The 61811-nt window shown below is 38.3% G+C and overlaps 3 protein-coding genes, 2 non-coding genes and 2 pseudogenes across 7 annotated transcripts; 4 read left to right on the top strand and 3 right to left on the bottom strand.

Moving 5' to 3' along the window:
• The first annotated feature begins 14037 nt into the window (after positions 1 to 14037).
• On the top strand, positions 14038 to 21687 carry LOC121267994 (3-oxoacyl-[acyl-carrier-protein] synthase I, chloroplastic-like). Its single transcript, XM_041172090.1, is given in 8 exon segments — positions 14038 to 14608; positions 17470 to 17901; positions 18800 to 18973; positions 20442 to 20555; positions 20718 to 20745; positions 20748 to 20818; positions 21187 to 21253; positions 21359 to 21687. Coding segments are annotated over 8 exon segments (1392 nt in total). The 5' UTR covers positions 14038 to 14170; the 3' UTR covers positions 21427 to 21687.
• A 2546-nt stretch (positions 21688 to 24233) lies between these two features.
• LOC121268610 (DNA replication licensing factor MCM3) lies at positions 24234 to 29819 on the top strand. Of its 2 annotated transcripts, none has more exons than XM_041172932.1 (18): positions 24234 to 24429; positions 24540 to 24649; positions 25258 to 25466; positions 25635 to 25765; positions 25843 to 26081; positions 26173 to 26409; positions 26597 to 26751; positions 26838 to 27046; positions 27144 to 27309; positions 27387 to 27586; positions 27661 to 27720; positions 27806 to 27895; positions 28152 to 28360; positions 28863 to 28934; positions 29047 to 29188; positions 29276 to 29367; positions 29570 to 29596; positions 29628 to 29819. In XM_041172932.1, the coding sequence occupies exons 1-16, from the start codon at positions 24364 to 24366 to the stop codon at positions 29333 to 29335; spliced, it is 2355 nt and encodes a 784-aa protein (XP_041028866.1). In that variant the 5' UTR covers positions 24234 to 24363; the 3' UTR covers positions 29336 to 29367; positions 29570 to 29596; positions 29628 to 29819. The 2 variants fall into 2 exon arrangements, with proteins under 2 accessions (XP_041028866.1, XP_041028867.1); XM_041172933.1 differs by having other exon boundaries at positions 29276 to 29371.
• Positions 29820 to 34744: 4925 nt separating this feature from the next.
• TRNAR-ACG lies at positions 34745 to 34817 on the top strand. The gene has a single exon. It is a non-coding gene; the product is annotated as a tRNA-Arg (tRNA).
• Positions 34818 to 34899: 82 nt separating this feature from the next.
• TRNAL-CAA lies at positions 34900 to 34983 on the top strand. The gene has a single exon. It is a non-coding gene; the product is annotated as a tRNA-Leu (tRNA).
• A 4433-nt stretch (positions 34984 to 39416) lies between these two features.
• Positions 39417 to 41789, bottom strand: LOC121267085 (annotated as a pseudogene).
• Positions 41790 to 43586: 1797 nt separating this feature from the next.
• LOC121267084 lies at positions 43587 to 47310 on the bottom strand (annotated as a pseudogene). The gene is made up of 5 exons (XR_005940967.1): positions 47082 to 47310; positions 46169 to 46229; positions 44752 to 44953; positions 43659 to 43761; positions 43587 to 43590 (listed from the first exon to the last, which is right to left on the bottom strand). The product of XR_005940967.1 is annotated as an urease accessory protein G-like (transcript).
• Positions 47311 to 54948: 7638 nt separating this feature from the next.
• Positions 54949 to 57290, bottom strand: LOC121268138 (cytochrome b561 domain-containing protein At4g18260-like). Its single transcript, XM_041172268.1, has 4 exons — positions 57020 to 57290; positions 56580 to 56744; positions 55752 to 55900; positions 54949 to 55661 (listed from the first exon to the last, which is right to left on the bottom strand). Exons 1-4 carry the CDS (start codon positions 57161 to 57163, stop codon positions 55319 to 55321), a joined length of 801 nt encoding a protein of 266 aa, XP_041028202.1. The 5' UTR covers positions 57164 to 57290; the 3' UTR covers positions 54949 to 55318.
• Positions 57291 to 61811: the final 4521 nt, after the last annotated feature.

Below are 61811 nucleotides of genomic sequence, written 5' to 3'. Positions count from 1 at the left end.
TAGTGAATACAAAATAAATTGACACAATACAACACAACAAAATATAAACCGTTTCAACCCGTTTACATGAATGGATTGAATAGACACGATAGGATACGATACGATACAATACGACAGGACACGACATAATACGATACGATATGACCCGTTTGACCTAACTGATTTTAAATAATATCTAAAAAAAATAAAAAACTAATTACAAGTCTAAAATTATAATCCAAACAAATATGATCTACACACATTGTAACAATATTCATTATTAAAATTACATCTCAAATATAATAAACAAAACACACATTGTAAATATATTAATGTTACAATCCCAAATATGATAAAAACACATATCTAAATAAATTTAGAACTTGAAGAATGAAGTGAAGCATCCTCATTATCCTTATTATTCTCCAACTATATTACATTCTCGGTTAACTAGTCTGATTTAACTTCTTCTTGCATTTCTATTAAAAAAAGATATCTGTAAAGTTTTATATCAAATAATATTATTGTATTGAAAAATTACAGTCATTTATTCAATAAAATAAAAATAATATTACCTTACTTCTCGCCATATAACCAATCTCTTGTGCAGACTAATGTTTCAACAATATCTGCTTTTAGTGCATTCCTAAACTGATCAATGATATGCCCACCAACACTAAAAGTAGATTCAAATGCAACTATAGAAACTGAAACACTCAAAATGTCACGAGTCATACAAGTAAGATCAGGATAACGAAATTCATTTCCTTTCTAAAATGAAAGAATGTCAATCTTTGCATTTCTATCCACCCTAGGTTTGTCCAAGTAAAGATCTAATTGAGTTATTTGCATATGGGCAGTAAGATCATCATGTTTAAATGAATCAAATTCATGTACAAAAAAAATAAATAAAAATATTTCAAGTCAATAAGTGATATGAAAATAACAATATAATATAAATCATTAAACAAAAAATAGTATTTGATATTACCTAAAATACTTGTTTATTATATGAAGACTGACTTTCCGCTCTACAAACAAAACTTTTAAAAGTCATGGTAGAACATGTGGGAGCACTAGAAGAACTATATTCCATGAAAAGAGATGCTATTTTGGTCTGAACATTCATATACTCTAGGGAACAATCTCCATAAAGTTTTGTATAAGAAAAATCAACAAGTCAGTGGCATAAAAGAAAAGTTCAAAATTTTTTTTTCTGTAGAACTCATTTCTTATCAAGCAAATGTGTTGTAATGCACACATCACCATCAGTGGTTATAGAAGTCCACAAGTCAGATGCTAGGCTAATTTTACCAGGAGAATCATTTAACATGCATTTAATCTTTTTTTTTTCTCGATGATACATCTCAACCAGATCAGCCTTGATAATATTTTTAGAAATAATTGGAACATCTGGACGCAAATATTGTAATAAAAATCTCACCCCTGAATATTCAACAAACCGAAAAGACAGTTCATGCTTCATAATAGCGGCTACAAAAATTTCTCTATATTGTTCAGTATCAAATTTAGAAGCATTTACCGAAATAGATCCACTATTTTGTGATAACATCAACTGACCAATGTCTTGTGAAATTCTCCTAGGCATGTGTCAATGTGATGTTTAATATTTTCAATTCTATATTTGCTCGTTGCTGCCATGTAAGTAATTCCACGCATCTTGCACTTGACTCGTTGCTTGCCATCATTGCTCTCAGAATTATGAACCATTTCAAAAAATCCACACGTTTGATTGTTTCCTTCATTTTGCTTTAAATTCCTCATTTTAAAAATTTTTGAGTCAAACGGGTCCAAATCAATCAAATCGTCATTTTCACCTGTTGCCAAACTCATCTGACAACAAACAATAAGAACAAATGTAAATTCTGGTATATGCAGCTATGTCTCAAGGTTTGATTTTTTGCATGCATGCTCAACCACTACCAAACCTAGATCAGAGAGTTCATTACAATTTCTCCAAAAAGTCCAGACTAGTTTTGTTGTTCACATTAACAAAGTTTACTGCAAGTTTATTATTGACCTCAACAAATTGTCTATATGTGTGTGTGCGCGCACACACGAATAATTAGGCACAAAAATTGATCCACTACTCTCAATCTTGCAATTGGGCACAAAAATGGAATGTGAATAATTTTAGAAATGCTGAGGTATACAAAACAGGCCTTAAAAAACTGGAATGTGAATAATTTATTTATCCATTCCTAGTTGTGAAACTCATTTGGACACTAGAAAAAATATACTCTTGAATCTACTCAACATCATTTAATGGATTAGTCTTGCTAAAAGGAACTGAGTTCTTAGTTGAAATTCTACAACCTTGTATATTAAAAGAATGGGATAAATAGATTACAGCCTGTTACGGGACCAGAGAAGAAATTGCAGGAAGAAGAGAAGAAGCTGAACACAACCATGCGTATGAATTTCAGTAGATTCCATCTTCTTCCTGTGTTCAACATGTCATCCTACATTTTCTTACTCATCTATTTCCAGATACACATATATCCATAATCCATCACAGTACTCTAACACAGGCAAACTTGAAAAGTGCCAAATATTTTAAATCCTTTGCGATATCTATTTCCAAGCTAATATGAATATGCAGATAAATCTTTTTTTTTTTTTCATCGTTTTCCCATCTTTTTTTCTTTTTTCTCAACAACCAAACAATAGGTAAAGGTAGAGTAGAAATCTCGACTGGATTGACTTGCAGTGGGCGACGGGCGGCGTGAGTTTGCGTGGTCGATGGACGGCGTGAAGAGAACTGGATGGGCGACGAACTTTGAGTTTGTGTGGGCGACGGGCGGCGTGAGTTAATGGGTTGAAGAGGCCAAGAGGGGTGGCGCGCAGTGTCACTGTGAAGAGAACTGGAAGGGGCAGCATGGGTTAGAAGTGTCAGAGTTAGGGTTTTTTGAGTTTTAGGTTTAAGAGTATAAAGGTAATTTTTACTTTTTTTAACAAGTCATAATGGGTTGACCTGTTTGTAACCCGTTAAGCAATCATGTCTTAACGGATCAACCCATTTTGACCTGAACTCGTTAAGACTAAATCCAAATCCACTTTTATCGTGTCGTGTTCGTGTTGGGTTAACGGGTCGTATCACATATTACCACCCCTAGTAATTATCATTGATCCAAGATATTTATCCCTAAGAAAACAACAAGATACTTGAGACATTTATCCTCGATATGTTAATCATTTCCTTCTAAAATTATATCCCAAGAATTTTGCAATCAAGTCCTCGTGATTTGGGGAAGGGATAAACTATCTTTACCAGCAACAATCCACCCTTATATAAATGATAATAGCTAATAGCCCAAGGTAATAGATTCAGACCCTTTGTTATAAGGCAATACACTCATATTTCTGACTTAAATATTGGAAGTGCACCAAGCACACCAGGCCACCATCTTTCTCTATTGCAGGTTAGCAATCGAGATTAGTTAGTGGTAAACATGATCGAAACAGTGGTGTCATCTGTGGGATCGATACAAATTTCTTGAAGACGTTTCAACTTAGTTTTCACATGCCTGCCACAACACACTCCCATACAACTTGTGACTAGGAAACCACCTCCACAAATATGGAAGCACGACTTATAAAGATGGAAGATCAGTTAAAGAAAATGAGTGAATTGATGGAGGCCCTCCAACGAGAGAACGAGCACCAGAAATGGAAAACCAAGATTACAGCGAGGGCATCGCACTAGCCCACAACGAACAAATAGAAGGAGAGGCACACAGTGCAGGTGGAACAAACCCTGAAGAAGTGGAGAAAAAGAAGCTGCACAATGAATTGCGTAGCCTTGTTGATAAATATGAGGAGATGGTTAAGAAAATGGGAGGATCATCCTCAGTCGATCAATTGCTTAACCGCATGAACTTACCCTACAGCTGAAAGGTGATGATCATGCCACTCCCACCAAAGTTTAAAGTCCCCCAGATAGAGCTGTATGACGAGTTGCAAGATTCAATAGACCACCTAGAAAACTTTAAAGCACATATGACTCTTCACGGGTTCTCCAGGGAGGTGGCATGTCGAGTTTTTCCACTGACATTGAAAGGTGTGGGGAGAGGTTGGTTTGGAATGCTATGATCGGGATTGATATATAGCTTCGAATAATTGGTCAAACAATTTGTAACGTAATTCATGGCCAGCAAGAGGCGAAGGCAACCCATAATATACCTTCTGACTATCAAGTATAAAGAAGGAGAAAGCCTGAAGGTATACCTTACTCGATTAAATAAAAAGTGATTAACTACCGACAACCAAAATGAGAAAATTACACCGGCAGCCTTCTTGGGGGGTGTGTGGCCCCGAAGATGAAAGAAGAAGATATGGACCCTCAAAGGTCGAGCGAATGAAGAGCCTCAGAGAAGACTAGACTAAGTCGTCATGACAAAACGCAAGAGGATGAGTGCCCTGGCGAGAACATGGCCCAAGATTTTTTTCGCAACAACCTAAATGTGCAGTAAGAGGGTAGGTCGCCAAATCGAACAGAAGGCGGCAGGGTGATGAGAGGATGACACTTTGTGCCTACTACCAGAATGACACCCACTGGACACAGGACAACTATACAATGAAAAGACGAGTCAAGAAGTTACGGGGATGCGGTGAGTTGGAGTGCTTAGTCACAGAACATTTGAAGACCGAGAAACAAATACCTGGGCAGAGAGCAGAGTGAGATAGGGATGTCTAACAAAGCAGAAGCCCAAAAAGGTGATGATCAGCAAGAGAGGATGATCAAGATGCTCCCCGCCAGAACCCGAACTGCAGCGAGACACCCTTAGGTGAAATCTGTACTATAATAGGAGGGTTCGCCGAGGGAGGAGCCTCTATGTCTAGTAGAAAAGCGCAAGCTCGTAGGGCGAGATGCGAGGAAGTATACATGATAGAAAAACCACCCAAGCAGCTAAGGTAAAAAATTACGATGGGGTCTTGTACCCACATGACGATGCATTAGTGGTAACGTTGTTAGTCGCCAACTACACCACTAGGAGAATTTTGATCGACAATAGAAGTTCAGCCGACATCTTCTTTTCGGATGCCCAAGATGGGTATTGATCCTAGAAACTTACGGTCATCACCCACACCATTGAAGGGGTTTTACAGAGATGCAGTACAACCTTTGGGCGCAATAACCCTATTGGTCATAGCTGGGAAAGGACTACAAATCGCCACCACAATGATTGACTTCCTAGTAGTCAAAGCCCCCTCATCCTATAACGCTATATTGGGGTGCTCGTTCTTGAACAAGCTCATAACAATCACCTCTACCTACCATTTAAAGATTAAATTCTAAAAGAAGGCAGGAGGAGAAAAAGCCTGAGGTGAGCAGGCCATAGCATGGGAGTGTTACATGCAAGAGCTTAGGACTGGAGAAGCTTAGGATGGAAAATTACCATCAAGGCGAAGTCCCCCGCCCAGGCACAAGTCTTTCTTGACTGTGGCATAGAAAAGCGAGACAAAGAAAACTTACAGCAGGCAGAAACCAATGAGCCGCTAGAGCTAGTGACACTGCACATTGAATGACCAGAGACTACAACACGGGTCGAGACCAGACTCCAACCCAAGGCCCGAGAAGCATTAAAACAGCTTGTGGTCGAACATAGATACATGTTTGCATGGAGTCATGAAGACATGGCGGGGATAGACAATGCGATCATCGAGCATCAACTTTGTGTCGAGCCCACTAGCAAGAAAGTCAATTAGAAGAAGAGATCGTTTAACAAAGAGAAGTACGCAGCCATAGCCGAAGAAGTTAACCGACTACTCACCGCTAGATTCATCAGGGAAACCCATTATCTCGAGTGGTTGTCCAATGTTGTACTAGTGAAAAAGTCTAACAGCAAATAGAGAATGTATGTAGACTTTACTGACCTCAACAAGGCATGCCCAAAAGACAGTTTTCCACTACCACGGGTTAAGTACGGGGGGACATAGAATTTTGAACTTCATGGATGCCTACTCAAGATACAATCAGATTAGGATGAACCTAATGGATGAATAAAATACCTCGTTCATAACAGATCGAGGACTGTAATGCTATCAAGTCATGCCTTTTGGGTTGAAAAATGCCGGGACAACATACCAGAGACTAGTAAATTGAATGTTCAAGAAACAGATTGGATGGAATTTTATATCGATGATTTACTAGTTAAAAGCAAAGAACCATCCCAGCACTTAGAAGATTTGAGGGAAGCCTTCATTGTGTTATGCCAGTACAAAATGAAACTGAATCTGGCTAAGTGCACTTTTGGTGTTAGCTCAGAAAAATTTCCGGGCTTCATAGTGTTTGAAAGAGTTATATAAGCCAACACAAAAAAAAAAAAAAAAAAAAAAAAAAAACCAATGTAATCATGGATATGAAGCCTACATGGAGCATCAACGAGACACATAGATTAATTGGCAAGGTGACAACATTAAATAGATTCGTATCCAGATCCACATATAAATGCTTACCATGTTTTAGGGTCATACGTAGTCATACGCAAAGTACACCCTTGGAACAACGACTATGACAAGGCACTCCAATCACAAAAGCAATGCCTATCCAATTCGCCAATGCTAAGCCAACCTGAGCAAGGAGACACACTCTATGTATACCAGACAGTTTCTACCCATGCCGTGTCAATGACTCTGGTCAAAGAAGAAGTGGTTCAGAAGCTAGTGTACTACACAAGTTGTGCCCTACAGGGGGCAGAGTCGAGAGATACTTGCGAATAGAGATGCTAGGCAGTTGCGACTGTATTTCCAAACTCACCCTATAAAGGTCTTAATAGAAGCTCATCTAAAGAAGATACTGCAAAAACCAGATGCCTCTGGACACCTAGAGAGTTGGCCAATTGAGTTGAGCAAGTTTAACATTGATTAACTCCCGAGATATGCAACAAAGGAGCAAGCCCTAGCACACTTTATCGCTGAGTTTACTGACTTCCCCGAAGAAGCGGCAACCACACCAGTCGGGAAGCTCTGGCAAGTTTTCGTCGATGACTTATCCTGTCGTGCTGGCAGGGAAGTAGGGGTCCATTAATAAGTGACTATGGGCATGAATATCACTACAAGACGAAACTCACCTTTAAAACCACCAATAACAAAGCTGAGTATGAAGCACTGGTTGTAAGACTTTTGATAGCTGAGACACTGGGAGCTATCGAGGTTGAGGTAAAGGTGGACTTCCAAGTAGTCCTTAATTAGGTATTGGGAGTGTATGAAGCAAAAGTTAAAAAATTGGAAAAGTACATACAGTTAATACGGGAGAAGCGTGATCGGATTTGCCACTTTAGCATCAAACAAATACCGAAGGAAAGTAACAGCATAGCAGATAAACGAGCATGAGCAACCCTAGGAATGGAGGGACTAGCCTTGCCATGGGAAGTTGAAAGTAGAGTGATAGAAGTCCCTACTGTTGGAACCAAGGTCATTGAGATGGGACTAGGAGAGCCAGAGTGGGCTCAAGAAGTGGCAAAATTCCTAGATACGGTAGAGCTCCCAGCATAAAAGGAAGCGGCGTAGAAGATCAAAAGAAAAGCCACGTGGTTCACCCAGATTTGCAGAATTCTCTTCAAGTGAGTTTCTCGATCCCCTTATTGATGTGCATCTCCCAATAGGAAGCTTAATACATCCTAGCAGAGATACATGAAGGAGTATGTGGGAATCACTCTGGAGAAAGATTTTTGGCTATGAAGGCCATGAGGGCGAGCTACTATTGGCCTCATGCCCTCAGAGATGCAAATGAGTTTGTCAAGAAGTGCGTGAAGTGCCAAATGTTCGCTCCAGTATCACACTACTCTCTAAAGGAGCTAACCTTCATAATATCACTGTAGGCATTCGCACAATAGGGGTGGACCTAGTAAGGCCCCTCCCACCAGGGAAAGGAAGAGTAAGGTTTATGGTCTTCATTGTAGACTACTTCACCAAATGAGTGGAAGCAGAACCCGTGGCAACAATCACGATGAGAAACATCACCAAGTTCATTGTATGTAGGTTCGGGATCCCCAAGAGCATCGTCTTAGACAATGGATGGCAATTCGACTCAAAACATTATCGAGGATGGTGTACAGAGTTGGGAATTCACTTCATGTACTCCTCCCAGGACTGCCCCAAGCCAATGAGCAAGTAGAAGCGACCAACAAATCCCTGCTCGTGATCTTAAAGAAGAAGCTTACGGACAATAAAATATATTGGGTGGAAGAACTCCCAGGCGCCCTATGGCCGTACAAAACCAAGGTTAAAACTCCGATAGGGAAAACCTTGTTTGCCTTGACATACGGAAATGAGGCTATAGCCCCTGTAGAGATTGGGTTACCAAGATATCGCATCCATCATTTCGATCAAGGGCAAAACGACAGGGCATTGGAAAAGCACCTTGACCTGCTAGATGAACAACAAGATGAAGCTCAAGCTCAAGTGGCCCTTCAACCAAAGAGTCAAACCAGAACCTTCAAGGTAGGGGACTTGGTTTGAAGGGAAACTAGAATAACCACTTAAGAAGAAAGAAAACTTGGTCCCTTCCCTGTTGGGAAGGACTATACGTCGTGATTGCTAGCATACGACTTGACTCATATCGTGTAAAAGATGCCCAAGGAAAGAAACTGTCACACCTATGGAATGCTAAGCATCTAAAAAAAGTTGATTATACGTCTCCTCGCCTGAAGCACAACGCTCACCAATGTTGATCCTTAGACTTGCTATGAAGAATAGGGCATGTAGTCCTCTCAGATTGTGCGAACCTCGCACACCAGTATCGAGTCTTTAGACTCGTGGTGAGGAATAGGGCGCATAAGTCCTTAGACTACGCGACCCTTGCACACCATTATCCTGTCCTTAGACTCGCGGTGAGGAATGTGAAGAAAGGGGAGCGTAAGTCCTCAAATTGCACGACTCTCATTGAAGCAACACCCAGAAACGTGTTAAGAGTGTCAAATGCTTGAAATATAGAACGTACAAAACAAAACACCGAGTGGCAGTAATTGCAATCAATTAACACAAGGAAAAAATGTCTATTCACTTAAAATATCGGTCTAATAAAAAAATGGATAGCACAACGGAGCAAGAAAAAATGTTCATTTGCTTAAAACAAAATGATTACAACCAAAAGAGAAAGACGCCTTGTTCAGGCAGGAGGAGCTGGAGGGATCAGGGTTGGGAACACATTAGGCATCGTGTCCTTTATAAAGGAATCGACATATAGATGAGAGGGATGGTTAGGCTTGAAAGACTCAAGGTTTAGTGTCCTCAAGTCGGTCTGAGGGTTCACCAGCAAGAAAGTCCTCAACCTCTCCAAGCCAGCCCATAGCCAAAGGCCGTGTTGCGAACAAACTTGGCTGCTAGGGAGAAAGGTGAATGACCTCCTTGCAAGAGGTGGCCAGCTCTGGCTCCAACTCCTTAATACACTTAACATGAGCTTTAACCCTCCTCACAAGTCGAAGCATGGATTCTGTCAATTCACTCTACCTTTTGTCCTTCCTGTCATGATATTTTCTCATTGCTGCATGCTCGTTGAATAGCTCCTCCAACTCCCCCCTTTCTCCTCCAGGTCAAGCGCCAAGTGACAACTCACCTTAACAGCATTTGCTGCGACCTCGGCTAGTTCACAACAGTGCTTTCGTGCCTCCTCCAACTCCCCCCAAGGCAAAAAAATTGTTCCTGCTTCAAAGCTTGTTCCTCCTAGCTTCCTTCCTCGCCCGATCAAGCTCCTTACCAAGGACGACCGCATCTTCATGTAGATAAGCCATGTCAACCTCCAGTGATTAAATGCATTTGTTGGCTTAGTCGAGGATCACCTCCAATTTAGCCTTCTCGGTCTCAAGACGTGTGACCTCATTCTGCGCCCAGAAGGCGAACATGCGCTTGGCCTTGACTTCATCCTCTAGGCAAGCAGTCAGCTGGTCCACACCTTGCTAAAACCATGCACACATATGAATCCAAGCCTAAAAGAAAACCAAAGGCCAAACCAAGTAAACGACTTACTAGGGAAAAGAAGTCTCTCAGCTGGTCCACCATCACCTTTCGTCGTGGACCTCGCCACATTTGGGGTTTGAGATGGACCAGCATGCTCCTCACCTCGAGCGAAAGGCCCCAGGTCGTCGAAAGACCCAAGGAGACAGGGGCTGAGAGCTCCCTCGGGAGCGCCCACCCCACCTCAATAGTAGGCAAAGTCAAACCAATTGATCGCAAGATTAATAGGTGGCAAATTCTCCACACCTCTTCCCCAGCACGAGGGGAACCTGCTAGGAGCTTATCCTCCCAGACAGGAAAGGACGATACCCCTCCTTAGTAACAGCGGGTGAAGAAGACCCCTCCTCGAACCCCAAAGAGGAACTGAATGGCAATGAGGGAATTGAAACCCTGCGCCTGCTCAACTCCAGGTTGTAGGGGAGCACTGGGGTTTCACCACTGGAAATAGTCGAGGGAAAAGAGCATGGAGAAGGATCCCCTTTCCCCTGCCTCCCTTCGAGAGCCAAGCTCAATCTGAGACTCATCAGTCGAGACTCTAGTCTCGACTCCCCTAGCCAAGGTCACGCGGTGAGCAGTAGTAGAATCTAGGAGGCCATAAGAAAAAGTAGTGTCAATGTCTGCATCCTCCTCGTCAACCAACTCTAGGTCGACTAGGGGGTCAATGAGAGAGCAAAGTTGGGCAACTGGATAGAGTCGAGTTCCCAAGAAGGGAACTCGAAGTCAAGGGCCATGGCCAAATCCAAGAGGGCCTGACCCATCAAATCACCTAGACCATCTAAGTCTAGGGAACCTTCTCGGATAGGAGATTGCCCACCCATGGGAACCTAAGCTGATCTAGTACGATATGCTCTTGAAGATATTGGGTCCTTATGAGGCTAGGGCTCAGATGCCCCCTCAACCTCGCCGTGAGACTGTTTCCCTTCCTTCTGCAGTGGGGCCACAGCGAGCCTTCACTTGTCTTGGGAAGCCTCAGGCTCCTTTAGCAGGCGATGACCACTCATGCGCGAGTGGTTGAGCATCACCAAGAAGTTGTCAATATGGGCCCTCATCAACAAGGCCTCCGTCCAAATAGACTCCTGGTTGTGCTCAACACAGGGGTAAACTCTCTCAACATGGGCTTGCTCTCGTTGAGAAAGAGTAACAACTATGGTTTTGTCATCGGGGACTTTTTCCCAAATGGTGCAAACTGGGAATTCAATCTTATCAGCTTCCCTACTAGGGAACTCTCATCCTTGTCCAGAAACAAAGAATAATTTTTTTTGCCACTGTTTGGCAATCGAATGGCAGCCCTTAAATCGAGTAAGGCGATCTCGGGGGCAAGAGCGAAAGCTGTGTATGTTTCCTTCCAATGCCCTAACCGCGTGGGTAGCGAGGAACTCGCAGGCGATCAAGTTGGGATACCCCTCTCTGGCGGGTTCCAAAACCATCCTCCACACAACACAACAACACATGAGGATTCTCCAGGAGTTAGAGTGAAGTTGAGCCGGTGCCAACTTCAAGTAGTTGAAAACGTCATGCACCAGTCAACAAAAAGGAAGTTGTAACCCATGAGAAAGGGAGTAGGCCATGAGGGCCACCTTCTCAATAAAGCCTTGACGTCAACTACCCTTTAGGGGGGACCTCGAGAATCACTGAATCTGGGATTCCATACGAATCCCTCAGCTTCCTAATGTCGGCCTTGGTAAGAATTGATGTCTTGTCATAGCCTTTGTAATAGGATACATCACGGGCAGATGAGGACTCTAGTGCCGATGAAGAACCCATTGGAGGGGGAGGAGAAGATATGCGAGAAGAAAGGCCATAAGCATTTTGACGAGCCATGGAGATAAATAGGGTATTCTGAAGAAAAGAAGTTGGGTTTCGATGAAGAACACAGACAATGAAGAAGAACAATAAGCAGGAGTGAAAGAGGCAATAGGAAATGAGAGGGCTATTTATAACAAGAGATGCAACGGTTGAAATGTCCCAGAGAGAATGTGAGCAGTCTGACAGTATAATTGTTGTGTATAGATCCCACGATCTGGTGAAGTGACTAAGTGCAGATGCAGAGTCATTACAACCCCTCGGGCACGAAAGCACAAATAAGCAATCAAAATTAACTACACGATGGGCAAGGACCATAAAATCATAATCTTTAAATTCTCGCCACACTAGCATGGCTGAAATTTGCGGGGAAACTATAGAGGCCCATTTACCGCCACTAGATGGGCCTAATAGAGTTGATTAAGAGGCCCATATAATGGGCCTAACGAGTTACAAAGCTGCAGGTGCACCATATACTCGCTACCATGAGATCATACCACCCCAACGAGATTAATGCGGTTATTATCACCAATCCAATATCTTTTCCCCTAAGGAAACAACGAGATATTTGGGATGTTTATTCTCAATGTGTTAATCATTTCCTTCTAAAATCATATCTTGAGAATTTGGCAATCAAGACCTCAAGATTTAGGGAAGGGTTAAATTATCCTTATCAACAACAATCCAACGCAATATAAAGATCAACGCTAGCAGTTGAAGGTAACAGATTCAAACCTTTCGTTATAAGGCAATACACTCATATTTATGACTTAGGTATCGGAGGTGCACCAGGAACACCGGGCCACCCTATTTCTTTGTTGCAGGTTAGCAGTCGAGATTAGTTGGCGGTGAAACACATTCGAAACAACAGGAATCTATATCAATTTGTGATTTTTTTTTAAATCTCTTTAAGATTGTAGTAATTCTCTTTATCATTAGTTAATATGCTTGAATTCAAATTGTGGCTAGTTGAAAGCCACTTCATATAATCTAGATCGGGCCACCACAAGATGTTTCCAAATAAACTTACATTTTAAGCAGTTCGATCGAATATGGGTTGTCAAGAGGCAGCTTAGTTGTTTTGGATCCACCGAAATTCCCATTGCTAACTAGGGGTATGGACCGAATGGGGAATCCCTTTCTTGCGCCCCACTTCTGGTATAGGGGAAGGGGGGAGGGAGGTTTTCCCCCATGGACTCCAATCTTGCTCCCCATGGGCGGGTCCCCTCATTTGCATGTTGGTGGCAGACTGGCCCCCTGCTCCCCCCCCCCCCCCCCCCAACCAGACAAAAAACCACCAATCAACAACCTAGATTCATAAATAACCACCAAAAACCACCGACCAAACAAAATGTCAAAAACCATCAGCAATTCGGCCATGGTTCAATGAGCAAAACCATTAAACCAAGAACAAAAACCAACTAGAGAGAGATATATTGATTGGGGTTGACGGAGAGAGCGACTGCGATGGCAACAACGACACTAGAGAGAGAGAGAGAGAGAGAGAGAGAGGGGGGAGAAAGAGAGGAGAGGACTCGAGGGACTGAGGAAAGACTATGGGTGATTTTTATTCAGAACCCTATTTCAAAATGACGACGTTTTATTAAAGAAAATAATTTTTTAATATATATATATATATAAGACGGACGAGGCCCAATGCAGGTGGGCCATGGCCTAGCCTGGGTCTAATCCCACGTCTATGCTCAGTTGCAGTTGAAGCCCTGCACCTAGCATCTGACGGCCAAGTTCATCCTGTCGCCCAAGTAAGGGAGGATAGGTGGAGGGCAGGCGGATGGGGTGCCGGGTCTTGTCGCCCACCCCTATGCTAACTACCCTTTCTTGTTAGCAATACACGAAACTAAATTCATGTAACCTAGAACTACTAAATCTATCGAACCAAAATAAAGTTTCTACCTTTTTTCCTAAACAAAATCAGGTCTATGAGTATTATAAAGAACTACTTGTGAATTTAATATGAATTTGATGTCGTATTAACGTTTAGATACAACAATTATTTGTCGATCTAGATAATCCGTGTAATGACTTTTTTTTTTTCGTTTAAATGTGAAGTACCCCCTAACTATTGTAATAGCAAATGATGATGCTTTATCATGTTAAAAAGTTTGATTAGTTTGATAATCGTATAATTGTATTAGTATAAGAAAATCAGTACTCCATACGTTACTAATAGCAAAACTAACTACTGGCTCATTATAATGAAGAAAAAAAACGTGCTCATAAAAAAGCAAAACTAACTTATCAAACCCAACACGACACAGCACCAATCTCACGAACACGGAACATCACATGACACATTTCTCTGGTCCCTCGTAATTCTCACTTCCAAAAAGGAATAAAATTCGCAGCATTGTTATCGTCGTCAAGCCTTCTCTCTCTCTCGGAGACAACCATGCAGGCTCTTCAATCCCCGACCCTGCATCCCTCTCCGCTCGGCTCAATTCGTAAGAACTCCTCCCATCTCCTCACCAGGCGCCGCCTCTCCGTCAATGCAGCTTCGTCCCAGCCCACCGTCTCGGCGCCGAAACGCGAGAAGGACCCCAAGAAGCGGGTCGTGATCACCGGGACGGGCTTGGTCTCCGTGTTCGGAAACAACGTCGATGAGTATTACAACAGGCTTCTCGAGGGCGAGAGTGGGATCGGCCCCATCGACCGGTTCGATGCCTCCAAGTTCCCCACCCGGTTCGCTGGCCAGATCCGTGGGTTCCGCTCCGAGGGCTACATAGATGGAAAGAATGACCGTCGCCTCGACGATTGCATCAGGTACTGCATTGTCGCTGGCAAGAAAGCGCTTGAGGATGCTGATCTCGGCGGCGACAAGCTCTCTAAGGTTCATTATTACATTATTACTTGTCTCCGATTCTTATGCTACGCTTTATTTTACCTTTTTTTTGAAGTGAAACATTGGCATTCATATTAATAGAACCAATAGCAAAGTTAATACAATTACAAAGTGGAATCAAGCATGACCCGTGAATGAATAAAATCTGGATACTGATGCCACCACTGATCATCCATAAAGCGAGCATGCCTTGTGAGTAAATGAGCTGCTTTATTTCCTTGTCGACCTACATGAACTACTTCATACGCTGCAAATCGAGAAAGGAGACTTTGAATTTCAGAAATCAGATTCCCTTGCGTTGAAAAGTTTGGCTCGTGCGAACCAAATTCCAATAGCCTCAAGAACTGACAATGAATCCCCTTCCAATAACAAACTTGAGAAACCTAAAGTCAATATCATTTGAAGACCCCTTAAGGCAGCCAAAGCCTCTATATCATTCACTTCAAACAGCCCAAATTCCTTCCGACTCAAAGCAATTTTTTTTTTTTTTGGCACTGGGTGTCCAGGAACAACGTCCCGACTAATCCTGTGGTGCACAGGCCCTCAGCAAGGAGTTTTCCACAAGTCCACCTCGGGTAATTCAAGGGAAAAATCCCCTAGTCCGATGGCTCCTAGAGATTGTTTGCACACAAGGGGATTTGAACCTTAGACCTAGGGGAAGCATACCCAAGCCCATGGCCTTTACCACTTGAGCTAACCCCTGGGGGTTCCTTCCGACTCAAAGCAAATAAAACATCACCTTTTTCATTCCTTCGTAGCCCCAATACCCGCAAAGTCCGAAGATCGAAACAAAGCACCATCAAAATTGAGCTTTACCATTCCTGGAGTAGGAGGCTTCCAAGAGAGCACAAGCTCCTTCCTACCATCAACTGGCATTGTTTAACGGTAATTTAACTCAACATATGCTAAACAATCATCAACAACCTCTTGCAGCACACAAGTAGAATTCTGAAATAATTTCAAGTTCCTAAACTTCCAGACTCCCCACGAAATAGTAATAAAAATAGGAACTAAAGTTGCATCAAGTTGCATTAATTCCCAAACCACATCAATATAACAAACAGCAGCCTCCAAACAAGATAAAACTGGTGGACAGCGAACTGGCAACACCTTTTGTACATCTGGACAGCCACAAAAAAAAAAAAAAAAAAAAAAAAAAACATCATAGCAATCCTCCTCGGCCAAGTGACAATGAGGACAACACGCAGTTGAAAGAATATCTGTCTTCATTAAATTCATTTTGGTAGGAAGACTATCCTTGCAAGCTTGCCATCCAAAGTTTTTAACCTTATTTGGAAGATTCAGATTCCAAAACTGACGGTTTATCTTCACACTCTCTTGAAAATCTAGAAAGCTGAATAATTGCACTCGCAACACTAGGAGGAAAAACAGCTTTAACTAAATCCACATTCCAAGTACTATGATCCAAATTCATAAGCAAATTCACCTTAGAATCATCTTGTAAAACATAGTTAAGAGGTAGAGTCCGAGGTAACCAAAAGATTGGTACCTATTTATCATGAAGGATTCGGACTTTGTCACCCCTCCCTATCTGCCAAATGCACCCATTCTGCAAAAGAGGCTTAGCAGCACAAATACTTCGCCATACATAAGAGGACCTCCTATTTACATTAGATTGTAAAAAATTTGTGGTAGGAAAATGCTTAGCTTTAAAAACTCAATGAAGTAACGAATGAGGGTTTTGAATCAACTGCCATCCTTGTTTAGCAAGCAAAGCTAGTTAAACAGCTCAATGTTCTTAAAACCCATACCTCCTCTCATCTTTGAAGAACAAAATTTTTTCCAGCTAATCCAATGCATCTTACGTTCAGTCCGTCGTTGTCCCCACCAGAACTTTGCAAACAACCCTTCTAACTCCTTACAAAACGATTTGGGTAACAAAAAACAGCTCATAGTATAGGTTGGCAATGCTTGCCCAAATTGTTGACATGCATGTAATGTTGATTGCAAATGTAACTTTATATGTGACATCAATTGATCCTATATAGTTGGCTTGAATTTTTCTAGATTGTCGATGTAAGACGATCAATAACTTACCTGTTTTTCCCTTTTCTCAAAAGTCTCATGTTTTTTGTGTGCCCCTGGGAATGATGTTTGAAGTTATGCTGCCTACAACATTGTCCCTCCCTAAAATTTGGAGGTTTGGACATTGTGAACCAAGCACTTATATATATATATATATATCACTTGATTAGCCTCAGGTTCAAGGGATTGCAAATTTAGGATAATGGTGGTGCAGCTTTTTGACTGATGAGATTGCATATACGCAACGAGCATGCATATCCGGCAATAAGAACTGCTTGTGATGCTGTGTCATGTCTCTAGATGACAGTTTGTCGCTATAGATTTTAATGGGCTTAATTTTTAGGATTTACTTGTATCTATTTCTTCTTCTTAGCTAGGTGGTTTCTCTTGTATACGTCCTATGTACTTGGGCTTTACCTAGTCTTCTATTGATATTAATAAAGTTTTTACTTATATATAAAAAAACAACAGTTGTTCCATTTGCTCTATTTGCGAAATGATGAAAATGATGAGATGGATTTTCCTTATGCCAGTAAAATAACATATTTGAGTGCATCAAATGTTTCATCCTTAATTTTAGTCAAATCTCCCTAGTCTCTATAATATTAGTCTGAGAAAATTTCATATATATATGTATATATATATATAGATATTTTAAATTTCTACCAAGCATTCAACCTTGCCTTTAAAAGATTAAATATTGATGCATTATGCAAGATTAACTCAGTGTTCCTTTGCCTTATGATGTTCTTCTTAGTTCAGCAATATGCTTGACTCATTTTGATTGGTAATATTTGCTGCAGATCGATAAGGAGCGAGCTGGTGTGCTTGTGGGAACAGGGATGGGTGGTCTTACAGTCTTTTCTGATGGTGTTGAGTCTTTAATAGAGAAAGGTCACAGGAAAATAACCCCTTTCTTCATTCCCTATGCTATAACCAACATGGGGTCTGCATTGCTTGCAATTGATATAGGCTTCATGGGCCCAAATTATTCAATTTCGACAGCTTGTGCCACCTCCAATTATTGCTTCTATGCAGCTGCAAATCACATCCGTCAGGGTGAGGCTGATCTGATGATTGCAGGTGGTACTGAAGCCGCCATTATTCCCATTGGACTGGGTGGTTTTGTTGCATGCAGAGCCTTATCTCAGAGGAACGAAGATCCAAAAACTGCTTCAAGACCATGGGATAAAGGTCGAGATGGATTTGTCATGGGTGAAGGAGCTGGAGTATTGGTAAGCCTGCATCTCTTTCTATGCTAGTTGTGTATGAAGGGCGTAAGTGTACTCTACTTTTGTTAGGCCTGCTACCCGACCTACATGGATGGGCAGCAGCCCTTCCCTTACCCTGCCTCCACCTGGGCAGGGTGGTGATATGGCCCCCTGCCCCCTTGTTTGGTCTGTCCGTCTCCGTTGACCAGGTGGGCAGATTTTTTATCCCCTCCACCTGTAGATCCGGCCAAGATCAACGCCAAATCAAAGATCCAACGAAAATCTATGTAAAAAAAATGAAACTCAAACCACAAAACATAGATCTAGTTTGAAAATACAGATCTAGGTCTAGAACACAAAAAAACCAAATGGAAAACGTAGATCTTTCTCAAAAGACCTGGAGGAGGAGGAGGAGGAGAAGAAGAAGAGGAGCAGTAGAAAAGGACAAGAAAGAGAAGAAGACGAGCATGGGAAGAAGACGGCTGGGAGAAGAGAAAATGAAAGGGGCTCGGAGCATGGGAAGAAGACGGCTTGGAGGCCCACCCCCCACCCCTAACATATGTAACAAAAGACGGAAATTACATTGACTAGTTGACAACTCTGGCTTTCTGGTATGCTTTTAGACTGGTCCATATGGGGGGAATCCAATTGGGCTGGGAATGCCAACCATCTAACAGACGAAGGTGCAATCATTGTGGGTGCTTCAGAGCAGAACTACTGCAAGTTCTCCTGGGTAATTAGTGTAGGTGATGACCTCCTTGCGATTAACATTGGTGTCCCATCAGAAATTACATGCATATTTTTCTTCTAATTTTAATTGATTGAATGTTAATAATCTTACTTTGTATGATGGTTGTAATGATGTGTAATTTTTCTATATGAATTAGGTGATTATAAGTGTAAAGTGAGATTTTCATGACAGATAATGGAGAGCTTGGAACATGCAATGAAACGAGGTGCACCAATTATTGCTGAGTATTTAGGAGGTGCCGTTAATTGTGATGCTTATCATATGACTGATCCAAGAGCAGATGGACTTGGTGTGTCCTCATGCATTGAGAGCAGCCTTGAAGATGCCGGTGTGTCACCTGAGGAGGTATTCTTATTTTTCCTGATCAATCTTTTAGCTGTGTGGTGCTCTTTTTCTTTTTAGTTATTAATTAAAACATAGGATATTGTTCATGCTATCTTTCTTGTCTCAAAATTCACTTTCATAATTACTCTTTCCATCACCATATGCTCTCTCTCTCTCTCTCTCTCACACACACACACACACACAAACCTCTTATCTGATTTGTTTACTTCTGTTTTTGCGTGCATATGCATCTGTTTGTGCATGCATATGCGCTCCCTTTTCTGTATATATCTTGTGGCCATTGCCTTTAATTTACACTAAGATGGTACATTTCTTCTATTTCATCTGTCTTCCTTTATGAGGTAAACCTTTCTTTGCCATGTATTCAGACTAATGATCATCTAGTTGAGTACTATATTCTGTTTAAGCTTACCATCATTAAGAAATAAGCAAGAACTTGAACTGCTAATCTATTTAGGAATGGACAAAATTTATGAGAGTTGCTAAACTCATTTGTTATCTCAAGTTTAAACTCATCGAGTTTGGTTCATGGGGGTTACGGCCTATTTGAAATATTTTGTAATGGTAGAGAATGATTTAGTACTTACAAGATCGCAAATTGTTGGAGTCAGGAACTGACACTGATGTTGCCCATAGTCTAAAAGAGGATGGATGAAGTACAAGCACTTTTGGAGGAGACTCTGATTGGTGTAGTTGTAATAATTTCATGTGGAAATTCATTGGCATTATTAGGAGACTGTATGCTCTGTAGTGAACCTGTCTAAACAAATATATTGGAAATAGATGGTGGCAAGACAGGAAGGGCTCTGAACATCTATCTGTGAGAAGTTAATTAGTACCATTGGGGACAAAGTCAGAGACAGTTTGATCATTGGTGTTAGAACTAATAATTCGCAGTTGCTTTACCAAGCACTCATATGGATCAAATTAAGGGTGTTGCAAGAAGAAGGGAAGCCAGGAAGGACTACTGTTGGTGTGAAGTGGCATGATGATGGCCTTAGATAGGTAGAATGGTGTGAAAGATCTTTCTAGCTGAGCCGAAAGATGGCCATAAAGTTTTGTTGTTTTGATGTGATAATATTTAAGTGCTGTAACGCCCTTTCTATTTTATGAGTTCGAAAGATTGGGCTGTTACTGTACAGTAACACATCATATCCACTCATATTTGGTAATATGTGACTTCTACCTGAACATGACATCACAAAGCCCTTCTATGACATGTTGCTTTCTGTTTGAAAGTATAAAAAGTACATACAAATCGTTATGCATATTTGTCATTGAGATTTATAACTCCTCCTCAGCAGCCTATGATTGAGATGGAATGGACTAACATAATGCTAGGTACTTTTGGACCATCTGACGAATTTAACTTGCTGATATGACATAAATGGTGTATAAAATATGTACTCCCTAAAAAGGGAGAATTAATTTTTTGTTTCTTTTTTTTTTTTTTTTTCATTTTTTTCAGGTTAACTACATAAATGCACATGCAACTTCCACTCTTGCGGGTGACCTAGCTGAGATAAATGCCATAAAAAAAGTTTTCAAGAATACTTCGGAGATCAAAATCAATGCTACAAAGGTATTCTTTCTCCAAGTGCATGCTTTAATTTCCTTCCTTTCAAATTGTTATCTGAATCTTGGTCTGTTGTTGTGTTTATTCTGTTGCAGTCAATGCTTTAATTTCCTTCCTTTCAAATTGTTATCTGAATCTTGGTCTGTTGTTGTGTTTATTCTGTTGCAGTCAATGATTGGACATTGCCTTGGCGCTGCAGGGGTTTGGAAGCCATCGCAACTGTGAAAGCCATAACAACAGGATGGCTGCATCCTACCATAAATCAATTTGTATGTCCTACTTTCTATTGACACTTGCTTTGGAGAATGTCATTAGAATTAATTTGTGGAACACAGATTCAAGTTCAACACATTCCATGGCATTAGCCAGTTTTGATTCTTATACTGCTTATGGTTCAATACATCATACTGGTTTGCCTTTGATATTTGATTGGGAATAAATTATTGAGATGGAATATGTGGTTAATGTGGTAATATAGTGCTGAATGTAACTGGGTGTTGCAAACATTATTTTGCACCATAGTCACTGCAGATATAACTAATTGAACAGTGTTTTTTAATTTTTTTTCTTTTCACTTGTATCATTGTCTTTGTTGTTGGGAATACAATGAGTGAGGTGTTTTCTTTGATGGATGCAGAATCCAGAGCCTTCAGTTGAGTTCAACACCGTTGCAAGTAAAAAGCAGCAGCATGAAGTGAATGTTGGTAAGATGCTCAAACCTTTAAACACCATAGAATTTTCATTTCCAATTGCTCAGGAAGCCCTAGCATTGAAGATTTTAATTACTCACTAGTGTCTCATGATTTCAGCCATTTCAAATTCATTTGGATTTGGTGGACACAACTCCGTCGTTGCCTTTTCAGCATTCAGACCTTGATCATCCAGCCATTCTGGATTTCTTGTAGGAGATGAGGCTGTTTGTTAGTGAGTTCACTGTATGCTTATCAAGCCATTGTATTTTTTTTTTTTCCTAATAATTTTGTGTTGAATTCTAGCTTAGGTACTCTGTGACGTCTTCACTTCGGAACAATTCCCTCTATTGGGCTAGTGGCGTGTCAAGGGCATATTCGGTTTTAAATTGCGCATTCAATAGAGAAAAATAAAACAAAAAATAAAATTTCCAGGCTTTCTGCTTATACATCAGTCTTATAAGAAATAATCTTGGGAGAAGTTTCTGTTTGGCTGCATCCATTGCACACATGACGTGACATCATTCAAACCACACATCTCCCATGAGGTGATGGATGAGAGGTGGAGAGCGAGAGAGAGGTGGAGGGCGAGACAGAGAGACCGAGACAGAGGTGTAGGGCTTGGTTGACTCGGAGGTGCTTGGGGAGGAGTCGCGGTGGTCAGGGGAGCTGCTCGGTGGGGCTAGAACCGATGCACAGCGGCGATAGGGCCGTCGGTGGCCTCGAAATGGGTTCACCCATTTCGGTTGGGTTACTGCAGGGGAGAGAGAGAGCTGCACGTGAGGGAGATCAGAGGTGGCTGGCTTGGTCGCAGGCGTGAGAGGGAGTCGCCGGTGGTGGTGGTGAGGCTGGACGGCGCACGGTGGCGCCGGGCTGGGCTGAAGGTTAATCGGGCGTGGGGGAGAATCAGGCCAGTGGAGAGAGAGAGAACAAAACACCACAAGCAGCCACGTAGAGTGTGCAATGTGTGCACACACTACAGTGGCTGCTCTGTAGCAGTACTTGTCTTATAATCTCTCTTCTTCCATTTATTGGAATGTAGATAACTAAAATTTCACAAAATGGACTGAAAATACGGCTTACAACCAGGTGGCACAAAGAATTTTTTTTTTTTTGGGGCCTTTCGGACCCACCCCGATAGACTAAATCTCGATCCCGTGCATTGCACCCTCGAAAGTTTTTCTACACGGAACTGGTTAAATCATTAGCCTTAATATTGTTTGCACCCATGAGGTAACACCTTGAACCTTAAATAAAATGATACCTTAAGACCAAGGTCTTCACCACTCTTCAGAGCTACTCTTGCAAAGTAAATCTCGGTCGTGTGCACCCAAACTCAAAAGTTTTCCTCCACATAACTGGTTAAATCATTGGCCTTAAAAGATTGTTCGCACCTATGAAGTGTTGAACCTTAAACTTTAAATGAAGTGATACCTTAAAACCAAAGTCTTCATCACTTTGACCAACCCCTTATTTTTTTTTTAAGCCTAACCTTGTGGTTCCTCTTTGGATGCAGAGGCTGGTGGTGCTATTAGAGTTGCATAAAAGAAAAATTATATTCATCATTCATCATTCTTATACATCACATTTTTTTTTTCTCTTATAAAATATGTGATAAATGAATGATTAGTAGAAAAATTTAATTAGTTTAAGAATAATAAAACTAAAAAAAAAATAAAAAAGAAATTAAAAAAATAAAAATAAATGTGGTGTATGATGTGTAAAACTCTGCATAAAATATATTTAATGGCCTGGAAACGTGGGGCTTCAAGTGTGCCCTCACGTAACTTGCACAATTTGGAATTTTGGTAACTTTTATGTAACGGGAAGCCTTGTTAGTAACTGTGATTATAAATTTATACATTCTCAGAGGATGCAGTCGTGTGGTCAGATATGTGAGTGTTTGGCTCATTGTTGTTCATCAATTTAAGATTTCTTGCATTTTATTGTTATCAATTTAGATATAAAGTATGCTCTTAGATCCTTTGCCAAGATCAAAGTCGTACCTGGTGATTGAGGTAAATGGTTCCATATCCAATTAGCCTAAAATATACTAGCTAGTGTGTTAAGTGGGTTGCAAATCCTCTCTCTCTCTCTCTCTCTCTCTCTCTCTCTCTCTCTCTCTCACACACACACATTGTATAATATCATTATGAAAAGAGAAATTTTTTTAAAATAACTTTTAATTAAGGACTTGTTAGGATATTTTAAATATTTGTCAATAATAGTGAAATCATTTGAGTTAATATATTTTATTAAATTTTAAAAAATAAGAGAGAAAAAGTTGAATAAAAATATTGTAAAGTTAACAAATTATTTAAAAATATTTTTTAATATATTTTTATTTTTAAATTTAAAAAAGTTGTATTATTTTTTATATTTTATTTAAGAATTTGAAAAAATTGTAATGATTATATAATAAATAGATGAAAAGAAAATTGAAATTGAAAATCTTCGAATAATTCTTAACTTCCGGAAAAGAAAAAATTTCATAGGCAAAAGAAATATAATATAATAACAAAATAAAAAGAACATGAATTATTTATCCATCAAATCTAGAGACGAAAAGAAAAAGAAAAAGAGACTTGTTAAGTATAAATAGTTTGGCGTACTAAATCACGTATCGACGTTGATATTATTGTTTTATTTAAAAAAAATAAATAAATTTTGAAAGAAAAATTAAGTTTGGATATTAAATTCATCTCAATTCATCATTATAATTTTTTTAAATTTTAACACAAAATTTAATAAACAATTCAACTTTTTTAAATCTTAAAATAATAATAATATTAAAAAATAATATTTTAATAATATTTTATTATCAAAACTCAATTTAATTTGATATCCAAACAAACCTAAATCTTCTATCTCACAGAAATCATTTTTGTCTGAATACACAAGCTGACACAGACGCACACATCCAGACTCGTTGGCCTAAAAACACATAAAAAAGGTTCGCGCCAAAATATAGGAAACGACCGTCCGGTTCCCGCCAAAAGTACCCCCCCTCTCTTAGAGTCTCTCTCGTCTGTCTCGCGACTGCTCTCTCTCTCTCTCTCTCTCTCTCTTCTCTCAGAAGCAGAAGCAGAAGCAGAGAGGTGAAGGAAAAAAGAAAAGACGGAGAAATGGACATCAGCGACGAACTGAGGGCAGCTCACAAGCGAGAGTTCTTGGAATTCTTGGATCAAGATGTGCGTCTCTCCAAAACCCCTCTCCCTCCCTCGCTCTCTCTCGTTTTGTGCTTTTGGGATTTTCTCTCTGTTTTTTGGTCCGCTAATTTCATGATGATGGTTTCGATCAGGTGGGGAAGGGGATATACATGGACGAGATCAAGGCCATGATAAACCACAAGCGCCGCCGCCTCATCGTCAACATCTCCGATCTCCACTCCTTCCGTGACTTGGGCACCAGGTAATGCTCACAAATAGTCCAGTACACAAATATCTAGCGATCCCTTTTGTTTGGCTCTTGTAATTGGGGGATGCTCAACCTCGATTACACCAAATTTGGGTTGCTGCTTCTTAGGGAAGGAAAAAAAGAAAAAGAAATTGTTTTTCCTTAAACACAAAAGAGTTGACAAGTTTTGCTGTATCGGCTCTTTTTGATGTTGAAGGGTTTTGACTTAAGAGCTTTGAGGCTTTGGCAAACAGATGGAGCACTAATCGCTTTTTGGTTGCTAAGAAAACTCATTTGAGTCGTATATTGGGCGATGTTGGTTACCTTCTGCCATGAACACGGCGATAACTCATGCTTGGGTCTTTGAATTAGCTTTTTTTCCTTTTCGTTTAAAGAACATATACGAAAAGTTAACTATAAATTTTCTCGGTTAGTTTCTAAACCATATATATAAATTCTTAGTGAACTTCCGTCTTGTGCGATAGCTGAGAGCGAACTGTTTTCTTCTTGGGTCCAAAAGTGTAAAACTCAGATGCTCAAATTCTTTTTCCGCCCCTATCCCTACGTTTAAAATTGATTTCCCTGTTGATTAAAAATATGGTTTCCCTGCTTTTGATATTCAGGATTCTCAAGAACCCGAGTGAATACATGCAACCCTTCTGCGATGCCGTCACTGATGCTGCCAAATCTATTGATCCGAAGTACTTGAAGGAAGCAGAGCAAGTTCTTGTCGGGTTTGAAGGCCCTTTTGTGTCTCGGCGGGTCACACCGAGAGAACTTCTTTCTGAATTCATTGGCTCTATGGTCTGCGTGGAGGGCATTGTCACCAAATGTAATGTATTCTTTTAAGTTTTCTAAATTTTCATGTATATTTGATTAAATCGCTTGTAACTCATATGGTCTATGATATTAGAATTATCAATTCAGGTAGTCCCTCGACATTGTTTTGACAATTTTCTAGATATGGATAAATCTAATTTCGTATGTTACTCGTGTCTAGGTTCTCTTGTGAGGCCAAAGGTTGTAAAAAGTGTTCACTTCTGCCCCACAACAGGAAACTTTACCACTCGTGAATATCGAGACATTGCATCTAATATAGGCTTGCCCACAGGGTCTGTGTATCCTACAAGGGTAATGTCAAGTTGTTTGCTTTTGTAATTTTGTGTGTATCAGAGAATGACCTTTCTTAATAAAAAATTCTGCCTCAGGATGACAAAGGCAACTTATTGGTGACTGAATATGGACTGTGCAAGTACAAAGATCATCAAACCTTATCAATGCAAGAAGTACCTGAGAATTCTGCTCCTGGTCAGCTTCCAAGGACGGTGGATGTTATCGTTGAGGATGACCTGGTTGATTCATGCAAGCCAGGAGATCGTGTGGGTATTGTAGGGATATATAAAGCTCTTCCTGGTAGAAGCAAGGGAAGTGTAAATGGAGTATTCAGGTAGTTCATGTGTCCTCAACGCTACTTCCTTGCTCTTTGAAAATATTGTTTCTTCAAGTTACAAGTGTGATTTGATGGTCTTGTTGTGTAGGACTGTTCTGGTAGCTAACAATGTTTCTCTGCTCAACAAGGAGGCAAATGCTCCAATTTATAGTCCTGAAGATTTAAAAAATATTAAAAAAATAGCTGAGAGAGATGATGCATTTGACCTACTTGGTAATTCACTTGCCCCTTCTATATATGGGCATTCGTGGATAAAGAAAGCAGTGATCTTATTGATGCTTGGCGGAGTAGAAAAGAACTTAAAGAATGGAACTCACTTACGAGGGTGAGTTTTATCTTTTTCCCTAATATTATATTGCAATATATACTCACTTACGAGGGTGAGTTTTATCTTTTTCCCTAATATTATATTGCAATATATGCAAATTTACATTGCTCCCTTCCCTTGTGGAATTCTCCCTACAATAAGAATTGCATTGAGTACTACCAAACTGACATATAATTTCTTTTAGTGACATTAACATGATGATGGTTGGTGATCCTTCTGTTGCCAAGTCTCAACTTCTGAGAGCAATTATAAATATTGCTCCCTTGGCCATATCAACCACCGGTCGGGGTTCTTCTGGTGTTGGCTTGACTGCTGCAGTTACTTCAGATCAAGAAACAGGTAGAGCGTCTAACTTGCTCTAGCATTAAGCATTCAGTGGCATTTTTTCTTATTCAGGTTAGGAATTTACTAGTGATTTTGATCAGGAGAAAGAAGGTTAGAAGCTGGTGCAATGGTTCTTGCTGATCGAGGCGTTGTCTGCATTGATGAGTTTGACAAGATGAATGATCAAGATCGTGTTGCTATACATGAAGTAATGGAGCAGCAGACTGTAACTATTGCCAAAGCTGGTATTCATGCATCACTGAATGCTCGATGTAGTGTGGTCGCTGCTGCAAATCCCATATATGGAACTGTAAGTAGTAAATTTGATAGTAATTGTGGTGCAGTTACCCACAAATGTTAGGCCGTTGATAACTTGATTTTGTGCTACGTACTGAATGGTTGCACAGTATGATCGTTCATTGACTCCAACAAAGAATATTGGACTCCCGGACTCTTTGCTATCTCGTTTTGATTTACTCTTCATAGTACTGGATCAAATGGATCCTGATATTGATCGTCAAATCACAGAGCATGTCTTGCGCATGCACCGGTTTCGTTCGGCAATTGATGGAGGTATGCTGAGAAGGCTCTCATGCTTAGAAGACTAGTGACCTCTATGAATGATACTGATTAAAGAGTTAAAATTGTAGGTGAGGCAACAATTGATGGGAGCTTGAGGTATGGAAGAGAAGATGAAGCTGATACTGACTCCGTTTTTGTCAAATACAACCGAATGCTACATGGGAAGAGAACAGAAAGGGGTCGAAAGCGTGATACCCTTACTATCAAGTTTCTTAAAAAGTACATTCATTATGCAAAGCATAGGATTCAGCCTGAGCTGACTGATGAGGTCACGACACTTCATTCATTCCTTTATTTCCACCTTGATGTCCCCAGTACCGTTCCTAACAACTTTCTTCACAGGCATCTGAACACATTGCAACAGCATATGCAGAGCTAAGAAATTCTGCTTCAACTACAAAGGTTGGTACATTATAATCCATCAGCAAAGATGTTGAACAATTAAGCAATGGTTTTTCTCTTCACAAACTCATGATGCTTTCTGTAGACTGGAGGAACACTTCCAATGACTGCAAGAACCTTAGAAACAATAATACGCCTCTCAACTGCTCATGCCAAGTTGAAGTTGAGCAGAAAGGTACCTGGTTCTCTCTCTCTCTCTCTCTCTTGTCGTTTATATGATAAGATACTGAAATGAGTCCTTTAATGTTTCTCAATCTGAAGCAACTGCATATACAGAGGTTTTATTTGATTCGAACTCAGGGTCTTACTTTTGTCTTACTTTATCACCTTTTTATTTTGCTTCAGATGTTTGCTGGACACGATGTAAATTTATGCATTCATTTTTTTCTGCTTTTTTGTCATAGTTCAGGATTATTGATCTTTTTTGGCAGGTTTCTAAGTCTGATGTTGAAGCTGCCCTGAAAGTTTTAAATTTCGCAATATATCACAAGGAATTGGCTGAAATGGAGGAGCGTGAGCAAGAAAGGGAACGAGAATTGGAAAGAAAACGCAGGGCTGACCATCATCCGGGCGGAAATGATAGAGACCATCGTCCTGGAAAAAAAGATAGACCTGATAGTGTCACTTCTGATAAAGAAGGGTGAGTCAATAGGCTGTATTTTCTTTGCAGATATAGTATGTGCAAATTTCTCTAAAAATTGGTTGCAGAAAAGACTTAATTATTTGGCTTCTATTGAATTTTTTTTTTTCATATTTATAATTACATACAAGGTTCGTCTGTAGATACATTTGCACGTATAAATAACCACACCCTGTGGAGTTCTGGGTGCATAAACTCGTTGATGTGCAATCTATGAACTAATTTCTTTTATTTTGTTTCTGCAATCTGTTTTAAACATGGAAATGTTCTTTGTGGCCAATATGTGTATCTGAAACTTGTGACAACCAAGCCTAGTAGTTCATTTTATGTAGTTAGAATGAAACTTGTGAGCCAAAAAGTTTTTAATTGTTTTTTTCCATAGATACATATACTGATTCTTTCTTCAGTTTCCTTTGTTTTAGAAGTGACCAACTTTACATGATCAGTAGTTGATCTTTTCCATTAATTGATTTCCCCCTCGCATTTTGGTTGCTTTGCATAGTCCTACAACTGATGCTATGGAAGTGGACGACCCTCCTGCAGCGCAATCTGCGGCGGATGTCTCTCGGGAAAGGTTGGCATCTATCAAGCATCTCTGTTAGCTTATACTTGTATTCCAATTTATCGGTTTTGCTCTAGTTTAGTTTCTTTTAACATTAGTTCTTTCTTTCCCTTGCAACTCGCAGGATAGAAGCATTTAATTCTCTGTTTGGTCAGCATATGAGGACAAACCGCTTGGATCTCATATCCATTGCAGATATAGAGAATGTCATAAACTCTGGAGCAGATGTCCGTTATTCTAGGGCAGAAATCATAACACTGTTAGAGGTACTGTCCTGTGCCTATGGCCAGCTTTCTTTATTTGAACACCTAGTAGAATTGAAAACTAATAAGTTTTCTCCGAACTTTGTTCAGAAACTTCAAGATGATAACAGAGTGATGATAGCGGATGGAATGGTGCATATGATATCATAGATTGTAATAAGAACATCAATTGCAAAACTCAGGCAGGTATCTAGTCAAATTTTTCTAAATCAAGTCTAGATTGCTGGCATGTATCTATTTCAACTTCTTCTTTGAGTTGAGTCGTTTCAACGTGCCTGTATTTCTCATGTTTTCATGAGAAACACATTTTTCACTCCAACTAATGGAGGGTGCTATTAAATATTAGATTGGTAATTGGAGGATGCAATATATGCAACATATAGCGTATTTTTTGTGAACTGACGAGTAGTAAAATTGCAGGGAGGCTGGAATGGTGGGCAGCAGCATGGTAGACAGCTCCGGAGGAGAAACATGGCATGGAAGGGTTTCATTTTTAGAGCTCGTGTATCTACTACTCGGTTATAGGTCATTGTCTTACAGCTGAAATTTGAAACTGGAAAACGAATGTGAAATTGCATTAATTTAATTTAATTTAACTTTGTTCTTCACAGATTTCTCTTGTTCGTGGAACGTATATATTGTTTATCATCCCTTATTATTTCATCTAATCTCAATACTTTTTAATTTTGAATTTTCAACATTTTCATCTAATCATATAGCCTAATCATTACAACTTTCTTAAACTTTCAAACAAATCATAAAAAATAATTCAATATTTTTAAATCTCAAAACAAAAATAATATTTTAATAATATTTTAACTTTATAATATTTTCATACAATTCTAACCCCTTTTCAGTCTACTCAATCATCTGAGTCTGAGTATATTCATCCTTTATAATATTTTGTAACTGCAATATTTCATAAGAACCAGTTATAAGCTGGATTTCTCGAATTTGTTAGGGGAAATTGAAGAAATTAAAATGTATGGGTAGCTGCGGTAGTAATATTTGCTTCAAAATAATTAGAAAGTACGCCAAAAAAGAAGCCCAATAAGATTTCGTTTGATTATTCAACTCATCTCAACTCATTATTATAATTTTTTCAAATTTTAATACAAAATATAATAAACAATTCAACTTTTTCAAATATCAAAATGATAATAATATTAAAAAATAATATTCTAACAATATTTTATCATCTCATTTTAATTCAATATCCAAACGCAATCTAAATATTTAAAACTCGTTCTAAAATCCAAAATAAAGAAGAAAATGAGCATCGCAACCCATATTATATATAAATCCCGAATAATGATAGGTTACTATTCTACTACTACCTATGAAAAGATACGAGCATAGATCATTTGTAATTTAGAAGAAACATATGCAGTGATCAAGATCAGTAAAGCAATGACTGCAAGCGCAGCTGGAAGTAGACACATATTATACGCAAAGCTTTCTATCGCCGGTGTTGGTGGTATTGCCTCGACGCCTTCAAGTGCAACTGTGGCTCTGCAAGCAGCAAGACCTAGAAGAACCACAATGTAGATGGTCATGAAAACCATATTGGTCATTCTACAACCCTCCATTTCCAACAAGTTTCTCAAGCTATTGAGAACAATTAGCAAAAACAGTAGTAGGAGGAGTGATCAATTCCGAACGAACTTGCACGTACTAGTTAGACGTTTGGTTTTGAGATTTTAGCCCAGAGAAATGGGACTCATGCAAATGCTCTTATAGCGAGGAGGGATTTGAAGAGAAATGGGACTCATGCATACATTATAATTTTATGATTAAGTAACCTGTAACAGCCGACTAACTGTGCAACGGCACTTTTCTTAAATGAGCAAAATACAATAAAAATTACAATAGGATAGGTTCAAATATCCCAACAATTACTCTAAAAACAAGTGAAGATTAATGAAATTTGAAGATTTTGCCCCCATAATTTTAGGCAACTTTCAAAGTTGTTTCATCGGCTGAAAGAGATCTATTAATAGTACTATCTATATAAGAAGCTGTTTGCGTGTCGAGGCTTTTGGCGGTGTGGGTCTCCTCTCTCTCTCTCTCTCTCACACACACACACATATCTATTTTATTTTAATAAGCCGCTATCGAGCTGCTACAGTAATTTTTGTCCATCCATGTTATTTTCTTGTGTGTTGTGTAGTTATTTTTTTGTTCTTTTACTTTATTGTTTTTGTGTCCGTTTCTACGAGGTCTTTTACTTTATACGAGGCAATAATTCTTAAATATACAAGCTGCTTAGGTCTTTCATAAAAAATAGACTAATCATTAAAAAAGTATAAAAACTTCATCTTTTTGTTTAGAAGTTTACTTTTTTGCAAAAGACTTACACAAAATTGATACATTTGAAAATTATCTCTAACATTATTCTACAGGCAATATAGAAGTCGAGTAGCTCCCGATGAAGGCACATTTACTCATTCAAAAAGGTAAAAATATACAAGAGTACTACTATATACTACACTATTATCCTATTTTGATTATATTAAGTAATATGTGGCACATTCATCACCATTAAATAATAAATAAACATGCAATAAATGATCATTTAATGATGATAAATGTGTCATATCATACTTAATAAGATAAAAATAAGATGATCATTTAATGATGATAAATGTGTCACATTATACTTAATAAAATAAAAATAAAATAATAATATAGTATATAAAATATACAATACTCTTGAGCTTGCAAAGGACAAAGAAGCCATTGTGAAGCTTGCGTATACGTGCATGGTGGCCTGTGTGCCACATGCACTAGCAAGCTGCAGAGTCACTGTCAGTTTTATGTTAGTTTTCACTGTTCACATACTGTTCACACACTGTTCATTATCAATTTTCACCGTTCCCACATTGTTCATATCATTTTTGCACTGTTCACCAAATTACAAATGAGATGAAAACAGTTCATCTATATTGGCTAACCAAACATGGCAAGATCTATCTCATATTGCAGCCCGTATCTCAAATCAGAAAACAGACCAGCCATCCCCAAAAAAGAACAAACCTGTGGACATCTAGCAGCCCGTATTGCTTGAACAAATGAACAACCACAAAAAGCTGCATGAATACATTAATCTTCCTTACCCAACTGATCACAATGTGCACACAATCCGGTTGAAATAATCTCCTTTAATAACAAATTCTATTTTGTAGGATGACTTTCAGTACATGATCATGCCCTCCACCCAAAATTTGAAACCTTATTTGGCAGCTTCAAATTCTAAAGTGGCGCCAAAACAACATACTTAATTTCCTCTGAGGTAAGTACTTCCTTGTATCAATAGTTTCAGATTGCTGCGTACTTCTTTTCACAAATGTTCAGGCATGTATATTATATTATTCAAAACGAGAATGATTTGTGTAAGAAAAATTCTTTGGTCAAAATTAGATTCAATAAAAATAAACATATAAATTGACATGGTTTGATATGATACGTTAGATTGTAAAATTATTTTTATTGTAAAGTAGATTTAACATATCACATGAAGTCATATCAGTTTACGAATTTACTTTTATGGGATCTCTTTATAACTATAGCAATTCTCTATGTGTAAATGTAGTTTGTGTAAGATCTTTTTAAAGGATTTACACTGAATTTTAGCTAGTGATTGATCTACATCTCTAATTTTATAATTTTTGGCTAAACAATTATAAGATTAAATTTATATGTTATATTAAAATTCAAATGTTATATTAAAAATTATAAGATTAATTTCTGTTATATCATAATAAAATACTATATTAAAATTTATAAGATTAATTTTATATTATATCAATACTATTAATTTTATGTTAAAAGATTACTAGATATGGATATAAGATTTAAATTTTATGTTATGTTAATTAGCATTAACATGTAATATAATATAATATAAAAGTTATATATAATATATAAAATCATATAAAAAATATTTTATATATAATTTAAAAACTTAACAAATATATATAATATATATCTATCAATCCTATTCGATTCTAGATGTTCAAAATATCATAATCGGAACCAGACCAATTCTAACAGTTTTGATTATTAGGAAGCCAGAACACTGGTCAATTTTATCCAGTTTTTTACGACTTAATTACAGTACCTAATAATTGTACCATGAATCAGAAGATTTTTTTTTTTTTTTAGAACTCTATTTGTACCATTTGTCATCAAGATGATTTGAAATCTTTAGATTCTACACGAGAAACGCTTTGCAGCACTCCATCCGACATTGAGGCATTAGCAGCCCTCCAATAACTCTATGCCACGTCAGTAATTTCACAGAAATTACAATAAACTCGTTACACTAGATATAAAACACATCTTCTCCTTATCTTCAGAAATTGATTTGAGCACCATTCAGAAAACCTTAACACACCGTAGTTTCCATCGCCCACCACCACACGATACCATCATCAGTTTTCTGAGAAATAACGTGAGCGAGACAGAGAGAGTAGAGAGTGAGTGTAGTTCTGGCATGGGCTTACCGAGAGGAGGACGACAGAGTTGTTGCGACATGAAGTGTCCGAAGGTGCTCTCTGTGCGGTGGCAACGGCGTGGAGGAAAGGTGGCAACAGCATGGTGGTAAAACCACGACTCACGATGGGGAAAACGAAATGCTCTGTTTTGATTAGCAAAAATAGGGGGTAAACCGAGTGATTGTTCTCACAACAAACCATTTCTATTGCATTAAAAATCAGCCATCATAATTTTGATTCCTAGATTGGAAGCCTAACTTCTTTGCTTGTCCAACGATAAAAATGTCCATGGAATGGTCAAGCTTGTTTGGCTTCATTGCCGACAAGATAAGTCTAGTACGAGGTCAAATGATAGATACGTGACTCAAAGGAGCAAAGCTTCTAACCTTTACTATAAATAACATGAGTTTAAATCAAGAAGAAAACAGTGGCATGCAAAGCTTGATGTGGCAACTGGACCAGTGACAATGACTCGATAGCAGCAAAAAATAAGAACGATATATATATATATATGGAAAAGTCTAATTGCAAGCGATTCTGCGCACTAATATGCGCATCCATTTAATATGATTGGTTAAAAAGTAGATTTTATTGAAAACAGTGTTAATTTAAATTTAAAATATAAAGACAACAACATTAGTACCCAGATTGGTACGCAAACTTGCTTGTATATAGTAAAACTCTATATATATATATATATAGAGAGAGAGAGAGAGAGAGAGAGAGGGCTTTTTAGAGAGCGAGGTTATTGATAGGGGCGAGGGGCTGCTACGATTCTGTTATGAGTTTTGTTGAGAGTAGGCGAGAGGATGTTACTCATGTGAGGGGGAACAAAGGAGAAAGGGGGAACGAAGGGGACTGAGATCTAAAGTGTCAGATTGAGATTCTGGGTGCGGTCAAAAGGTAGCTACCATGGAAAGTGTACATGGCACGTTTCTATTGAAAGGCTGTTTTTTTGGGATGGACAGTTGGACCATTTATAAGATTTTCTCATTCTACATGGCGAAGGCGAAGTCCAAAATCGAAGTATATGATACTGCATAAAGCGTTGAAATATAACGAAGACTCCGTGGCCCAATGGATAAGGCGCTGGTCTACGGAACCAGAGATTCTGGGTTCGATCCCCAGCGGAGTCGTCTTTTCATTTATCTTTTATTTTTAAGTGAAACAATTTAATAAATTTCTATATAAACTATTTTTCTCTGCAACCAGTCATCAGTCAGGATGGCCGAGTGGTCTAAGGCGCCAGACTCAAGTTCTGGTCCTCTAACGAGGGCGTGGGTTCAAATCCCACTTCTGACAATTGTCGCACCTTTTATTTTTGGTATATATAATGGGAAAAATGCTCTAATAGAGAGACATTTAAAACGGGGTCTTTTGTAATGAGAAAAGGGAATTGCTTCGTTTAGCATGGATATCTATACTTCTTTTTCGTTTTCCTTCTTGTTGAGGGTTTCAGGGCTGTACAGAAAATTGTAAAACCGGCCGAGACCGACTCAGACCGACCGCCGGAGCTCGGAACCGGCCGAAACCGGTAGGGAACCGGTCGGCCGTCGGTGATAAATCATCAAAACCGGCGTCGGCCGGTTCGGTTGCGGTTTGAACCAACCAAAAACCGAAAAACCGGCCGACGCCGTATATATATATATTTTTAAATATATTAATTTATTAAACGACGCCGTTTTACTTAAATAAGTGAAACGACGTCGTTTAATTCTTAAAGTTAGAAAAAAAAAAATAACCGAAACGGCGCCGTTCAGCCCTAGGGCATATTTTGTCCCTTCGGGCTTCGCGGCTTCGCCCCCAAGGCCCCAACCCCCAGTCCCAGACTCACTCTCACAGACTCACTCTCACTCTCTTTCCGCCTCCCTCTCTCTCTCTCTCTCTCAGCTAACGATTTCGGCGTTTCGCAACGACGCCGTTTCCGGTTTCGGACCTTCGGTTTCAACGACGCCAGGCTCCAGCCACTCACGGCGAGTTCGAGTTCGAGCCGTGACGCCGCATCGCCACGACGCCGTCCACGACTCCAGCCACTCACGGCGAGACTTCCTCCGGCAAACCGACTCTCCATTGTTGTTTTTAGCATTTTAGGTATGATTTTCATACTTATTTATTTATAAGTATTTTTTATTTTTTTATTTAGAATCCGAGGATCAATTTTTGGATTAGGGTTTTTGTTTTCTGATTTGGTATTTCAATCTAGGGTTAGGGATTGTGTTTGCTTTGTTTGAGATGATTGAAATAGTGAATATCATTTTGATGAAGAATTTTGATTGATTTTCGCAGTGTGCATTGCCATTCACGGATTGGAATTTGGATGTAATTTTGTTGAAAAAAAATAATTTGTGATGTTTATTGAAAGTAAAATTTATGAATTTTATGTTATAAATAATTTGTGATGTTTATTGAAAGTAAAATAATTTGTGAGATTTATGAGCGATCTAAAATGTAGATTAGAATCTTAGATTTGTGATGTTTGCCACGTTGCAAACTAGCTGCTGTGTAATTAACAATTGGGGTGATTTTTTGTTCTTTCTTGTTTTTACATGTTAGATGGATTCTTCGTCAAGTCCAATTGATCTTGATTCGAACTCCCAAATACCAAAACTCTCGACTTCAAGTGCCCCTAATAGTAGTAATTGTCCACTTCCTAAGAAACGGAAGGGGAAGGATCCGTCAATTGTTTGGGATCATTTTACAAAAGTTGAGGGTTGTTCCGTAGATGATCCTAAGGCCAAGTGCAATTATTGTGGCAAGATATACGCTTGCCACTCGAAGAGGAATGGAACTTCAACTATGCAAAACCATCTACCTTCATGTCTCAAAAATCCTCATAAGCGTGGGCCTTTAGATAAATACCAAACAACATTGGCAGGTGAGGTATCCTCGGAGGGGTTTGGAGAGAGTGATAATTCTTTAAGAAATCTTGTAACTCATAAATATAGTGAGGAGGCTGTGAGGATGGCGCTTGCGGAGATGGTAATTCTCGATGAATTACCATTTAGAATTGTTGAAGGGCAAGGATTTAAGAAGATGGTTTGGTTGCTTGAACCTAGATTTAAAGTGCCATGTCGAGTGAAGGTTGCAAGAGATTGTATGAAACTATTTGCATCTGAAAAAGCCAAACTTAAAAAGTTATTCAAAGATGGGGGAATGAGGATTTCATTAACTACCGATACGTGGACATCGGTACAAAATCTTAATTATATGTGTTTAACTGCCCATTTCATTGATAGTGATTGGAAATTACAGAAGAAAATTATAAATTTTTGTTTAATCCCTAATCATCGAGGGGATACCATTGGAAAATATGTTGAATCGTGCCTCCTTCATTGGGGCATTGATAAGATATTTACTGTTACTGTTGATAATGCTAGCTCAAATGATACTGCAATTGCATATTTGAGACATTTTTTGACGGAGAATATGTTGGAAGGGAAGTATATGCACATGAGATGTTGTGCTCATATTCTAAATCTTGTCGTGAATGAGGGTCTTAAGGAGTGTGATGATGCCATTACAATGGTTAGAAATGCTGTTAGATATGTGCGCTCCTCCCCTGCAAGATTAGACAAGTTTAAGAGATGTGCAGAAAAGGAAAAAATTGATTGTAAAAAAATGTTGTGCCTTGATGTACAAACCCGATGGAATTCAACTTACATGATGTTGGAGGCTGCTGAGAAATTTGAAAAGGCTTTTAGGCGAATGGAGAGTGAGGACTACAATTTTCTTTCTTACTTTAAGGATGGAAACATTGGGCCTCCTAGAGCTGACGAGTGGGAGACAGTGCGGGTTTTTGTAAAATTTTTGAAAATGTTTTATGATGCCACTTGTCGATTTTCTGGTTCTTTACATGTCACGGCAAACACAAGTTTTTTGGAGATTTGTAGGCTCCAAAAAGAGTTGGTTAGACTGTGTGAGAGTCAGAATACTTGTTTGATGAGCATGGCCATAAGCATGAGAATGAAATTTGATAAGTATTGGGGTTCATTGGATAGACTGAATTTGTTGTTGTTGATTGCAGTTCTCCTTGATCCACGTAGTAAGTTGGGGCTTCTTACTTTTCACTTGAAAAAAATTTATGATCATAATTGGGCTGAAGATTTATTGTCGAGGGTGAGACAATTATTATCAGACATGTATGAGGAGTATAATGCTACGTTCGGTTCTTCCTCGAGTAGCAGAGAACATGTTTCCCCTCCGTCATCTGCACCTCCAGATGATGTTGAAGACAATCTTGAGTCACAACTTTTTTATGAGTGGTTGCAAGCATCGACTGCCTCTGGATCTACATCTACCAAAACAGAGATTGATCGGTATTTATCAAATGGTTGTGAGGCATTCAGTCAATCTTTTGATTTGTTGAATTGGTGGAAAGTGAATGAGCCTAACTATCCTATACTTGCGAGAATTGCACGAGACGTGTTAGCCATGCCTGTTTCGACGGTTGCATCAGAGTCCGCATTTAGTACGGGAGGTCGGGTACTTGATCCTTTTCGGAGTTCCTTGGCTCCAAGAACTGTTGAGGCACTTATTTGTACTCAGAATTGGTTGCGACATCCGTCAACGCCAATTGATATTCGAGACTCCATGGATAATGTTGAGAGCTTTGTAGTAGAATCTGGTAATGTGTTTTTAACTTTTTCTCATTCAATTCCATATTCATTTATTTTTATTATTTAATTTAATTTGTTTTTATTATCCTAATTTATTAATATTGATAATTTGATTATTTGGTGTTTTCTTATAGAGTTAGGAGCATCATACATCACAACTATTGATGATTGAAGAGTCGAAGACTGCAGACTGAAGAATGAAGATTTTTTGAGTTTTATTCAAAAACAATTGTTATTTGTTGCTTAAGACAATTTAATTTTGTTTGTAATGTGTATTAAACATCTAGTGGAGTTTTTTTTATTTATCTAGTAATTAATAATTTAGTATATAAGATAATAAGACTATAAAATATAAGTAGTATATATGTAGTAGTTACTAGTTAATAGTTATTAGTTACTAATAATATATGCATGGCATGATTAAAATTAAAAAGAAATTGATTTAATTAATTAATTTTAAAAATTTTGGAAAAAAAAAAGTCTTTGTAGTAGATGATTTTGAATAACAAAATGAGCTGAAAAAGAGGTTGAATTGGGTCTTAAAATGGCCCAAACAGTGCCAAAACCGGCCCAAACACAGTGGCCCAAACCGGCCCAAACCCGACAAACCGACCATGAACCGGCCGGTAACCGAACCGGTCGGTTTTCACACCCTCATTCGGTCGGTTTCGGCCGGTTTTGAGGCTCTAACAAACCGACCGGTCGGTCTCGGTTTGGGCCCAAAACCGAACCGACCGGTCGGTTTTTCAGCCCTAGAGGGTTTAGGTTTTGTGACTTTTAGCCGTTGATATGGCCTGTAATTGTATAAATGTTTCAGGTTTGGCTCAGATATCTATAAAACAAGCGAGAAATTATACTAATCGCCACCATTCATCACACTCCACATCTATAGCATTTTTAAGAGTGTGAAGATATTTTTCATAGAGCATGAGTATTTTTCATAGGATGTGGGGTGTGTGATAGTGAATAGTAACTGATGAGAATAATTTTTCAAAACAATAATGTGAGCTCTGTGTTAGGTTCTTTTGAGCACGGCTCATAAAATTAGGTCATAGTTCTCCAAAGCTATCCTGACATTTTACGCACCAACTTGATTATTTCTAGCATATAGAGAAGATCTTTGTTGAAACTCCGTTCGATTATTCCTAGTTTGGATTTCTCATACATCTCATGAACATGCTATAAAACTTTGGAGTCCTTAATCTTACACAATTTCTGTACACAAGTAAAACTGAAAACAAAAATAATAGTACATTGAAGAATCCCATCAGAATTGTATTTTTCACTGCAAAATGAATGTTGAGGACCAAGAAACTGCCACCTGCTTGATCATGTCTGTTCCGCATTGGATGTGGCTTTCAGGTTCTCTAGTCGTTTCCTCAAATACGCCTGTCTCAGTTTCTCACGATGAGCTGCTGCTTGCTCTTGTCTGCGCAGTTTGAGCTCTGAAGTCTTCTCTCTTGCTTGATTTACTTCTTCATGAACTTCCCTGAGGAAACCAAAATCACAATAATCCGATGATGAGCCTAGTCATACGACACACACAATGCTCTTATTCGGGACATACTTCTCAGCAAGATGGTGTAAAGTCAAAGCTGCTTAACAGAATTACTAGAAGAGAACATTATTACAAGTTAAAAAGTTTTACTAAAGCAACTTGTCATTAGCATCAAATGGAAGGATGTAATCTCTCTCTCTCTCTCTCTCTCCCCAGAAAACCAAGTCTCTTGCTTGTTAAATAAACGGTGAGATATAACAAATTGATTAGGAGGTTGGGTTATACCTGAACAAACAAGTTTGCATCATATTATGACCAACATAAAACCTTGATTATAGATTCTTTCCTTGTTGAACTGCCAGAGGCCCGGCTATAATCAATCATTCCAAAGCTAATTCACTTCTAATCACCTCGCGTTTTGCATTTATTACGAAGAATAATTACAATAACAAACTCCCTGTACTATATTAGGAAGAGTAAAAATCCTCACCTCACAAAACGCTTGTGTTTGTCGTTGTCCAATGTTCCAACCGTTCTTACGAGACCCACAGGTTTTGTGTTCAACAAAAAAGAAGCATCATTCACACCATCCTAACTCTCTGGCAGTACCATTGTAGGAGTATCTTGATCCTGAGGTTGCCGAGCCACATCCTGCTCAATTTTCTTGTGAAAGAAATCGACACAATACTTCTCCTTATCTTCCTGATCAGACAGCTCTCCCCTCACTAGCTTATTATACAATTCAGCCTTCCTCTCTAATGCTGTATAGCTGGCTGATCCATCATTAGCTGCTTTCAGCTCGAGTTTATCCCTGGGTTTTCACACCAAAACAGGATTCCACTTAGTAGCAAACCAAACTAAAGTCCAGTTACATGTTGAGCACTTAATGACACTAACAGAAAAAATTCTGAGAAATAAATGTGAAGAATGATCAGATGTCATATGTTTGTTGTCCCAAAAACAAAATCGTAATTCTTTTACTAGCAATCAAGCAGACACATGAACTTCGATAAATGCAAGGCCCAATCTTCACCAGTAAACAAAGAATCACGAGACTGGAATATATAAAATGGGAACATGGCTTTTTGTGGTCATCACCGACCTTCATGTTGGGTGAAGTACTACTTAACAAATGAAAAATATTGATTAAACAAAAGTTGCTAGAAAAACAAAAGCAAGCTGCAATATCCCATTGCAAGTTAACCACTACCATTTTCATATGCATCATCGATAAGGGAATGAAGTTATTTCATATGAGTTTCTTTCTTTAATTACCTACCGAGCAAAAAACTTAAAAACTTCACCAGCAAACAAACCACCATCATTACCCAACAAGTTAGAACCCTAATTCTACTCGAAGACTGGTCCTTTAAAATCAAATCTCTAATTATCAACCCAAAAATGAAACTAAAACTGCAATAAAAAAATAATTCAAAATGAAAAAAAAAAGGGTAAACATAGAAATAGAAGAAGAGTACTTGAGGGCACGGGCATCAACGCCAGAATTCTTGGCAGATAAGGAATTGGGTGTGACAATATTTTGCTTGGCGCGGCGGATGGTGATAGTCGGGGACGCCGGCGAGTACCTTGGTCTTCTTGGACTCCTCCTGGGACTAGGAGAGGTGGGCCTTCAGTTCCATGATGGAGGAAGACCCAACCCCTTCTATGGCCCTGTGCTTCTTCGGCATTATCGACGACTCGGTCAGCCATCCCAGTGATTCCACCACCACCCTCCTCTTCCTCTCTACCTCCTCCCCATATTCTTTTCCGATATTAATTCTAAGGGGACTGCTGCTATGCCGCCCATGCACATAGGCCAAATGCACTTTTTTATTTTCTCTTTTTATTTTTTACATTTTTTTAAATATCTTTAAATATTTTTAATAAAAAAATATATCAATATATTAATAGTCAATTCTTTAATCATTAAGTAAAAAAAATTAAATAAATGAGCGATTAAAATGAGGAGACAAAATCATGAGGCATAGTACCATTTTCCTAATTCTAAAAATCCCAATTTCAAGAGGGGATGTATTGCAAGCCAACAAATGATATTCTTGAAAATACAAAACCATACATCTATATATATATATTCATTCGCAAAAATTTAATATAGAAATCAAAATCATTGGGAACATCTAGTACCCTCTACACAGAAAGCACAAGAAGGCAGTTTTTTTTTTTTTTTTTTTTTTTTTTTTTACGAATAAGGGGGAAAACAAGAAAGAGGGGGGGGGGGGGGGGGGGGGGGGGGGGGGGGGGGTGGTGGGGTTCAAAGAAGCAAGGAAGGGTGAAAATAAGGTTTGAAATGTTAGAGATGGGAATGCTTCCTTTTATGTTGAAGGCAGCAGCCCAACTGGCTACGTTGTGCGAATAGAAACTGGCGCTTCTGTGAAGCTTTTGGGCGGTCTATGTGGAGAAACCCTATGGGCCTTTAGGGTGCCTGCTACATCAGTTTACTTGTGTATTATCAAAGAGCATCAACACGCCATGCTGTCAGTGGAAATTTACTCCCAAAGGAACTAAAATCATATTAGTACTTAGATAATCATATTAGTAGAACATAATTGAAATTTAAATTATTGAAAGTGCTGGCACACAGGCATTTGAAAAGTTACCCAACACGACAGCGACATAAGATACAACATCAACTTCCAGACAGAGAAGGGTCAGCGACACTTCTTCCTGGTCGCTGCTTCCCATCCCTGTATAATGTGGTTCACGATCTCCTCTATGCCAACTCCATGCTTCACCTGCACATTCAAATCAAATGCATCATGAACATGGCATATGTTGACTTTGTCACCAGTAAGGACAACAAAATTGAATGATCATTTTGTCACTTATATTATTCTTGCACTTTTCAAGATATCTGACCCAAAAAAGATTCAAACTTACCCTAATCACTTGCCTGAGAGAAGATGATAATTGAGAAAGTAAGGTATAAGGATGTAGTTTATATTCCGTACCTAGAATATGTAACTACGTAGGCAGACATTTTATTCCCAAATTAGGATTAAAGTATAAGGACCTTCCCATCTGTTAAAAGAATATAGACCATTTCAAACTTCTGCATAGCATTTGCCCATGAGTTGCATTTATTCAATTTCTTTTCTGTGTTTTTCCTTGGTCATGATTGAGATGAGCCAAATTCTTTGTATGCTTAGCATCATGTGTAGAATATAAAGAAGTGTTTCTTGGCATCGTTCCAACTCAAATTCTACCAGCTTCTGTTCTAATGGCTTAATCTATAGAAACTCCATTCTAGAGGATCAATTTGTGCCTTCTAATGCCATGAAAGCACATGGTAGGACAATTATATCTTTACCGCATATTGCTGTGCCCCCAACCCCATGTTATGAGGAACAGGTGGTGGAGAGAGAAACCAACAAAACTCATCAAAATAAATGTGCATCGCAGGATGCACAATCAGGATGTTATAATGCCAATCTATATACACTTTGATGCATTATCATTCTAGTTCATTTGTCAGCCTCTTGTTTTCTGCTTTATTTCTGAACCAAACTTCATATTGAACAAAATATATAGGATTATATAATTTTGAAATTCCCACTGGACAAATTATAATTCATATTTTGTTTATGGTACCAAATGTTAAAAAAAATACTCAACCCGACCTGAGCAAAGACAAATGTCCCTCTGTCACGCATTCGAAGTGCATCCAGCTCCATGACAGTTAAATCAGCTCCAACTGCAGGCGCAAGGTCAGTCTTGTTTATTACCTGCAATCCAAAACAATTGACTCATTTGCGTCAGACTCCCCGAGTATTTTATCTCTATAACTGATCCGAAGATTGATAATTGACAGGTTAGAAGGGTGCCACAACCAAAGCAGCAGCCACGAATTTAAAATACCTTTCCGAGGTATTTTATCACCACCAGATACATCTATTATATAGATGATGTAGTCAGCCAGTTCTCTACTGATGTTGGCAGCTAAATTTTCTGGCACCAATACAAGATCAAGTGAATATTCAACCTTATCTCTCATTGAAAGTCAATTCCACAAATGGTAACATAAGAAAAGTTGTTTCTTTATGCACAATTTGATATTAGCATTTTCATTACAATTTTATCTTGTAACAAAAACTATCTTAAAAAAAAGTTCCTGAACTATTAGTGTAGCTTTTCAAATAAATCTATAGTAACAATAACTTCTACCCTCTTTTTCTTAGAGACATCATGAAAGCATCATGCTTTTGTACCAAAGCCCACTGAAATAAAAAAGAAAGAAAAAGAACTGCCTAACCATGTCATTGTCGCCCTCTTTCCTGTTGATTTAATGGCATTTCCCCAACTAATTTAGAGAAACATAACTATAAGACCTCATTTGTTTTTGCAGATGAGATGAGATGAGTTGAGATAAAAGTTGAAAGTTGAATAAAATATTGTTAGAATATATTTTTTTAATATTATTTTTGTTTTGGGATTTGAAAAAGTTGAATTGTTTATTTTGTTTTGTGTGGGAATTTTAAAAAGTTGTAACAATAAGAAGAGATGAGATGAGATGAGATGAAAATGGTTGTGAAAACAAACGAGGCCTAAATTTTCTCAGTTTGTTTCCAATATGACCATCATAACCCCTAGGGGTTGGCTCAAGTGGTAAGAGTCTTGGTTTTGATGGTATGCTCCCTCCAGGTTTAAGGTCTGAACCCTAGGGTGCAAACTGTTTCCAGGGCCATTGGAGTGAGGGATTTTTCCCTTATTATCCAAAGTGCACTTGCAAGAAGCTCTTTGCCAAAGACTGGGGGAATTTTCCCTTAGTCATGACTGTGTTCCTAGATTCCCGGTGCCAATAAAAAACAAATATGACCATCATTACCAGTGACATGCCAACTTTAATATATTTTTTGACTGGTGACATGCCAACTTTAATGTAAGTCTGCATTAAATAAAATTGAACTACTACCACATCAATCATTTTCGTAAAGGTACCTCCCCCTGATTCACAAAGAAGTATGTCTGCTTTGTACAAATTAGAGAGCTCCTCAAGAGGGCCAAGATTAATGCTAATGTCTTCACGAATGGCAGCGTGTGGGCAGCCCCCAGTTTCCACAGCACGTATCCTTTCCTCAGGAAGTGCTCCATGTTTTACCAAGAACTCACCATCCTCCTTTGTGAATATATCATTTGTCACCTGAATTAATTACGTGATACTCCTGTCATAATGCAATTATTAAAGTCTCACAGCAAGTTATTATAACTTCAATGGTTGTACGAATCACTCTTACATAGTTATAAATTGGTCTCACATAGGTATACAAACTCGGTGAAGCTATGTAAAAGTGTGAAATGCTTTCACTAAGTGACAGCAACATTAAGTATCTATTTATGTGCACGAATGCCTCAAGAAATAATTTTTTTATAAGTAAAAGAAAAAACATTTCTAGAGGCATTTAGCTGTTTAGTTGTTTGACACGCACCACTAAAAACATAGATGAAGATCTCTTTTCTATGAGTTGTATGCCTACTAATAAATTCAAGATGTACAGCCCCAAGGCCCTTCTTATATTCCATTCTATGTGCACCAAGTTTTCCTTGCCTCAAGCAACAGAACTACACTGGCTTCAAGGTCTTTGCAAACAGCAACTGCTAGGCAATATTGTGATATTAAGTTCCAGAGAAACTTTCCACCCACAGAAATGGCAACTAAAAATACTCTGAAGCAATTATTCAAAGTGTAAAACAGAGAATATTATCAAAAAAATTCGCTTGGTCATCCTCATAAATGCCATAAGAAACATTGATTGGTAGCTTTTACACTATCATGTACAGAAGAGAGAGGGCATTTTTTTCTTTTCTTCGTTTGGGCTCAGGATTGGCTAATATTTGGTTTGGTTAAGCGCAGCAAAGAGCTAAAGTTAGGCTTTAAGAAGCTGTCTTTCTGTTTGAAAATTTTTAAAACAAGTTGTGCACCCGTACGATGCACGGGAAAATTGTCAATTTTTAATTTTTATAATAAGCAGATTGTGAAGTTTTATGAATGTGACATTCTTGAATTAGTAACTGTAATAAACTAGACATTGAGAAAAGAGGATCAAGCGTTATAGAGGAAAGAATACAAAGAGTCCCAGCATCTTAAAATTCTACTTTGTCTAATATTTATTGACATAATCTTTCAAATTCTTTAAAAACTTGATCAAATTCATGGTCATTTAATGCAGGATTGAATGGCGCAGCTCAACAGGAACGAAACTCCTATTTCAAAAATTACTTATGTTATAGATACATGGCTCAAAATGAGAGCAGCAAGTATGAGTCCAAATTGGAGAAATAGAACTAGCTTTGGATGGAGGAAAAACTAGAAACTCAAAAAATGAAAAAAGAGAAAATTTTCAGACATTCTACTTACTGCAGCAAGACTGTACTTGTCCCGCAAAAATTGGCAGAGAGCAAGCATTAAAGCTGTTTTCCTGTATGGCATGAAACAGCATTCCATCAGCACCCATTTACTGAGTTTGATACAGGCTAACAATGCAGATGATATAAATCAACGAAATAAAAGTAGGATCAAATCATGAAGTGGAAAAAGAAACGACCGAAGCTCAAAATCGTTAACAAGTATACAAAAGCATGTGTGAGAATTCTGAGGGACGGTAACACAACCCGTGATGATGGCTACTCTGTTCCAAAGCTCTACTCGCTTTAAACCCAAGCCTCCTTCCTTCTTTGGTCTGCAGATTACATCCCAAACCACCTTGCCCCCATCAATGAGTGAGTTACGGACATGGGTATACCGACAAACACCAACTTACATTATCGCAAACCCATTTGAATCATCAACAAACGATCAAAAGGAAGTCTCTCTCTCTCTCTCTCTCTCTAACGAAGGTTCACATCCATTGCTGTCTTTGGCATCATCCATTTATTACCAAAAATATAGACCCCATTGGAAATTAAGAAGCAAACCGTATAACACATTCATTCATCACTATTTTACGCATGCGACACGAATCAACTAGGAACATTATTTTAAAAGATTATTAGCGGTTGAGTCTTTACACATAGTAGCTGTCCAAGCATAAAATATAAATCTTTTGAAACATTACTGGGGCAAGCGCACTCTTCCAAGGAAATTATCCCCATTGAATTCGAATCTTACTAATAAAAAATGCACCCAGAAATTAAAAGTTCATAAAGTAGCATTAGAATCAATCATTTCTGAGTTTTTGAAGCAAATTCTAGTAAGATACAATCATAAATTTGAATTTCGATAACAATGTCGAGAAGCAACACATAGAACGTCAAATGGGGATAGGAGATACCCAGTACCAATTGGGCCACCGATGCCAACGGCGAAAGCTCTTTCATTGAAATCCCTTGTGAGAAGTGGTGGAGCTCTTCTGCTGAAGCTGAAGTAACCCGGGGAGTTTCATGTGAATGAGGTGCCAGTCCATCGTGGCTATGGTACACCCTCCCATCAGGGCCCACCCATAACTTTGTTTTTGAATCTCCATGACTATGATCGTGGTCATGATGATGTAACGAAGCTAATTAAATTGAGCCGGGCTCAATGGGCCTTAAGCTGAGTTGTTCCCTTCTATTTTATTTGAATTGCTAGGTTGTTGGCACCTTAGTTAGTGTTGTTTGTAGAAGATTGGCCCCTGGCCTTATTTTAGTGATTGACGACTATGGGAGGTGGTAGTTTGTAGGATTATTCTGGAATTTTATATTGAGCCTCATTATCATCTTCAAGTACAGTGATGATTATATGAGTTTATCATCTGTTTCCTTCTCATCTGTTTCTATTTTATTGTTCCATTTTTACTAGAGTTGCCCAGCAGGATCATAACAAATGATGATCATCAAATTCATCGGTATGATGGTCGTGGGAAGCCATTGAATATAGACTATTGTGTACGACTGTTTATGTTTACTCAGTAGAACGAGGAGGGTCGGAGAACGCCACTGGTTGTCTTGAGAAGATCATGGAGATCTTAAAGGAGAGTGGCTAGGGATCGGACGCAATGTAAAGAGCAGATTTACACTTGGAGAATTGTGACGTGTGATTTGTATGAAGTGAAGAATAGAACCATAACCAAATCCCATACACGCCCTCTTTCTCCCCTCTCTATCTAGACGAACGTCTGCTTGGTCGTTCTCTCTCTCCTTGACCCGAGGCACGTCGTCGTTGGTAATCAAATCAAAGACAAGTATTGAGAAGGTTTTTAGCCAAAGAGGTTTTAAGCCAAGTATTAAGTCTTCGTTTGGATTATTAATTTATCTCAATTTATTATTTTAATTTTTTTAAATTTTAACATAAAATATAATAAATAATTTAATTTTTTTAAATTTTAAAATAATAATAATATTAAAAAATAATATTCTAACAATATTTTATCATTTCAACTCAATTCAACTTAACTCACTTTAACATCCAAACGGAACCTTATGACTTATTTTCTTATCACTTCTGTTTATCTTTGTTGAAATCCATAAAGCATTGGGTTTGAGATTTTGTAGCAGGGAAGCTCACCGACAGATACAGGCTTATGCTTGGGTTGATTTGGGCTTGGTTTTTTTTTTTTTCACAAATAATTAATCTAATTTTATTTAATCATTATAATTTTCTCAACTCTTAATTAAAATATAAAAAATAATTTAATTTTTTCAAATCTTAAAACAAAAATTATATTAAAAAATTATATTATAACAATATTTTATATAAACTTCGATAAGTATCCAAGACACGACATTTGGTGCTAAGCGTTGACTTAGAGGTAACCGTAATGATAAGAATGGCTAGTACATCCTTGGCTATTCAAGAAATGACTGAAAACTTGTCAAAATTCACATTTCACCAAGTTAATATATGGAATGTATCACTAGGTGCCTCGACATCTTCCATAAAGTAACGCTCAACCTCAGACTTACACTGCATAATATTTTTTGATGCACGATTTTAATGATACTGTCGTAACTGCAATAAATTTGAACTTTGTGCATGTGTGTCATCCCAAGAAGATGTCGAGCTAGTGCCACCGTTGAGCATCCTCCCTGGGGCATTGTCAAACTATGGCGAGTGTTTTTCCCATCTCTCTCTCACTTACCCAGTTCTCTTTGGTTCCGTATTTCACCATGCACATAGATTTCTTCTCTCACATAACATCTCCACCACCCCTCCGCCGTGCATCGTTAGTTGCTGCGAGTCCATTGGCTCGTTCTTGGGTATTTGTTGCCGGCAAGCCCTAACGCCACTGCCAAAACTACCATTGTTGTACCCACCGAATGTGAGTTTTGTGCACTTCTTTCTCGTTCTTTGTTTCCCTTATTTGTGTCTCACAAATTCTTATTCACAATTTATCATACCAGAGCATTTGCTTCCTCATGGTACATCGCCGTTATCCAATGCCATCGTCGATTTTTCCTCATTGCGTCAGGCACTGAAATAAGCCGTAGACAACGTCTCCTCGTCATCAAATTTTATCGAATTAAATGCATAAATTTTGGTAAGATAATTAGAGCGTTAGTGCTGCCTTTCCATTATTTATTTAAAGTTATCTGTATATTGGTACCTATTGGAAGACGTTGCTGACTTTGTTGTGTATTGAGAATTGTGTAATTGTGATATGTCTTCTGCATTAATCATGAAATTTGTATAAAAGAGAAAATGTTTCATGACATGACTAGTGTAGAGATGAGCAATATTTTGACATGTTGTTTCTGAAATGTGCAAAAAAGCGGATATGAAATCTGAAAATTTTGTACATATTATATGAAAATGTTCTGAACCCATTTTGATTATGTGAAAATGATATGAATATATTCAGCACTCTATTTGATATGATATATATCTGAAAAACCTTTTGCATGACTTTTTTATTCTGATCTGATTATGTATCTAATTTTGTTTCTGTTTTTGGTTCTGATATGATGGTTCTGATACTGTATATGCTTGGTACCAACATCTCCGATATGCGTGCACCCACTTTGAAAATAAAATAGTTTTTTTGCGTGTTCTTCCTTATGTACACACTTGGGGTTCCGAAAATGAATAAAGGAAAGTTTCACATTCTAATACTATCTGGTTTGGCCACTAGGAATATTACAACCCTACCATTGGAGTTAAACATAGTATATGATATGATATGATACGATGATATGATACGATACGATACGATACGATATTATATCAAATGATATGATAAAATGAAGATGTTCAGTCATGTTATGCCAAATGGTCTTTGAATATGACCAGTTGGTTTTTGAATATGAACAATTTGAAATATCGCTCTAATGTCTTGATAACATGTTTGGGATATGCATTCTGAAAATGAAATGTTTTGTTTCTGCATTCTAAACTTTGTGAAAATGCTCATATTTACATACTAATATATGTTCTCTACTTACTGATTTATTGATAACTCATCTTATCACCATATTGTTTTTCAAATGATATTGATTGTTCAGCTGGGGATTAGGAATAGTGATTGTGAGCAAGACTAGTTAAAGATATGGAGATTGAGTACCTAAGGGTACTACTGATGATTAGAGAAGTTTTATTTAGTAGATGGGTTATTAATTGGTTATGAATTATTGAGATTTATGTAATTAATTAAATGTTATGCTTTGGGATTTCTAGAGATGGTGGTAACATAGATTTGTGTTTCTTGGATTTAACATATTGATGATTTTTTGAATAAATTTATGCTTTAAGTGAAGTAGATGAATACATGTTTTCGTGTTTTGGAATCTTTGAGAATGATATTTGTACTTGAAAGATATGATTGAAAGTAACAGACGGTAATTCTTCAATCCATCCGGATACAGGGCGTTACACTAAGTATGGATGGCATGATAAGAGGCAATTTGCGAGAGTTTAAATATTTGAATTCTAAATCTTTTTAATCCACACCAATTTACCTAAATATAATTTTTTATTTAAATTATTCTATTTGCAGGCCAAATGCACATGCCATACGTGGCTATAAGAGTCAGTGAAACGAGTTGTTGAAGAGACAAAAAACGCTGAGACACCCCTTCCTCCCGTTCGCCTTTCGAATCCCCTTCCTCCCTACCTCCTAAGCTATTTTATCGTCAACAAATTTCATTGCTTCCCATTTCTCTTTCCGTTGGTTTCTCGGGGCATTTCCTCTTCGGTTAGAAACACTGGCGTCAACCCATAAAAGGGTCGTTGAAGCTTTCTCTCGGCAAATTAAGTGGAAACTGCAAGACACCAAGGTTTTATATGTGTTCCTCACATTTTCTAAAAATAAGTAGTTGGAGCGTAATTTATGTATTGTTTACTCTCTGTTCATCGGTACTACATAGATTGTACTGCATAGATCTTGTATGTGCAGTGTATAAAATTATAGAACTTCGTCAAACTTTTGGCTTTGAAAAATGAATATACCTCCGCCGCTTTTGTTTATTTATTTTTGTTTCTGGAAGAAAGTGATGGGGCATGAGAATTTTCTATGAATATGGAGTTGAACTGGGGCGTGAGATCGAAGTAGATTTCAGGAATACTCGAAACGAAGACGACAAAGTGGTCGAACTCAATGCACGAGAAAGTCAATGCTTCCCTGAATGGCAGACCGTCGGACAGAGATTGAAAAGAGAAGAGATAAATTTTTGAGTCCATGGCAGACCGTCGGACTTAACGCAGGTCACAAGTCCCCTTCTTCTGCAATTTTCTTGTTGCTCTAGCCGCAAGAGTCGTGCACAAAATCGTGAACAATCCAATGAAGAAAAATTATGGCTAGGTAAATAATGCAAGACTCGAATGGATTCCAACAATTCTTAGTCGATATCGTAATCAATGTGTTCGGATTCTTTGGAAAGCTGAAATCCAGGATCTTATTTAAAATCAAATCCAACTTTATATTAGGAATGAGCAACGACAGTCGAATTACAACCTTGTGAAAATGCCACCATGGAATTCAATCTGGGGGCAAGTCAAAAGAAATAGAGTCAGACAAAGCTACCACACAGATGGAATCACAAAGAAATTGGGGGAGGAAGCCATGGGAAATCACAAAGAAATTGTGAATAAGCCGTGCATCTTGTTTTGTTTGTGTAACGCCCCGTATTTCAGTGTATTTTTACTGAAGGATTATTTTTGATTGTTCAAAAATTTATCCTCTTATTTTAAAATTGGTTGAATTTTTAGTAAGTTTATTTCTATGATTTTAATTTGGTGAAAATTAATTTTATGTGCTTTCTAAATATTTATTTATTGTTATGCATTTAAATTGCTTTTAATATTTAAATTAATTACCGTGGGATTTAATTATTTTAATTTGACTTTACCATTACGTTTAAATTATTTTATTTGACTTGTGGTTTTAAAATCGTCTCCGTTGGATCTTTTTTGTGACCCAAGTTATGAGGATTGGACCTCATTTCTTTTCCCTCCTTTTTTCTTTCCTTCCTTTTTCTTTTCTTCTTTTCTTTTTTTTTTCCTTACTTCCTCTCCTCTCCCGCGCGACCTCTCTCTCTCCTCTCCTCCGCCCGTTTCCTTCGTCTCCTCCCAGCGCCGCCGTCGCGCCGCCGTGCGCGACACCGCCCAGCCGACCAGCTCCCCCTCCCTCCGGCGACCTCACCTCCCAAACCTCAGCCCCTACCTCGCCGCCGGTAGCCCACACGCCCCCACGAAGCCGCGGGCCACCTTCACGCCAGCGCCGCCGTGAGCCGGCGGTGGCCCTCACCGCCCAGCCCATTAGCTTCCCCAGCCGCCGGCGACCTCACCCCACCAACCTCACCTCCATCCGTGCCGCCGTTAACCACCAGTAGCTCTTCGAAGCCGCGGCACTCCTTCCGCCGTTGCGCCGCCGTCGCACCACCATTGGCCACCATCTTCCTACCACTTCATCCCCGACCTCTTGGCAACCCATTGGACCCAACCCCACCTCCGATCCGTCACCGGTGAAGCTCCACCAACTACATTTCCGATTTGGGCATTTTGGTCTTCTACCGCCCATTCCGCCGCCACCCACGGCAAACCACCGCCACCATTGGCTTCACCGACCTCCCTAGGCCCTACCCTATCAATCTTGGGTCTTCGTTTGTCCTCGTTGAAAAGTTGGTAATTGTGACCCACGGCCACAGTGTATTTTACACTGTGGTGTTGCTCAGAAATCACCACTTGCAACTTCGAGATCCTCCGGAAATTATTATATTGCACTGTAAGTATTTTCCTTAAAGAACTTTCGTGATTTAAATATATTTTTGCACTAACACATATTATCTGTGAATTGGTTTGTTTTGCCGGACTGAGTCCGAGGAGTTTCGGGGGTCGGATGGACTGTGGACGGAGTTGTGTTTGTTTGCATTGTGGTTGTTGGTTGTTGGTTATGACTTGTTCACGTACATCGTATATTGCATGCATGATCATGTTTATAAAGAAAACTGGGTTTTCGCATGATTGCATACATGTTCATGTATTTATTGGATTTGGATTTTCATGTGAGTAAAAGGAAAAGAGACTGTAGGGATGGTGGTAAGCAGGGATGGTGGTTGTGTCCCGCCTGTGATTCCCGCCTACAGTGCTCTGTTAAGTATTTATCGTGTGTAAAGGAACTGTAGGGATGGTGGTAAGCAGGGATGGTGGTAGAGTCCCGCCTGTGATTCCCGCCTACGGTGCACGCGTTAGGGATGGTGGTAAGCAGGGATGGTGGTTGTGTCCCGCCTGTGATTCCCGCCTACGGTGCACGCGGTAGGGATGGTGGTAAGCAGGGACGGTGGTAGAGTCCCGCCTGCGATTCCCGCCTACAGTGTCCGATAAATGGGTTGTTTGTGTGGATCATTTTATGGGAAAATGTGTTACGGACATTTTGGGCCAAAATGGGATTTTTGGCGTGTGTTGGAAATAATCATTTTTCTGGGAAAAAATGGTATTTTATGGCTAATTGTATTTTGCTATATTGTTGGTTGCATTAATGTATTTTTATCCCGAGAGTTGTTTGGTTTATACTTACCTGTGGTACCATTTTATGGTATCGCAGATTTTGATGCAGACGATGATGACGAGCCTTAGCTTGGCTCCGTTGGAGGAGTGATCTGGGATTGCTCCTGTTTAGTGAGTTATGTTTTTATCAATTACTGTATTCACCTTTTGTATTATATTTGGGATGACTGTATGATTTTTTTTTTTAAAGATAAATTGTGTTAAATATTTGTATTTAAATTCTGGTACTTAGTTGACTATCCGCTGCGTTATTTTATTTGTACACTGTTGCATTTACACACACGGGCACTTCGTTGGGATGTGTGACCGTGTTGTCACCATCCTGGCGTCTCGATCCCTGTGTATTTTTATAAGGGGGATTGGGGGCGCCACAGTTTGAAAAAATAAGGTATCCTTTGGATTCGAAGATAAGTTGAGATGAGTTGAGATGGATTGTGAATAATAGTAAAATGAGTTATAAATAGTAATGAAATTTATGAGTTAAAATTGATGAATAATAATAAATAATAATGAGATAAATTGAGATGACTTGCGAATACAAAACCAAACTTAAATATTTGTAATCCTTCCTTCCTTTGGTCTGTATGCCGTGCGTCTTGTTTTTTTTTTTTTTAAAAAAAAAAAAATTGCCACGTCACTGGGCGTGCAGGATGTGCAAAGTAACAGGATTTCTGGATAGCATGACTGTTCAAAGAAAAGTTCGCTATCTTGAAGGAAGATGGGTTCAGGGACATTATTGTAATTCAAAGAAACTTTTAGTGGAATGAAAAAAATGTTAGCTTTGTTTATTTTTATAACTATTCTCATATTTTTTATCTCATCTTATCAAATTATTATAATTTTTATAAATTTTCACACAAAATAAGATAAATAATTTAATTTTTTCAAATTTTAAAATAAATATAATATTAAAAAAATATATTCTAATAATATTTTATTCAATTTTTAATTTTTATTTCAACTCATCTCATTTGTGAAAACAAACGAGACTTTAAAGTGTGCGGAGTCCCAAACGGGGACTATACGTAGACCTCTCTCCTCTTTTCATTTTCCAGCTTAGACACAAATCTATGGGCTAAAACGAAAAATAATAGCCTTTTTTTTTTATTTAATTCAAAGACAACTTACCATGGATTTTTCAGTTGGACCAGTTAACTGATTGACTAGAAATTACAAATTAATTAACCAATAGCTGCATTTGCAAGTAGATCCTTTAGAAATTATGGTACCACAAGCTATATTTCGTATTATATATCTAATATTCAGTCATGATATAAATCCAAACATTATTACAAAATATATGCTTACAAACTTCATAAATTCCCTCACCTCATATTATATATATATATATATATAAAAAGAAAGTAAAAAAGCCAATTTCCTAATGTCATCATCACATGAAAGAGGTACCTAGAATATACATATCCGAATGGACAATCCGAACTCTCTGCTTTTTGATGCATGCACTCCAATAATGCATTCTTTTGGGAAATCACCTTCCGCTTGCAAAAAGTGCAGGCATCAAAAAACAAAAGGCAAATGAGCAAACCAAAAAGAAAAATGATAAAGAAAAAGGTAATAAAGAATCCCATATCAGTCAAACAAATTCTTGAGTGCATTGCGCTTCCCACATGGTTCAGGCAACAGCTCCTTTTGGTTGGGGCCTTCAGGAATTTGTTGATTGGAAAGTGTGATGGGAACATTCCCTAAAATCTCACCTTGCTTTTGCATATATTCCCATTTGTCTTGGAAGAGGTAAAAGAAAGCAATGAAAGAGACCTCTGCTGTGAAAAGCACTGTCCAAATGGCTGTACTTCTTCTTGTTTTCTTAGTGTAAGCTTTTAAGCCTGTGTAGATGTTGATGATCCCACAAAGAGAGATTATCGTCCCAAGCATCCAATGCACAAAGTACCACAATCTTCTTTCTTTTTTCCCTCTGCAAAAGGAAGAAAATTGCAGATTGCATAAATATAATTGTCTGTAGGCCTGAAAACTGAATCAACTGTGAGACAACTGAATGAATGACCTCTTAGGCCTGAAAATTCCGATGAAGGCTTGCAGCCATATGCCACAATAAAGTGCTAGACCTAGTCTTTGGTGGCTGTTGCTGAATGAATTCTCAAATTTTTTGAATGACATGACTGCTCCAGCTGTGGCAAGAAGTGCTGAAAGTATCTGTTAGAAGGAGAAATATAGAATTTAGCACTTACGGAGACAGGTTCAGAAGAAGATCAACAGAAGACTAGTGATGATTATAACTAGTGGGAAAACTTCAAGATTTCCAGCTTCTTTAATTCATCTGAATCTTCACAAACTAGGGATTCATTGACTCATGAAAGGTGCCTAAATCATTTGATACAGCAAAGTTGGGGATATCCTATATGTGACAGTAGTAATTTGCTAGATTCTTGTAGAAACGATGATTTTATTGTTTTGGTTATGTGATGCAGCAAACATGATGTGGATATCCCACTAATGAAGAAGGAAAGAAATATGATTAAATCAATGACAAGATTTGCATAATCACTACTTCTTTTGCCATCGAAGTTGTGATAATTAAAATCAGTTAAAATTAATTTAAGTACTGTTTTCAGATGGTTGGCTAAAGAATGTTTCTCTCTTAAAATAATTTGTGGACCCTTTCATTAAAGTTAGCAATGTATGATGATGTCGTAGACAAAGATCAAAGCTTGAATCATTACACATTGTGGCTCTGAATTTGCGCTCTTTGTTCATGTTAATATATTGTAGAGGAAGATATGCATCGATGTAAATACACTATAATTTTCTTTTTTAGTTTTCCGATATTAATGGGCCTGTATCATGAATATTATGCAAAGAGTGAAGAGCTTACCTGCAAAATAACATGGAGATAGAAAAGGATTTTGAGCCGCGTGGACCGTGGTTCCTCTCTACTAGACATTCTGATAGCAAGTATCGCAATAGGCATTAAGAATCCGAGTGAGAACCATAGGAGAACCCCATGAATTGTAACATCAGATGACATCTGAGGACTTGGCTGCAAAAGGTGACTACAACTGTTATTTCTGAATCTCTGATACTTCCTAGATGCTAAAAAAAAAAAAAAAGAGACTGATACAAGAATAAAATGGCAAACTTGGCTTGCTGGTGGTTATTGTGATCTTTCTTATCACTTTTCCAGAAGATAAAGAGGAAGGAGATATAAGAGGAAAAAGGGAACTAGTTTTGTTTTAGAAATATTTTCAGAAGGATCAAACCCCCTTCCCAAAGCCCTGCTGGGGAGGAAAAAAAGAAATTGAAGAACTAGTTTACCTTGTGAAAGTAATGTCTAATGCTCTTGTGACTGCCATACTGATCATGATTCACTTCTTCATGGAATGAACAGCTAACTAATGGTAGAAGAATGACATAGAATGCAGGGATAGAGAAAGGTGCTAGCTTGTGAAAGTTTTGCATTCTTCAATCTCCAGAGAAAGCAAGAATATAACCACAGATCCTAGCTGCCTCAAATACTATATACCCTAATGTTCTCACTCTCTTTACCCCTCTCTAAAGTTTAGCTTTTCTTAATTTTCTTGTGAAAGGTGGACCCTTTATGATATAGTTTCTTAGTGGCAACTAGAGATGGAGCTTTTAAACAGATTTTAAACAAAAGCTAGTCGTTTTAGCTGTTAATCCAGAATCAGCAATTCCTTATGAATTTAGCTATGACATTTATAATCATGGGCAATTCAGGTGGTTGGTGTAAACGAGAAGATTAGGGTTTATAAATTTAACCAAAACGACAGGTTGGGAAGGTGTGAATGATTTCAACGATGTGGGGATAACATGGGAAAGCTTTTTGGTACATAAAAGGGGAATGTAGGATTGCAAATAGAAAAGGGTCAAAATCCTCATGGATGAGGGCTTGAGATTTGAGAAGTGGATGTATAGTGCACATGGTAGCCTGCCTTACTCTAAACACGCCTACATCATTTTTGAGCATCTGCTTCATGATTTTATTGTAAGAAATAAAACATCAACGGCCATTAAGGGTAGGGGTTTTTTAAGACACCATGTTGGACAGTATGTATGTATACTACAAGAAAAATAAGTATTTGTGAATGATTATTTGCGATGATAATGACTATTTGTGATAAAAATAGACTTATTTTAACAGGAAATAATCATTTTCGTTGGAAATAACTGATTACAGATAAGCAATTTTCTTATAGCGATATCGATCGATCACTATTACATTCTGACATAAGCTTAGCTGATAATATGGATATATGCAATATCCCCTTAAGTTCTTATCCGAATTTAGGGATCTTAAGTAGAAGAGAGATAGATACGTGAACTGAGCCATTTTTGTACGACCCTGTTTATGTGTTTATTTCAACACAAATTCTTATAGACCAACTACCGCCCACCCTGGACTGACATAATAAGATCTATATTGGGATGCTTTAAAGCACACCCATGAGTAATGGACACAAATGCTCAAATCTCTTAATCCACGTGCTGCTGTTAGTTCACCCTTTTTGTTTAAATCCATGAATAAATACTGCTTAATTCAAATTAATCACTGAGATATTGATTGATATTAAGTTTAAGAAAAAGAACTATTAGGAACAGTATAATTTAAATTCCACTTGACATTCGGCTGGAAATAATGTAGCCATATGCACTGAATTCTACAGTACACCAAGAGAGAGTTTTGGACTGAACAGAAAGAATTAACAAGCTCAATAACTCTTAAACCAAGTTATATCAAGATAATAATTAATGAGTTTTGTGTTGGTATGTGTTCATGAGGTTTGTGAGAATTAAATTAAGTGTTGTGCCATTGACAATAGATTTTGGCATATTTTCAATCAAATCGATACCATTGACAATGTTGGAATGGATAGATTTAGCAAGGAAGAGAGAAAAGCTTTTGAAAACAGCAGGTATTAGTAAGGGTGTACATAGCCTACTGCTATATAAATGTGTTGGAATGCAATTCTGGTTGGTGTGGAAAACCAAACCATTTTTACCCATTTACTTTTTCATGGTATCAAAGCGTTCATAGGAAAACTCATTTGATCCTGTTTTGAACATGGAACCATCTTCCCACGCCATACCTAATGCACCCATTTCCAATACCTTCACCTTAACTAGCATTATAACACCCGGATTCAAGATTGGTATAGTTGGACTGTGGATTTTTTTTATTTATTTGGAGATCTATGCCGTTTATTTATTTATTTTTTTTCTCCCCGATTGTTTTATTTTTTTTTCGTTTCCTTCTCTTCCCGTCTATATTATTTTTTTTCGCACGGTTTTTTTTTTCTTTTTCCGTCGCACAACATGCATACACACATGCATTCGTTCACGGCATGCATGCACACACACGTCTCTCTAGACTCTCTAGGTTTCACCTCACTTATATATAGATGATTATGTTTTTTCCAAGCACTGAGATTTTACCCAACACTGCCGCCGCTAGAAACTCCTCCCCACGCAAACGGCAACCCGATCTCTGCACCTTTCAGCCATCCCCGTTGCCGTCCAACACCCTCACGGAAGCCCAAACACGTTCGTCACCACTGCTGCCCGGTTTGTCCTCCCCCAACCTCCATCTCCACGTAAAACCGACGCCAAAACAACCCTTGGAAAACACTTTCGACAGCCACGGGAAACAGCAACCCATGCTTTTACCGAATTAAAATCCTCTGTTTCTCCTCTCAAAAACAGAGCAGCACCACTTATACGGTTAGTCACCACCGTACGTCGGGGAAACTATCAGACCAGCCACAGAATCCGCCGGTTGTCACTTTTCCGTCAGCCTCGAGCCGCCTCAGTCCCGCCTTGTCCCTCGCGGTGAGTACCTCCTTCGGTTACTCCCTCCTTTCTCTCCGCCCTCTCTCGCTCACTTTTCCCTCTCCTTATCTAGTGCCCAGCGCTGCTCGACGGAAGCTTCGCCCCGCTCCTGCTCTTCTGCCGCGCCACCGCAGTCCCTCCAGTCAGCCCCGTCGCGCCTCACCCTCAACGCGTGCCTCGGTTTCCTTGGGTAGTTTTCGCCGTGCATGTTATTCAGTTACGTAGGTTTTGTTTTGGTTAGATTTCAAGGAGCTAATTGAATTACCGTAATGCCCTTCACTGCAGGTTATATTAATGGGCTTTTATATTTTATTATGTATTAGTATACTGTTATTTAATTATGATTACAGAAAATTATTTTATTATGTTATTAAGTAAAGATTTATGTTAAGAGTAAACAATATTGGAGTAATGTTGTTTTTACATTTTAGATATGTTTTAGTCTATTTAATAATAGTTATGGTTTACTTTAAAATATTTTGGGATAATTATATTATCTAGTATTGAACTTTATAAGTTGTTTTCTTTAATAAATAAGTTAGATTTTTTAAATGTTTTTAGTCAAAGTTATCAATTGGACAGTGGCGATTTTAGAAAAAGATGATAAATTTTAAGGTTATGAAATTTTAGGTTTTGAAGAATTAAGTAGGTTATTTTAGAAATTTAGGATTAAATATCGAAATAAGTGGTTGATTGGAAATTTATGGGAATTACTTGATTATTTGATAGGTGACGATTGTTAATTGTTCGACATTTTGAGGAAAATTCTGAAAAGCTAAGAAGTCCAGGTAAGCGGGATTCCTATGCTAGACTTTGCATTAAAATAAAATGAGCTGAGGTCATTTTGGAAAATGTGCATGTTTTGCTATGAAAAGAAATTTGAACTACCTCAGTTATTTATTCTGCATTACTCATAAGATTCTGTTTAAGAATAAAATATTTTCTGTCATGATTGGTATAGACATGAGCTTATTTTTGACATTTTTTTTCTGAACTTTGAAAATGAGAGCGAATATGAAATTTGTGCATAAATTATGTTGTGATATGATTTTGTTCTGTTCCGAAGATTTTTGTTCAGTACACTGTTTGGAAAAGACGTGATTTCTGAAAACCTTTGGCATGACTCTTTGATTCTGAATTTGATTCTGTTTCCGTTCTGTTCAGTTACGGCCCTGCCACGGGTGATAATAGTGGCATACGGCCCAACCACGGGTTACAATAGTGGCTACGGCCCAACCACGAGTAATAATAGTGGATACGGCCCAACCACGGGTTATAATAGTGGATACGGCCCAACCACGGGTAATAATAGTGGATACGGCCCTGCCACGGGTTATAGTAGTGGTCTCTGTTTTGAGTGCACACCTTGGTGACATAGTGTTTTATGTTCTGCTTGGCTATCCACAGATGCATAACCCTACCACGGGGATTATACATGGCCTTTGTTCTGATATGATGTTCTGATGATGATGATGATCTTTTATGTTATGCCAAAGAATATTTTGAATGAAATTATTTCTAAATCTTCGCTATTATATTTTGATAACATGTTCTGCTTCGACACTCTGAAAATGAAAATGTTTTATTCTGCATTCTGATTTCTATAAATGCTCATGTTTATACACTGGTATATGTTCTCTGCTTACTGAGTTGTTAATAACTCACCTCTTATCTCCATATATTTTTCAGATAATTTTGATGGTTCAACTGGGGAGTAAGAGTAGAAAGTTTAGCAACGTGTGATGATCGTAGTGGAATAAGTGCCTGAGGGTACAAATGCTTATTTGAGAGTCGTAGTTAGTAAGCTGAGAGTCGTAGTTGGAGAATTTCTAATTTATGTTATTGGAGATTTCTTTATTGTCGCCATGGAGGAACTTAGATTTTTGGTTTGATTAAGTGTATTAATATTTTATGGGATTTTTCTGGAGTTTATAGTTGTGTTATTTAAGTTAATTTTAAGTATTAAGAGCTAATTTTCCGGACCTCTAGGAATGGGGCTTTGCAAGCATCACTTACCATATCTCCACCAAACTAGATGGTTCAAACTATTTGAACGGGATTTCCCAGTTCCTTCCTATTCTTAGAAGCCATGAACTGATGGGTACTGTAGATGGCATGGAGCCATGCCCATCCCAGTTTCTTACTGATGAAACAGGAAAAAAACCACTATAATCAATCCCAATTACTTGTTGTGGCAAAAGAAAGTCCAATATCTTCTTGGTTGGTTTACCACCACTTTGTCTAAAATAATTATATCCTC

This window comes from Juglans microcarpa x Juglans regia, chromosome 5S (assembly GCF_004785595.1).
Source record: "Juglans microcarpa x Juglans regia isolate MS1-56 chromosome 5S, Jm3101_v1.0, whole genome shotgun sequence".
In the NCBI taxonomy this organism is placed as follows: domain Eukaryota; kingdom Viridiplantae; phylum Streptophyta; class Magnoliopsida; order Fagales; family Juglandaceae; genus Juglans; species Juglans microcarpa x Juglans regia.
The sequence above is the reverse complement of the archived record's forward strand: the minus strand, read 5'-3'. Positions and strand labels throughout refer to the sequence as shown.

Coding starts and splice junctions, on each gene's coding strand:
- LOC121268610 (XM_041172932.1), top strand. CDS start 24,364: ATGGACATCAGCGACGAACTGAGGGCAGCTCACAAGCGAGAGTTCTTG. Junction 26,082..26,172: donor AGTGTAAATGGAGTATTCAG/GTAGTTCATGTG, acceptor CTTGTTGTGTAG/GACTGTTCTGGTAGCTAACA. Junction 28,935..29,046: donor GCGGATGTCTCTCGGGAAAG/GTTGGCATCTAT, acceptor TGCAACTCGCAG/GATAGAAGCATTTAATTCTC.
- LOC121268138 (XM_041172268.1), bottom strand. CDS start 57,163: ATGCAAAACTTTCACAAGCTAGCACCTTTCTCTATCCCTGCATTCTAT. Junction 55,901..56,579: donor ATCTCCATGTTATTTTGCAG/GTAAGCTCTTCA, acceptor TCCTTCTAACAG/ATACTTTCAGCACTTCTTGC. Junction 55,662..55,751: donor GGAATTTTCAGGCCTAAGAG/GTCATTCATTCA, acceptor TTCCTTTTGCAG/AGGGAAAAAAGAAAGAAGAT.